This window comes from Vicia villosa, linkage group LG5, assembly GCF_029867415.1.
Source record: "Vicia villosa cultivar HV-30 ecotype Madison, WI linkage group LG5, Vvil1.0, whole genome shotgun sequence".
Taxonomy (NCBI): Eukaryota; Viridiplantae; Streptophyta; class Magnoliopsida; order Fabales; family Fabaceae; genus Vicia; species Vicia villosa.
In genome coordinates this window covers 139,943,360-140,015,448 of record NC_081184.1, presented here as the reverse complement: position 1 = coordinate 140,015,448, position 72,089 = coordinate 139,943,360, and the positions used below count along the sequence as shown (strand labels likewise).

General features: G+C 34.3%; 1 protein-coding gene, 1 long non-coding RNA gene and 2 pseudogenes across 10 annotated transcripts; 1 reads left to right on the top strand and 3 right to left on the bottom strand.

Moving 5' to 3' along the window:
- Positions 1-20,638: 20,638 nt before the first annotated feature.
- Positions 20,639-48,195, bottom strand: LOC131605595 ((3S,6E)-nerolidol synthase 1-like; annotated as a pseudogene).
- Positions 29,991-33,207, top strand: LOC131602768 (1-aminocyclopropane-1-carboxylate synthase 7-like; annotated as a pseudogene).
- On the bottom strand, positions 33,702-36,905 carry LOC131602769 (putative cyclin-A3-1). Of its 6 annotated transcripts, XR_009284129.1 has the most exons (9): positions 36,384-36,905; positions 36,134-36,300; positions 35,852-36,045; positions 35,664-35,774; positions 35,343-35,413; positions 35,144-35,211; positions 34,736-34,887; positions 34,278-34,631; positions 33,702-34,116 (listed from the first exon to the last, which is right to left on the bottom strand). XR_009284129.1 is itself a non-coding variant. In XM_058874955.1 (2 exons), exons 1-2 carry the CDS (start codon positions 36,624-36,626, stop codon positions 36,139-36,141), a joined length of 405 nt encoding a protein of 134 aa, XP_058730938.1. In that variant the 5' UTR covers positions 36,627-36,899; the 3' UTR covers positions 36,061-36,138. The 6 variants fall into 6 exon arrangements, 1 of the variants encoding a protein (XP_058730938.1); XR_009284131.1 differs by having other exon boundaries at positions 33,702-34,631; positions 36,212-36,300; XR_009284128.1 differs by having other exon boundaries at positions 33,703-34,631; positions 36,384-36,904.
- Positions 43,505-46,633, bottom strand: LOC131602771 (uncharacterized). Of its 4 annotated transcripts, none has more exons than XR_009284134.1 (6): positions 46,304-46,633; positions 46,041-46,236; positions 45,635-45,706; positions 44,900-45,550; positions 44,045-44,284; positions 43,514-43,753 (listed from the first exon to the last, which is right to left on the bottom strand). It is a non-coding gene; the product is annotated as an uncharacterized LOC131602771 (long non-coding RNA). The 4 variants fall into 4 exon arrangements; XR_009284135.1 differs by lacking the exon at positions 43,514-43,753 and having other exon boundaries at positions 43,858-44,284; positions 44,900-45,054; positions 45,473-45,550; XR_009284136.1 differs by lacking the exon at positions 44,045-44,284 and having other exon boundaries at positions 43,505-43,753.
- Positions 48,196-72,089: the final 23,894 nt, after the last annotated feature.

Genomic DNA, 72,089 nt, shown 5'->3' with positions numbered 1-72,089 from the left:
ATCATCCGCAAATTGAAGAATATCGACAACACACCTCCCGTTAACGGGGAAACGACAATATTCATCAATGTCAATATAATTTCTTACCAACCTTTTTAAACCCTCTGCAACTAAGACAAAAAGGAAAAGAGAAAGCGGGTCGCCTTGTCTCAATCCTTTCTCCACCATAAACTCACTTGTAGGAGTACCATTAACCAACACTGACATTTTACTTTAGAAAATCAAATTTTCCATCCACCTTCTCCACACCAAACCAAATACCATTCTCTCTAACATGAATCTTAGAAGTTTCCGATTTACTTTATCATAGGCCTTTTCAAAATCCACTTTAAAAAGAAGACAATTACTTCCACTTTGTTTTGAAAAATCAACCACCTCGTTAACCACCAAAACTCCATCTTAAAGTTGTCTCCCTGATACAAAAGCACTTTGACAAGAAGAAACTATGGAATGCAAGACTTTTTTCAATCTCCCCGTCAAAAGCTTAGCAATTGCTTTATTCATACAATCCACTAAACAAATGGGTCTATAATTATCCAACGATATCAGATTCTGAGCTTTAGGAACCAAAGCCAAAAAGGAGGAAGTAACCACCTTTGACAAAACCTCTCCGGAATGAACGGAATTGAAGAGACGAATAAAATCTCCTTTGAGGAAAAACCACCACTTTTTGATAAACATAGTGTACATATCCAGACCCAGACTCTTAGAATTTCCGCAATCCCTTATAGCCTCTTTAATCTCCTCCTCTTGAAAGGAGTTTCAAGAGTCAAACTCTCCTCCGTGCTAATTTGATCTACTTGCAGTCTGAATAATAAAGAAGAATATGCTAACTTATACTTCAGCAACAGAGTAATCTATACTTCAACTTAGTGGTGGCAAAATAGGCGGTGGTCCGCCAAGCCGGGCCACGCACCCGCAAAAAATGGCGGGTTGGATTAGAACTTTGGGCCCGCCACCCGCCAAAGTCCGCCGCCCGCCTAAGCTCGCCCCGCCAAAGCCCGCCGCCCGCTAAAGCTCGCCTCACCTATTTGTTAAGCCCGTCTGGCCTTAAGTCCGCCATTTTTTAGTTAATTTTAGTAATTCAAACTCTTGATGGTTTTATTTTATACATTTATTTGTAAATATATGCAATATTTTTTTAGGTAAAGTTTATTTAAAAGATGCTTTATAAAAAAGTATTCTAAAAAATAAGTGAAAAATTTAATTGAAAGGTAAAAAAAGACTATTAATCTATTAAAAATGAGAAAAAAAATAAAAAATAGGCGGGCAAGCCTGCTGCCCGCCACCTTGGCAGGGCGGACATGATTTTCATACCCATCGTACTAAGCGGGTTTGCCCGTCCTGCTCGCTTTTTGACGGGCATTAGGAAGGACGGAACGGACGGTCCGTTTTGCCACCCCTACTTCAAGTGATTTCCATTGCCATGTTGAGATAATGGCTTCTACTTAATTTTAAAATTTGATTTATAATTGAATACAATAATATAAAAGTGATTGATATTATTTTTTTTGAAAGATGTTAGTATTATTAATTAATATTATTTTTGATAATTTTATTAAAATTGATTTTAAATGTATAGTTATCAAAATAAATATAAATTCTAGTACAAATAAAAATAAATGATAGAAATTAAAGAGATAAGGAGGGTAAATTAAAATAGTTATAATAAATAAAATATAATAAATGTAGAATTGATTCTACTAAATTTAAAAGTTAAGAATTTTAGCTTTTAGAATAATTGTTTTTGAGAAGGAGAATTAATTTTGAAAAAAATATCCAAATAAAAAATTTAATTTTCAAAATGAAGTATATTAAAAATACTTATGGAGTTTGTAAAAGTCAATATAAATATGCATTGGTCCTTCAGTGCTGTCTAGGATAAGAGTAAGACCTTAATAGATCTCTCATCGTAAGTGAGCAAAAATTGAGGGTTTTTTTATAGTTACGATCATTTAGAGAGGTTTAAAACCCCAGTTCACCATTATCATTGTTTTTAAAAACTCCTGCTTTTTTATTATTATTTTAATGTTACTGTTTATATAAAAAATTGAAATAGCGGAGGTTTTTCCCGCATCATTTTTAAGTACTCCCGCTATTTTATTATAATTATAATATTGTTGTTCTTTACATGTTTGAAACAGCGGGGAGTACTTAAAAATGAAAAGTGAAAAGAAGTTGGAAGTTTGCTATGTGTTGGGAGGAAATCACAAACGTAATGAAATACACATTAACAAAGAGAGACAAGACAACCCAAAAACACTAAAAAATTCTAACCTTTAATATTTACTCGACAGAAAGACTTACAAAGCTCATAATTCAATCTCCACCGTTCAGAATTTGCTCTTATTAGTCATGAACATTGTACCAAAATTTCAGGATGATATGACCATTGGATTTTGCTCTAGCTTCAATTTTTTGGAGCAGATTTTTGTAGAAAATGGGCTACGAAAATAGTGTTTTTTCTCTATCTTTTCTTGTTTCTCTCACAATAAATGAATGACATAATTCTCTTTGTTGGGTAACAACAAAGGCTTACATACACATGAGTCACTAACCCACATCATTTGGGTCACTCCAAATAGGAAGGAAAGCCCAATACTATGCTCATGGTAGGCGACCTATTAGCCTAGCACACCGTAGACAGATAGCCTGATCTTCCTCTATGTTATTCCTTTACTGGCTTCAAAATTAAAATATAGTGATGGACGATGCTATCAAGACACCTATAATTACAATGATTTTTCTAAAAAAATTAATAAATAATATTGAATTTGGATTAAATGTCATGAAATCGAATACCAGGGGAAAGGATTCCTTCCGGTGTGAATATGACTGGAGGGAGAGCAATGTCCATTCACACCCTTGAGACTACATACTTTTATATTGTGCATTTTTTTACTTTTAATCATGTGGTTGAGATTTCACTGCACTCATATTTAATTGCTAAGGTGGCGGGTTTGTCCGCCTATTTTTTTTATTTATTTCATATAATTATTTTATTAAATTAATAGTGTTATTTTTATATTTCAATTAGAGTTTTCATTTGTTTTTTAGAATAAATTTGTATAGTTCCACAATTGTTTCCTTAATAACTCATATAGTAAAGACCGATAAAAATTGTTGTATGTTGTCAATATTCTTGTAAACCATGCTTCCAACTTCTAATGTTTAAGACATCATATATATTCGTAATATTCACTCTCAAGTAATTCAAATCATATGATTAATGATCGGATAACACTTAGATATGCAAATTTAAGTATTTTGCTAAATTTGATTTATAGAATTTTAAATTTAATTATGGTTTTGTTTCAATCGAACAGTATGTCAACTCAGTGGGTTCCTTGACTGTGATAAATTTGGTTCCTTGATAGAGAGAAGCAGCTATTTACTCTACTTCACATGATAATAGTGCCACTACTGGTTCTTTTCTCTAACTCCAAACAACTGGTGCACCACTTAGCATAATTTCGACCAGTTGAATTGTTGTAGCCTTCTCTAGCTTTGTTTCCATTTCAACTTCCTTTTCCTTTATTTTCTTTTGTTGACTCACCCTGCAAAGCCACAACTCTCTTGACTTGCCTGAAGCTCTTCCTTTTTCAATGTTGACAAATATTTTGACTCTTCTATGGCTACCACCACGTGGTCAAACTTTAGAGCTAATGATTTCAAGATCTTTGCCACAATTGATCTTGATGTCAACACTTCTCCACATACCATGATATGATTCACTAGTTTCCTAACCCTCGTGAAGAAATTAGCTATGCTTTCACTTTCTTCCATCTGAAGTAATTCATATGTTCTTTTGTGAGTTTGTAACCTCACCTCTTTCAACTTTTTTCTGCGCCTCCAAAAGACTTTTTCAAAATTTTCCAGGCTTCTTTCGCTGACTCAACATCACTCAGCTTCTCAAAATTATCTGGATCAATACATTGATGATATATAAAAAGTGCTTTATGATCGGGACTTTATAGGTCTATCAGAATAATGACTGCAAGTGCACAGTCTAGTCGTTAAGTTTTAAAAGATATCGAGCCCACAGAGACTGTGAATACTAACGTGCGATCTATGTTACTAATTCAGCTAAAGCTACCGAGTTGTTGATTTTTGGGAAACGGAGTAAATAAAGATAGAATTTAAGTAAATAGATATTGAGATGACAATATGCAAATGTCGGACTTTGGGAGTTCAATAAATCATTCAGCTTAGTTTAGTAATTTGTGAAAATATTTTTCAGTAGTAACTATTCATTTAAAATCCATTAACTAGCATTTTCATGTCCATAGAAAAGGTTATATTACTAGACCTAGTGGATGCACTTTAAATCCAATAATACATTTTAAAAACCAACAGAAACTAATGTCCGATTTACTACTATCTGGATCGATCCCCACGCTTTCGTGTTCCGGTTCTAGCCTTAATTAATTTTCCACTCTCTTGGAAAAATCATGTTAAATATCCTCACTCTCGTGACAAGGGTAGTTAAATTTAGAATAGAAATCTAAAACCGGAAAGTATTTTTTTTAAAAGATTAAACCGAACTATTACCGAATTCCCTCGGTACTATGACTTACATACCTGTACAAATTAATTTAGCCAGACATGTTATATATTTCAGTCATACAAAATAAATATAACGGAGATGATAGTAATAACATGGCAATCAAATTATAATATGAATTAAGCATATAAATGAGAACCTGTAAAATTAGATTAAATCAAATATACTTCGAATGCCAAATTGCTCCAACAGTAGATTATTCTTCAACGCAGAATTTGAAATTGCAGAAAGTATAAACTAATCCTAAGGTACAATAATCCCTCAATACAAAAGATTATTGTTTGGAGCGGTGAAATAAAAGGCTTTTAATGAAAGGGTTGCAAAATAGGAAATTACTGTAAAAGCTAAACTTGCAGAAAACTAAAATCTGGAAAACTGGAAAATTGAAGCAGGAGCGGGGGGAAGTCTCAATTGGTAACTGACAAGTATATATAGATGTTCCAATAGCATGACCTAAGTCTCCACTAATTTAGGGAGCACTCACGTCAGTTTCCTTTGAATGATTCTTCAGTCTTCGGTGAAAATAGGAGAAGCGGGCTACTGATACGTGCTTCTATTGTGGGCTTTGCAATTCAGTAGAAAATACTTTGTGCCGTTCTTAACAATAGTTGTTCCGAGGGGTACAACTTAAACACCGTCCTGGTCGTGACATATCTGTTACGGTCGTAACAGGTTTTTTTTAATAAGCAGTTGATTGAAGAAATTGCACTAGGGGTGCAACCCTTACAACAAAGGAACTACAAGGATTTAAAGCAAGATAAAGGAACTTTGTACCAATTGTTAAAACAAGGGCGGGACGATTGATTTCTACACGCTAACCATCTCCACGAGAAGAACATAACATTAGTACACACCACCTCAAAACTATATGAGGCATTCTCTAAAATGATTGCGTTCCTCATTAACCATAAACTCCATAACAGGTTGAAAGTTCTGATTCTAGTCGGACACTTCTGCTAAATAGCAGAAGTGTGTGTTTTTGTCTGTTTCTTTCACATTTCTTCACATAACTTCAAATATCTTCATATAAGCTCGGATGATAAATAAATACTTGAAATCATAGAGAAATACCAACGTGAAGCAAGATAATCGGTAAAAATGGATAAATAGTTCACGTAAATTAAGTGCAAAATGCGATACGTTTTCACGTTATCGCTTTATAATTCTTCTTCTTCTTCTTCTTCTTCAATTCTTTGTGTTCAGCCTTTTCTTCATCTGTTGCGTATTCTGCAAGCGGTGTTACTCTTTCTTTCACAAGACCCCAAAGATTTTGTTAATAGAAAACCACCTTCATTTGCTTGCACTAATTCTCATAATTTTACTTGATAGTATTATTTTTTAGAATGCTCCATATCATATTAGACATCTGGTTGAGGCGAATGCGAGAGCATCGCTCTCGCCCTTAACTAGTTTCATTGTACTTGTTTTTTCTTCTGTGCTTTTGCCCTCTTTCTTATTTAAAAACTAAAACTCTATAATAAAAAATAAATAAAATGCAAGTTATGCACGAGAGCAAAATATGTGCAATAACTGTTAAACAACAAATTAAAAAAAAAAAAAACACTCAAATAGTATTAGTGTATCATAGAAAAACTATATTCTTAATTGATTAACTTTCATATATTAAAAAAATATATAAATAAAAATAAAGAAAATAATATTTTTACTAAAGTAATTTTAGCTTATCTTAAATATCTTAAAGTATTCACCTTTATAATAAATATTATAAAAATATATATATATATATTAAAAATAATGCACAGTACATTGAAAGCAGTTTTTTAATAATATATGAGTTATTGTTTTTTATTTCTGGTCTATAATATACTCCAGTTATCAACTATATCAACTATATAAATATTAATATAGCATGCTACTAAACTACTACAAATGTCCTTTACTTTCAAATTAATTGCAATACAAAATGTATATTAGTATTTACATACAGATTAATATAATTACATTTTTTATTTAATAAACTATTAATATAACATGCTAACAAATTACCATAAATTTTCTTTAATTTCAAATTAATTGCACTACAAAAAAAGATACATTTGTATTTACATATATAAAGATCAATATAATCACATTCTTTATTCAATAAAATGTTGAAATTTGACTTTCTCATTTCAAATTATATTTCCCTTTCTTTTACAAATTAAACTATTTTTATTTTTCACTCTCTATTAAACAACCCACGCGCTTCACAATTTTTAAATTATATTCACTCACCATCTCATTCTTCTTTTAAATTAAATTCATTTTTCTTTTATATATATTTTTCTTTTTATTTCATCATTTTATCTTTTCTACCTAATTATTTTATTTTATCCTAATTATTTTTAATATATTAAAATATATAATTATAGTATATGATTATCATATTAACTATTTCTTGGTGTATAAATGTATACAATGTTGACATTTAGTAAATAGCAATACACAACTAACTTTTTAACTCATGGATCAATATCAGAAAAATATATTTTATTTTTATTATTTGAGATATAAAATTCTTATTTCAAATGTCAACTATAGTAAAATACCTATTTTATTTTAATTAAAAAATACTTTTATTTGAGACACAAAAATCTTACTTTCAAATTTCAATAGGGCACTATCAACAAAATACCTATTTTATTTTAATTAATAGTTGTCTTTATTCGAGACACAAAATTCTCATTTTCAAATATCAATTTTTTTCTTTTCTCCATTTTAAATTTGTTTTTCTTTTTCTTTTATAGTTATTCTTAATATAATTAAATTTATATTATCATTATTCATTTTATAATTAAATAACTAATTTTAAATTTACATATATATATTTAAATAAATTTATATTATATTAAATAAATTTATCTATACAAACGCACATGTATTTTACTAGTTTGGTTAAAGAAATGATCGATAAATAAATTTCCTATTAAAAAGATAACGTTCAATTCTCTTGGGTTGCTTTAATTTGCCAAATATTTATCTGAAAACAATAGTGATAGAAAACGTATGGTCATAAACTCATTAATTCGGCAAACTACATATTGTCGTATTGGGGAGGATAGCAACTTATGTCTTACTATGTCTTATGCTTATACAGTATACTCCATGCATTTGTTCCACTTTAATTAAATTCGTTACCCATTTTATTCTACACCATACAAAAATAAGTTTGGATTTAAACCAAACATATAGTGCCACAATTGAAAAGCATGAGTTATATTTTAATAGATCACATAGTGGCGGATGTACATACAAAATTATGGGGCTGATGCCCCCACCAATTTTGGTTTTTTCTTCACCCACCTCCCAACCTTCTTGGCCACCTCCGGTGAATTTACCACAATACCCCTTGTTTCGGAAGTTCATTTCCGAAACTGTACTCTTTTTCTTGAAAAAGGTGTTTTCGGAAATGAACTTCCGAAAACGTGTTTTTTTTAATATAAAATATTGATTTCGGAGATGCATCTCCGAAATAAAGTCACTTTTCAGAAAATGTGGTGTTTCGGAAGTTCATCTCCGAGCGCACCCCCCTTGGAGGAATTTGGAAATGCACTTCCGAAAATAGGTCTGGACAGAAGAAAATGAACAATTCGCTTTATTTAATCGGGTGAAAATTACAACGATAATATTACATAAAATTAAAGTTACATATTGTTAAACACGGGTAGGTGGGGATGAGAGAGTGGTGGGGAGAAAAAAAGGCTTCCAAATTTCAAAAGGTTTATTTATTATTTTAATAAAAATACGTACAACTGAAAGTAACAAATGACGGAGGAGGTGTAACCGGAGCCGAAACATATGACGGAGGAGGTGGATGTCCGGAGGAAGAAGACCCGGAGGTACGTCCACCGCGAGACAAAGGAGCCAATCAATGTAAGCTATAATTTATCATTATCATCAGGGGACGTCATTACAAAAAATTGGAAAAAAAATCTTATTATTTTTAATCTTGATTTTTTAGAAATGACCTCCCCAGATGATAATCATAAACTATAGCTTACATTGATTGGCTACTTTGTCTCGTGGTGGACGTATCTCCAATTCTACTTCCTCCAGACATCCACCTCATCCGTCATATGTTCCGACCCCGGTTACCACTTCCAAAAACTAACATGATAAATCCAATACAAATACACTGTGCCATACAATCCGAAATCAGAACAAAACAAAACAAAAACATGTTATTCTGCCCGACGAGCGTTACAAAATACACATCAAACAAAAAAAAACACGTTATTCTTCCCGACGAGCGAACTCCTCCGAATGAAGATAATTATACCAATCCTCATCCCACTCAGTCTCAGAACCATCAGCGTTGATCACGACTCTCACGCCTGAAGACTGAGCTTGAGCATCCGGGCCCCGGGCCCCCTGGGAACGAGAAGTAGAGCCGGTCGAAACCTTCTTCTTCTCCTTCACCTCCTTCACCTCCTTCACCTCTTTCACCTCTTTCTTTGAAGAATCCTTTCTTCCCTTAGCGCCCTCTCTAGAAGACATGTTCCTGTAAACAATTGAAATCGATTAATATGCGAGACAAAATAAAAAACAAAAAAATTTGAACTTCTGATATATTTCGGAAGTTCATTTCCGAAAACTGGGAGGGAGGTGTTTTCGGAAATGAACTTCCGAAACACCCTTGCGATGCAATTTCCTACAACTTCCATGGCAGACCCCTAAATCAACCTTCAAACCAAATCAAAATGCTTCTAAACAACCTAAATACTACTAACAACCTAGCCATATATCATTTATGCAATTAAAACCCTAAATAACATGCATTTGAATAATAGATCTAAAAATTTCAAAACTTACAAAGTGTTAGGATTGAGGGCTTTTGAATGTTGTTTAGCAGTGTGATTGGAGCCTTGATGCAGCTTTGGAATTCTGTTTGCACAAATTTTCGCCTCTGCCACTTTTTGTTTTGATTTAGGGTAAATGATTGGGGGAGGGGGAGTGTTTTGATAAATCTGCAGAAATCGCAGTATTTCGGAAGTTCACTTCCGAAATAATTGTTTCGGAAATGAACTTCCGAAGTAAGTCAATTTTTTAAAAAAAACACGCTTTCGGAAATGAACTTCCGAAGCAGGGGTAGTTTTGGTTTTTCGCAGGAGGTGACCACCCATAGGGAGGTGGGTAAAGAAATTTTCCCAATTTTTTCTTGCCACTAAACATTACCTATAGTATTTCTCTCATTATATAAAAATTGAAATTTCTTGCCCTCATACAATTTCTACGTTTTGTCTAATCTCTCGTTATATCTCCTATTTAATTTAGTTTTAATAAACAACTTAATAATTATCTAAATTTTATTTTATCAAATAATATTTTTAAGTAACATTTTTTATTATCAATTACCAAATAAAGATTTAGTTATTTTCTTCTAAGTTCTTATTATCATTTTGATCAAATAATTTGTATGTTAAGTTTTAGTCCCTTTATATAGTCTAATATAAATTTATTCACATACATTTAAAGATTTTTATGATATTCTTAATAATACAATTTAAAATAGATGAAGTATATTTGAAAATTCTGAAATTTTGTAAATACTTTGAAAATATCCAAAAATATTTTCTCTTTTATTAACTAGCTGTATATTATTGTCATTTAAGAAATGTTTTGTGTGGATTGTTAGTTTCTTTTAGTTTTTTTTATTTCTCAAAGTAACATTTTAGTATAAATTAATTTGAACCAATGTATTTAAAACCAGACTAAACCGGACGGTTCAACCGATAACCGAACTCCAAACCGATTAATTTCGGATAGAAAACCGGTCTGCTTTTAAACCTGGAACTGGAAAATTACCAGGAAACCGAATAAAACCGGAAAATCAGTCATATATATCAGCAATTCACCAAATTCTCCAAATTGGAGGAGTTCCAGCATTTTGACACCCCACTGGGAATTCACGTGGGAGAGAGCTTGCAAAGGCTATAGGCTGTTTTGCTATGCATGTTTACTTGAGTTTCCGACGTGGGACATATGACCAAGCAAAAAGCCTAAAAAAAATGACAAAAACATTGGAAATTTCTTTGGCCACCTCCCAACCTTCTAGTTCACCTCTGGTGAAAAACCCAAACTACCCCTGACTTCGGAAATGCATTTCCGAAATGTAAGAAAAAGGTGTTTTCGGAGATGCATCTCCGAAAGCGCCTTTTTTTTTGAAAAAATTGTCTTATTTCGGAAGTTCATTTCCGAAAACAGCATTTCGGAAGTTCATTTCCGAAATACTACGCGTTTTGCAGATTTAGCAAAACACTCCCCCTCCCCCATTCATTTACCCTAATTCAACATCAAACACAACCAAAGGAGAAATTTTGTGCAAACACTTCCAAGGCTACATCAAAGGCTCCAATAAGCTTCCTATACTACATTAAAAAGCACTCCAATCTCTTCAATCGGTAAGCATTTTGAGTTTTAGATCTATGATTAAAATTCATATTAGGGTGTTTACAAATAGCAAAAAATGTATTAGGTTAGGTTGGTACTGATATTTAGGATGTTTAGAATGTGTAGACATAGGTTTGAAGTTTGATTTTGGGGTCTGCCATTGGAGGTTGTAGAGAAGTTCTGCGCAGGGGTGTTTCGGAAGTTCATTTCCGAAAACACCTCCATCCCAGTTTCGGAAATGAACTTCCGAATTGTATCAGAAGTGCAATTTTTTTAGTTTTTTCTTTTGTCTCGCATATTAATCGATTTCAATTGTTTACAGGAACATGTCAGGCAACCAACCAGCACGCATCAAACAGGGTAGAGAGACCCAGACTGCGTCGGCTAGACGCGAGCAGGCGGCGGCGCAGCTGGCGTCGACACAGGGACGGGGGCAAGGCCGGGGACGACGTGTGCGAGTTCCCGTGGACGTGGGAGAGGGTACCTCTTCATCTGGATCTAGGAGTCGGCTGGCTCGGGTATCTTCTTCCCGCCAGCGAGAGGAGGAGGAGGAGGAGCAGGAGGAGGAGGTGGCAGTGCCATACCACGAGCCGGAGGTGGTACCGGATGTTGACCCTCCACCCGGGGAGGAGGATGAGCAGGAGGACAGCTACCCGGGAGGGCCCATTGACACTTCCGTGCTGATTAACCACCGCGATCACGTCGCTCGGCGTATCTGGGAGGGAGAGGTATTTTTTTAATTTAACCGTTTATAATTTAGACTTTTATTCGATATTTTCTTAACGGTCTATTTAACATATGCTTTATTTGTTTTTTTTGTAACAGTAGAGAGATCCTTTGAAAATGGTGAACCACGCCCGAAAGATTTTCAGTCTGTTTAAACCAGCAGCTGAGTGGTTTAACGACGCGGTGCGAGGTTCAGGGCTTAGCGGGCTCTGCATGACGGGGTACACCACCATCAGCCACGACATGCAGGGGGCATTTGTGGAGCGCTGGCACAAGGAGACGTCTTCTTTCCACTTGCCGGTTAGGGAGATGACGATCACCTTGCATGATGTGCAGTGTCTTCTCCACCTGCCCATAAGCATATTTTTTATTGTTACTGTTGAACATTTTATGAAAATACTTAATTCAATTTTATTTTATATAAAATATTTTATTTTATACAAAATACATTACAGTTTTTACTTTTTTTTTTTTTTTTACTATTATTACTTATCAAACTTTGATTTTTATAAGGGAAAGTCTACCTCAATCTTTTTTAATATTTTTGTGTTTATTATTTTAATTAATTTATAAAACATCTCTACAAATATATATATATATATATATATATATATATATATATATATATATATATATATATATATATATATATATATATATATATATATATATATATATATATATATATATATATATATATATATATATATATATATATATATATATATATATATATATTGGTATTCTATAGAATTAATTTCTAACTTTTAATTGTGTGAAACTATGAATAATACTATATTATATATTTATTATATTAAAATATATATGTTTTATTATTATTATTGGTTGAACCTCAGACCCCGATTTTAATTACTTTGGCTAGAAGACAGGCTAGCTGCGACCATAAACAAAAGTTTCAATCCATAATAACAAGGTCACCCTTGTGTATGGGCAATCAAATTAGTTAATTAACCAGATGATTGCTTTTCTATTGTGAAATTATAAAGTTTAATCATATTAAAAAATTTGATATGCGGAAAAAAACAATGAAAATAAATGTGCTTTGATAAAAAAAACTTATGTACAATTAGAAAATAAATTAACTTAGCTTAAGAAGATAAAAAGACAAACAATATAACTTGTTTTATTTCATTTCGATTAAACAATTAACTATAATGGAGAGAGCAACTCTTAGATTTACTATTCTTCTAAGAGTGGTATAAAAAATTACAAATGAGTTACGAAAAAATTAATAAACCAAATATTTCAAGAATAAACCTATGGTATTTGGATCGAACTCTAGTCTCAATAAGGGTGGCTTCATGCACTATCAAAAAGCGCGTAAATTATGGCGGTTTGAATGATAATAATCATCAAATACAACATTTTTAAAAACACATTAAATTTGACTATTGCTAGGAAAATAATTGCGGTTTAAAGTTAAACGCCATGCAAACCGTCGTTTTATACACAGTTTAAAGTGACAGTTTTTAAATGAAAATAATGGCGGTTTGAAAGGCCACATATTTCTCATAATAAACAAATATCTTCAAATTATGTCGGCTAAAATCGTCGTAATATACATAAAATTATGCCATTTTAAACCTTAATTTACTTATGATATTAGCCAATACCACCACAATTTTCAAATTAATTTCAAAACGAAATGTTTTTTGTCACAATTTAATACCAACACTAAAAGTAATTTAAAATATGTATAATAAATTTATATTTATGCATTCTTTTAAAAAAAATTAAAGAACATATATTAAAAGGCCCAAAAATTTATATTTATGCATTCTTTGTCAAAGTCACACAGTAACTTTAAATATTCGAGTGTTTGTAATTCTCTCACATTTAAGTTGTATTATGTTCGCTTCGACTATTTAACAGTGTATCAATAAAATCCCTCATTATTCAATAATTAGAATGACCGAGAGGTTGAAGTCTGTATCGAACCAAATGCCCTTCATGAATATTGCTTCTTCTTCTCCATTGATATGTAGTTTTAAGGTTGATTGATGGCTGAAGTAATATGCAAGGATTCTGTCTTTTTCAGTACTTCAATGCCATGGATGGGTTCTTCAGTCTCTTGCTTCTTCCATATGTAAATGATTGGATGGTGTAGCACAGTGTCTGAAGTCTCACATGTGTTTTGCTTTCTCAATGGTAATGATTTCAAAGTGACTTTACATATCTCAATATGACTTTTCTTTTTCTTTTTTTGACGGGGTTTCTCACTTTTTTTTTTAATAAGCATGGAATTATAGGGAGCAAAAGGGTTTCTCACTTTTGAATTGCTTTGAAAGTGTATTTGGTCCGAATTTGAAAATTGAGGAGACATGCAATTTTAACACATAAAAGAACGTGTATTGCAATAATGAAAAAGTTTTAAAAAATAGTTAAATTAGGTTAAAAAGTAGTAAATGGTATGCATTAAATAAGCTTTTAGTACTTTGTCAGAATTAACCTTAATTTTTTCTCAATTTAACCTAAGTTTAAAAATGTTGTTTAAATATATTTGGTAGCTAGTAAGTTGTTTTTATAGATAGATATTAGATTTTAAATCCACTACAAATTATTTGAAAATACTCAATTAGATTCATCCACATAGTAAAACAAATTCAACTTATTCATTATCTTATTTGGATTGTTCCTCTCTTTGTAAGACCTTTTTCAACATATTTTTAGGTCATAATATATCATCTTATAAGACTTTTTTTTTCATAAGCAACTCTTGTATTATGATTAGGAGTACTAGGGGTACACCAACCCGAATACAAGAAAAGAAGAGTGACTAAACAACAAAGGAACTAACAATGTGTACAAAGAAGAGGGTTTTTATACCACTCATAGAAATTACACTTAAGCTTTGAAGTTGATGATAACCACCACCAGGAATACCAAACAATATTGTAGTATAGTTCATCTATATCCAACTTTGCATTGGTGAATATAATCTCATTTCTTACCTTCCAAATACACCAACAGAATGTTAACCAAATGGCAGCAGCAATGTTGTTCTTCATGGAACCCTGCAGTTGTTCAGTCCAAACCAACAAAAATTCACAACAATCTTCTACTGTAGGCAATTGAATTTCCAGCCACGAAAAGACTCTCCACTTCAAAGATACTAACATAGGGCACTGCAGAAAAATATGCCCTGAGTCTTCAATCTGACCTTCACAAAAGACGCACCACACTTCCTGCTGAAGAGATATAATATTCCTATTAAGAAGTTGTCGCCTAGTTGGGATCCTGTCTCTTAGCAGTCTCCATCCAAAGATCTGCACCTTTGAAGGCAATGCCGCTTTCCAATTACATCTAAGGCTCTCCATTAGACCAACCGAAGGCACCACAACAGAATTTTGATTGAACAAAATATAGCATGATTTCACACTGAAGCAATTGGATCTCTCATAAGGCCATACGTGACGGTCCTTAATACCTGCCTTAGGGAAAATACCGCCCAAATAGTGAAGCAGTTCCCTGATCTCCAGCGATGCCTCAACACCTCTTCTCCTTTTATAAGCTTCCATTCCCACGTTGCATCCTTCCAAAAGCCAGCCTCAAGAACAGAGATATGTTTGAAAGAAATCTCATTGAATAGAGCTGGAAACTGAAGATACAAAGCCTCTGCCCCTAACCATTTACTTTTCCAAAACAGAATGGAGTGTCCATCGCCTAATCTGGAATTGATTTTCTTCATTGCACCTCCCTCCTCCCCACACATCTCCATAAGGTCTCTCCACCATAGAGATTCCATTGATATTGAAATAGGCTCTTAACATCCCCATATTCTATTTCTCACACTTCCATACCTTCCTTCCAACACACCACTCCATATGGACTTTTCTTCACTTAAAAATCTCCAAATCCATTTTGACATTAAAGCCTTGTTGAACTTTACTATATGTTTAATGCCCAAGCCGCCTTCTTCCTTTGGTTTACACACCTCTTGCCAAGCTATCCACGCAATCGATTTATTTTCCCCCACTCCACTCCACAGGAAATTTCTTTGTATAGCTATTATTTCTTTTGCCACCTTCTTTGGTATTTTAAAGAATGAAAAATGGTAACTCGGCAAAGTCGAGATAATGCTATTAATCATAGTTACTCTGCCACCAATTGATACTAGTTTGCCCTTCCATGAAGATAGTTTCTGTCTCATTGAATTTACAACCGGTTTCCAAAAGTCTAACCGTCTATGGTTCCCTCCAACAGTAAGTCCCAAAAATTTAAAAGGAATTCTCTCAATTTTGCATCCCAGGAAAGATGCAGCAGCCCCCAATCTATAGTCATCAATTCCTACACCATATAACTTGCTTTTTTTCAGATTTAGTGACAGCCCGGATACCATTTCAAACCCTCTTAGCATGGCTTTAAGGGTCCACAGATTCTGCCATGAGCCGTCGCCAAATAATATCGTATCGTCAGCAAATTGTAGTAGACTATACTCTACAGCTTCCTTAATCTTAAACCCCTTGTACAATCCTCTTTGAATTGCTTGTCTCATCAAACATGCCAATCCTTCTGCCACAATTGTAAACAAGAACGGTGATAATGGATCACCCTGGCGCAAACCTTTCGATACTAGAAAGTCCGCCGTTGGACTCCCATTAACTACAACAGACATCGAGCTTGAGAATACGACAGCTTCCATCCAGCACATCCATCTCACACCAAACCCCATGCCTCTTAGCATACTCCTCAAATAATTCCAATCTACGCAATCGTACGCTTGAGCAAAGTCAGCTTTAAAAACTAGACACTCTTGCTTATTTCTTTTTGCATAATCCAGAATTTCATTTGTAACCAAAACGCCGTCCAGAATCTGTCTACCCGGCACGAATGCCGTTTGATTGGGTGAAATTAATTTGTCTATAACCTTTCTCAATCTTGCTGCCAGTAATCGAGAGAGAAGTTTATGCAGGCTAGTAATCAGACAAATTGGGCGGTATTCTTCTAAGTTCATGGGATTTTCACATTTCGGGACCAAAGCTAAAAAAGATGCTGTGATAGCTTTTGGGAGCTTACCACCTTTGTGAAATTCCTGAATGAATGCCACAATCTCCTCTCCCACGATATCCCAACAATTCCTCATGAAATCCAGATTAAACCCATCTGGCCCTGGGCATTTGTCACCGTTGCCTTCAAATACTGCTAGTTGAATTTCCTCCTTAGTGAAAGGCTCTTCCAAACTCTTACTTTCCTGGACAGAGAGTTTATGATTTAAAGGAGATCGAAAACAGGGCCTTGGACTGTTTGTCATGCTAAATTTCTCTTTAAAGAATTCTTTGACAATTTCTTTCACTTCTTTCACCGATTCCACAATCGATCCAGCAGTATTCTTTACTGAGCCGATGTAATTGCTTCTATACCTAGCCTTTAATGTTGCATGGAAAAACCTAGTATTTTTGTCCCCTTCTTTTGCCCAATTATGACTTGCTTTCTGTTGTATGATACTCTCTTTGATATGAAGCTTCTGCCAAAAATTCTCCTGGTACATCCTTCTATTTGCAAAGTCAGATTCTTCAAGCCTAGCATTAGGAGTTAGCAGCTTTTCTTCCAACATATTCAGTTCTTCCACAATCTCATCTATCTTCAGATCCACCTTACCAAATACGTTACGGTTCCAATTTCTAATTCCTCCACGCAAGAGTCTGAATTTCTCTTTGATAATGAAAGCAGGACTGCCTTTTATTACCTTCGAACTCCACTCCTTCTGAATAAAACTATGGAATTCCTCATGCTCATACCAACACCTTAGCACTTTAAAGGTTTTCGGCCCCCAATCTTGAGTGTTTGATTTCGTCCATATTGGTTTATGATCTGAGACATCTCTTTGCCCAACCTGCTGAGCCACTATATCCCATTTTGAAATCAATCCTTCTGTTAACATTATGCGATCAAGTCTGCTAGCTGCCTTTCCGTTTGGTTTTATCCAGCTGAATAAACTCCCCGAAACTTGCAGATCTACCAAATCCATGTTATCAATGAAACAGTTAAAATCTTCCATCTCAACGCCCCTGCTGTGATTCGCTATTCCCCTCCTTTCCTCCCTATTTTTGACAGAATTGAAATCTCCCCCGACCACCCATTCACCATTCTCTAATTTATTCCTCCAGCGCATAATTTCCATCCACGTTTCCCTTTTATCAGATAAGTTGCAAGCTGAATAAACATTGATGAAATAAAGAACCTGACAGTTGAAGGTCGCCTTTATCCCCAAAAAGCCCTTTCCAGCAAAAGTGAATTCTGGGCAGATTGTACCTTTCCTCCACATTGTCAAGATCCCACCTGATCTTCCTTCTGCTTCTTTCGCCGACCACTCACAGTCTTTCGAGCCCCACAACCTCCATACCACTTGTTCCGACATCTTCACTACCTTGGTTTCTTGTATGAACATGACTTGTGGATTAATTCTCCTAATTGTCTGAGAAATACGTTTTTGTTTCATCGTATTTCCACTCCCCCTTATGTTGTATGTTGCGATAATCATTGGGACACATCTGCTTTCTCCTTCTCACCTACTGCACAACGTCTACTACTTTCCTCCATCTTTCGGATAACTGCTTCAAAGACCTCGTCGTCCTCGTCACCATCAATCCCCAATTCCTTGATTGTGTTCCACACCTTCTTTGGGACACTTTCGATTGATTTCCATATTCTCCTATTACCACTTCTAATCCCCGAGTCTGCTATCGATTCCCCAGAATTGCACGAAGTTGCTTGTATACATGCAGCACCTAACATTTGTGGTTGGGGAGATGATGGTTGTGGTTTCAGAATAGGGCTAATTTGAGATTGGAGAAGAGTGGTGAAATACGATGGGGCATACGGAATTTTTAGATTTTCGTATATGTCCACCAAAGCCTTTTTTCTGTTGGGTTTTGAAATATGAGATGGGCCATGGAGGCCCACTTGTGAACAAGAAATTGTGTCTGATTTGTCTTGGACCACAATAACCTTGTTTTGCAAACCGACACACTTAAGCCCCACTTCAAAAGACCTAACCTCCTTATTTGCAACAGCCGTTGACTCAATCTCCGTTTCAATGGCCTTACCAGTCCTATCAGCATTAATTCTTTGCTTGTCTTTTGGTTTACTTTTTACTTTCTCTGACACCACTTTCTGGGAACTCCCAAATATTACCTTTCCATCCAAACTGTCTGCAACCAGACTTACATCCGCCGATCCTACCCTACCTATTACCTTATTACTGCTTTTTGATTTAGAAAGTACTGGGATCGCAACTTCCTTTCCCCCATGAGTTTCTCCTTCTCCTTCACCTTCCCCTTCCCCACACTCGCCCTGCTCATCTTTGCTCCACGCGCTTTCCACTCCATCATCTTCAGATTCCCTTTCTGAACTTGAATCTCCAGAAAGATTTTCATTGTTATTACCTTCAGGGATGATTATACGTTTAGGACCGTGCATATCCTCCACCAGCTTTATGCGAAATATATGATCATTAATCTCCACGTTAATGGTTTCATTTAACACGAGGGAATATTTGGTCCTCACCAAGAATCTTGCAACATCCATTCTTCTATGCTCCCTTGTTTCTTCATCTGCACAAACATACACCCCTACCGTGCTGGATATGAATTCGTAGACTTTCGGGTTCCATGCATGGCAAGGCAGCCCATAACATCTCATCCACGTTACTCTTTCATTGTCAACATCCTTTGAGGACCAAGGATGGATTTCAGAGAACCATTGTTCTACCCATTCCTTGTCTTCCTCAACTAATGCCTTGATTTCACCCTCCTCCTGTTCCTCTAACAAGCACAGGTTAGCCCCCAAAGGAGTGGCTTTGATCTTAAAATGCCCTTCAGAATGTAATGCATTTTGAATATTGTAAGTCATTCCTGGCTTTTCCACCACTCCAACAAACGCCTTTTCAAATCTTTTAAGATCCTCTTCTTCCACATTAATTTGTAGATGTGCAAATCTCGGCAGCTTTACTGTATCACACCATCCTATGTTGTTTTTTTCCTTAACCTTCTCTCGAGAGATAAGGCTCTTCCCTTGCCCTTCCATAACTCTTCCTTTTACCACATTTGCATACGAGTTCTCTACTATTCTTAGGTTATTTACGTGCAAGTTGGTTCGACCACCTCTATCTGTGAAAAATCCATCTCCAGGTCTCTTGTTATCCGACCCAATCTTGGGTTTTTTTACAGCTCCAACTTCCCTATTTTCTCTATTGAACCTAGGAATGTTTGCATACAGTTTCCTACCTCGGATAAAGATATTATCCAACTTGACTGCTAAATCTCTTGCATTGTCTACCTTTCTAAATCTTACAAAACCGTATCTCTTACCTTGCTTATCTCTTTTTGGTGGTATTGCCACTTCCATGACCAGACCATATCCTTTGAATATCTCAAAGAGGTCCTTCGCGCTTAAGTCTTCATGGAAGTTAGTAATGAATATGTTCGAAACTTCTTCAGTACTTAGAGCTTCCTTACCCCTCCCAGCATTCCAATAAGAGCCCCTAGCGATAGTTCTCCTTAGGTTACTCTTACGAACAACAGTCCACCCTCCATTGTTCATCGCCATGTTAAAGGACAGGTAAACTTACAAGATCAACACAGAAGAACTAGAAAACCACACCAAAACCAAGGCCCCTAGCCCTAAGACTAGGAATTTAAGCCGAAAATCTTAATGCGATAATGCTAATTCAACCTGTGAATCAAAACTAGTGAAGAAAAATAACTGTGACTGAAAGATATTTCATGAATTTGGTTAAAGATTTACTCCACGTTGGGTTTGACTGCAAGCCGACATTTAGAAAATGTTGAAGTAATCAATAAAAAAGTTGTTGTTGTAATGCAAATTGGAATGAACAAGGAATGAGCCTTTTCCATGCATTACATTCTTGAACAAGGAATGAGCCTTTTCCATGCAAATTGGTTAAAGTTGTTGTTGTACTGGGATCGTAATTGGATATCAAATACATTCTTTGTTGAGGCTTTTCCATGCATTACATATTTTATGCATAACTTCGTCTCTTGCTTTTCTCCTACAATAGTACTTTGGTTGGTCCATCATTAAATAACTCACATATGATCCATCATTGCCTTGTTGATTCTCGTCCTTTAAATATTTTGTCGTAATACAATTTATAAATTTTAATTAGTACTCAATATGTACAATAAATAATATATATGTTTTTATTTATTTAATATATTTTTAAAAAATAACATCATAAAATATGTTTACCTTTAATTTGCATTTTCCAAGTCATCCCAAAGACGAAGAATCGTAGCAGGAGAAGAAATAATGGGTGGGAATTTGTCTAATTTATCAATATTTTGTTTGGTTAATCCTTTACCTAACAGAAAGAAAAGGTGAACCAACACTACATGCACTCCACAACTTACTATCCCATTCGTTAAGTATTCTTCACCACTTAGCAATTTCTTTGAAGCAAACCACTTTGCTTCAACTAGGAAGGCTTTGCACAAACTCTCCCACTGCAAAAATAATGTTAACAATTTTGTACAATAGTTAAAAAATGTTATATAAACTACTAATATATGTACATAAATATATTTTTAGTTACTGCATTTCGAAGCGAATCTTTGGGATCCCACGCATGCTTTTGATAGATGTTGAAGCTTATTTCATTTGTTTGATAGTAAAGAACCCTGAGACATGTTTTCAAATGATTTGCAGATTTGGTAGTTTTTCGGATAAAGTGATTGAAATATAACAAGTGATTGACATGCAATTTACCTAGCTAGAAACAGCATCCGTGAAAAGAGTTAAATCATCGAGTGTACCATAAATATCGAAAATGTCATCAATTATATATATTAAAGTTATTGATTTTGTGAGTTCAATTCTTTCCTCGGATAAAGTAGTACCTGTGAGGCATGTAAATGAGCATGGTGTACCATTTAAGAGGTTGATTTCTAGCAAATGGTAAATCATTAGCTAAACCAAGTTCTTTCCACCATCTGTTCATATATAATAATGAAAAATACAGAACTGTGTGAGAACTGATTTTTTTTTATTATGAGAAAATAAAATATTTGATAAAATTAATTAGCATGCATACTTGGAAATTTGAACAATCTCTTGATGGTATAATTGTTGCCGCAAAGTGAAATCTAGTTTTGCCAATTCTTGCAAAGAACAAAACCATATGCATTTGTGCCATATAAATAACCATGGAAATTTCTAGCATTGAAGAAAGGCATGCTTTTGTGAAAAGGATATTCTAATGTGGGAGATTCTACGGTGCATTCGCCCATTTGACTTCAGTGGTTAAGTCACTGCAATTGACCAATAGAATTAAAGCCCTAATCAACCCTAATTAATTCTAAGTTAATTTAAGCCACATCAGCTCTATGGTAAAAATAACTTTACTGTGGGACCCATTTTTAAAAAAAACTTTTGATTATTACATATAAGTCCCCATTCATTTAATAATATCTTACAAATTAAAATTAACTTTTATTAGATTACAAATTTTTTTTAACTCATATTATACTCTTCGTTGTTCTTTTCTTTCTCCCAACTTCCCTCCTCTTCTTTCTCCCAACTTCCTAATTGAATTATATTCTTGGTTGTTCTTCTTCTTCCTTCCAACTTCCCTCTTTTTCTTTCTCTCAACTTCCCAATTGATGAATTCGAAATTGCAATTCAAAACCCTAAATTTCTAAATCCCTTACAACGAGGAAACTGTTGGTAGAATATTGTGGTGTACTTTTCGTTTATATCGTATCCACAGGGATTATTGCGATATCACCGCCGTTCTATATCCTATTTTGTCTTGAGTTAATGTTACTTTAGTTTTAGGTTTGCAAAAGATCATTCAATTCTTTTAGTAGCAAAGAGTAAATTAATGAAAGTTCTAAGTTAAAGAAAATGTATCAAGATTCGATTTCATCGACCTAAATTTGTATGTTTCCTTATAAATAGATGCTTATGAACTTGCTAACGATCAATATAATTACGTATCGACACCTATATCGTCCGTGTCCGCAACGATATAGTTAGATTTACCGTATTGTTTAACCGACGATTTCTCCACCGTTTAAACAATACAAATAACGTTTTAAGAACCGATACTTAGTAAACATCAAACTCTAAATCCATGTCTGCAACTTATAGTTTGAAAGATGATTAGTTAGGTCTAGATACAAACATTGATGTCTCAAACATTTATACCAAAGGAAAAGCTTTAATAAACAAACTAAACCATCTATATTGATCATCACTTGTTCATACACATATATTCACAAGAAAAACATACAAAAGGCTAGGAAGATTACATCTTATCTTGATACAAAAGGGATTTAGCTATCCATGAGAATGGTAGCTTGCACAAGAAGGTAAGGATGAAGATCAACAAGCATCAAAGGCGATTAATCGACGATCAAGGCTTCCAATCTTCAACTCTATATTTGCTACAGTGTATATTGCTCTTGTTTCTCTCTAAAAATATCTCCAACTCCTCTCAAAAGTGATCTGGCCCATAAACAAATAAACAAAGTTTCGCAGACCGCGCTTAGCGCGGTGCAGCCCGCTAAGCGCGCTATCAATAATTGCTTAAACCGCCCAACCGCGCTAAGCGGGCTCCAGACCTCGCTTAGCGCGGAACTCTCTGCCAGAACTTCTTTCTTTTCTTCAAAAGCGCGCTTAGCGGGCTCAACCCCGCTTAGCGCGCTACCTCTTTTCAGCAATCCTTGGCTTTGGTCTTGGAACATCATCAAAGTGCTTTTTCCATGGTCCAAGCTTCCAATTATCTATAAAAACTACAAAATCCAACATAGATTGCAAAGATAAGAACTATTCAACAATAATATAAATATAAGAATAAATATATACCAAATGACAATAAAATACTACTATTAACCACAAAAAGACTTGAGAGTTACCAAAAATTACCTAAGATATTTACACAAATTGGTAACTAACAACTCTCCCCAACTAAACCTTTGTTTGTCCTCAAACGAAAACAAACACAAAAACAATCAACAAGCAAAACCAAGAGAGCACAAGCTAAGACAAGAACAAATAGGTGGTTCAAATTCCGTAAGCACACAAGCAACATCTCACCCTTGCTCAAATAATACCATGCTTGAGATACTAATACTAAATACACAATTGATGTAAACAGCTCCTAAAACAAAATAAGTTCAAAATTTTATTCTCCCCAACTTGAATATTACCACCACATAATCACGAATGCTCCCTATTCTAAGGCGAAAAGGAATCAATCCTAACCACATTTCATGGTACTTTTCAAGGTTCAAAGAAAGTCATCAAGATTCAAATCAAAAATCGGCAATTATAAGGCATGACATGATACCGATTGAATCTTGGCAAAATGGCTCAAAGTGGTTAGCAAATACTCACACACTCACCGGGTAGGTTATATTTGGAAGAGAAGTTATACTCGTAATGCGAAACAAAATGCTTTGATCACTTTCATGCTTTACACAATTAAAATAAAAAACGCAAGATTAAACATAATAAACACGAGTTAAACGCACGTTGTTGGTAACCACAAAATAATATATATATGTACAATGGAAAGGCTCCTCACACTAGTTTTAGAACTAAAATGATTCATTATTGAACTATATTTGTTAAAGAAAATATGACATCTCATTTGTACAATTACAAGCATCGTTTAAAAACTTTTTTCTTTGATTCCAAGTTAGATCCTCCGGTATCCAGCCAGATGCTTTGTGATTAGCCATATCTGCGAACCAGGGTCTAACTTCTTGTACCATGTACAGTTTTTCATCGGGGAATTCTTCCCTCACCTCTTTTTCATTGTTTGTCACCTCGGTATTCACTAACCGAGACAAATGATCCGCAATCAAATTTTCTGTACCTTTCTTATCTTTCACTTCAAGATCAAATTCTTGAAGCAAAAGAATCCACCGAATAAGCCTCTGTTTTGAATCAGGCTTGGTGAGAAGATATTTGATTGCGGCATGATCAGTATAACACACAACTTTAGAACCAATGAGGTAAGGACGAAACTTTTCCAATGCAAATACAATTGCGAGCAATTCTTTTTCTGTGGTGGCATAGTTAACCTGTGCCTCATTTAAAACTTTGCTCGCATAATGTATAGCATGAAATTGTTTGTTCTTCCTTTGGCCTAAGACCGCACCAACCGCATAGTCACTAGCATCGCACATGAGTTCAAACTCAAGCGACCAATTAGGAGCGACAATTATGGGTGTGGTGGTCAAATTTTCTTTAAGTTCTAGGAAAGCTTTTAGACATGAGTCATCAAAATTAAATTCCATACCTTTGTTGAGCAAATTACTCAAAGGCTTTGCAACCTTGGAGAAATCCTTGATGAATCTTCTATAGAACCCAGCATGTCCCAAAAAGCTCCTTATGCCTTTAACATTCACCGGAGGGGGAAGCTTTTCAATAACCTCGATTTTTGCCGGATCAACCTCAAGCCCCTTTGAAGAAACCTTGTGGCCAAGAACAATCCCATCCGTCACCATGAAAGTGCATTTCTCCCAGTTGAGAACCAAATTTGTTTCAATGCATCTCTCCATCACCACATCAAGGTTCTTCAAGCACAAGTCAAATGATGACCCGTACACAGAAAAATCATCCATGAACACCTCAATGCTTTTTTCGATCAAATCTGAGAAGATAGCTTGCATGCACCTTTGAAATGTTGCAGGAGCATTACATAGTCCAAATGGCATTCTTCGGTATGCAAAAACGCCAAAAGGACATGTAAAAGCAGTTTTCTCGTGGTCCGCCGGATTCACTGATATTTGATTGTATCCCGAATAACCATCCAAGAAACAATAGAAATTTCTTCCGGCTAACCTCTCTAACATTTGATCCATAAAAGGTAATGGAAAGTGATCTTTTCTTGTTGCTTGGTTCAACCTCCTATAATCAATACACATACGCCACCCGGTCACCGCTCTCGAAGGAATCAACTCGTTCTTCTCATTTCTCACAACTGTCAATCCACCCTTCTTAGGAACCACATGCACCGGGCTCACCCATTCGCTATCGGAGATGGGATAAATCATACCCGCCTCTAATAACTTCACAACCTCTTTTCTAACAACTTCTTTCATGGTTGGATTCAATCGCCTTTGAGGTTGTGCCACGGGCCGAAAATCATCTTCTAACATAATCTTATGCATACAATAGGCCGGACTAATACCCTTCAAGTCGGATAAAACCCATCCTATTGCTTCTTGATTCTTTATCAATACTTCCTTCAATCGATGCTCTTCCTTTCTAGACAAACCATTATTAATGATAACCGGCTTAGTAGAATTGTCACCGAGAAACACGTATTTCAAGTGAGATGGTAACACATTCAACTCCACCTTTTGCTCTTCAACTTTAGGTTCATCCTTTAACTCTTCAATTTGAGTCTCAAATGGATTCATCTCATCACAAGCCTCTAAATTTCTCAAGCAATCTTCAATTTCTTTCTCTTGATCTTTGGTGAGAACTTCAAGAGCTTCCATTAAAGTCTTCTCAAGAGGATTCGACAAGTGCATTTGATTCTCCACTTTCATAATAGCCCTTTCGGTAGCATCGATTCTAAAACAATCATCATCATCACTCGGATGCTTGATGGCTTCAAAGAGATCAAGACATAATTCTTCATCTTGGTACCTTAATTTCATTAAGCCATCATCAATATCTATCATCATTCGGGCCGTCTTCATAAAAGGCCTTCCTAAGATCAATGGAATCTCAGGATCTTCTTCCATGTCTATGACGATAAAATCAACAGGATACCAAAATTTGTCAACCTTGACAAGCAAGTCTTCCGCAACTCCATGAGGATGAGCTGTGGATTTATCTGCTAATGATAACGTCATTCTTGTCGGTTTAAAATCATTGATTCCTAATCTTCTCACCATTGACAAAGGGATCAAATTAATGCTAGAACCGGTATCTACCAAACCTTTGCCTATGTGGACATTTCCAATAGACACCGGTAAGGTTACCCGCCCAGGATCATTTGATTTTATCGGAGTAGTGCATTGAATTAACGCATTACAACAAGAGCTCACCGTTACTACCTCCGGATCCAAGAATCTTCTCTTCTTAGTGATGATGTCTTTGATGAATTTTGCATACATCGGCATTTGCTCTAATGCTTCGGAAAAAGGAACATTGATTTGCAACTTGCTAAAAATGTCCAAGAACCGAGCATAGTGCTTTGCATCTTCTTTCTTTGACGGACCGGGAGGGTAAGGTAATTTCTTCACTTGTATAGAATCATCCACCTTCTTCTTTCCCTTTTCACTCACACTCAATTTTTTTCTCTCTTTTTCTACAACTTTCTCAATAGTTTCTTTTTCCACTAATTCTTTCTCTTTCTCATTTTCAACTAAATCACCCTCAACATTTTTTTCTACTTCAATCACCCTATCTTTTTCACTCTCAACAATTTCCTCCTCAACTATTTCTCCTACACCCATATCAATATTTCTACCGCTACGAGTTAGAATTGACTTACAATGCTCACGAGGATTTTCTTGTGTAGTAGCCGGAAAAGGACCTTTGTTTTGATCGGCAAGTTGCTTTGACAATTGCCCGACTTGAGTTTCAAGGTTCTTTATTGCGGCATCCGTACTCTTTTGGCTTGCAATTTGCAATTGCATGAATTGGCTAAGAGTGTCCTCGATAGAAAGCTTTGTTTGTTGAGGTTGTTGATTGTAACCGCCTTGATAAGGATTTTGACGATTCGATGGGCCCGCTTCCGGCCTCCATCCTTGTTGATAACCTTGATTACCTCTTTGTTGGTAACCTTGGTTATTGTTGTAAGGTTGTTGTTGTGGTCTCCCACCATATCCTTGATTAGGATTAGACACATAATTCACCTCTTCATCCGGTGGAGGACAAAAACCAGTTTGATGGTCACCCCTACACAATTCACAACACATCACATGTTGATTTTTAGAAGGGCTCCCATTTATCTCTTTGATTTGTTGAGGGAGTTTTGACATTTGTTGAGTGAGCAATTCTACTTGTTGTGTCAATAACTTGTTTTGAGCAAGTATTGCATCACTAGTATTCAATTCAAGAACTCCCGGTTTTCTTTGCAATGCACTACGGTTGTGTTGCCCTTGATGATCGTTCAAAGCCATTCTATCAATGATAGCAATCGCTTCTGCAGCAGTTTTTGACATCAACGAACCACCCGCGGTAGCATCTAAAAGAGTTTTTGGTTGAGGTTGGAGTCCATTTCTAAAGATATGGATTTGAGACAATTCATCAAACCCATGACCTTTGCACTTTCTAACCATGGACTTGAACCTCTCCCATGCTTCATTGAGAGATTCATTCGAACCTTGAGAGAACACCGCAATAGAAGTTTTCGCTTCCATGAACCTATTGTGAGGAAAGAACCGATCCAAGAACTTCTCTTCTAACTCGTTCCAATTTGTCATGACATTATTAGGTTGATCAAGGTACCATTCCTTAGCTTTTCCAATTAAGGAATAAGGAAAAAGTCTCCTGAACACCTGCTCTTCTTGGTCTTCCGGAGCACCAATTGTTCCGGCGATCTCGTAGAACTTTGTTAGATGCGTAAATGGATCCTCGTGATCTGCCCCTGTGAACGGATTTTGGTATAATAATTGAAGTAACCCCGTCTTCATCTCGGAGTTTCTTCCATTGGCCTGATCACGAGCAAATTGTGCATTGAGACGAGGGCTGTTAACACATGGCCCTCGAGGTGGTGGATCCGCAGCCATTTCTTCCTCAACCAAGTTTTCAACAGGAGTTGAAGAAGAAGATGCCTCTTGTTGTTGTCTTCTTTCCCTAGCTAGTTGTCTCCTCCTACGAGTTTTGCTATTCTCTCTACGAGCAGTCCTCTCAATCTCAGGATCAAAAAGGAGTTGATCTGCAGGTACACGTCCTCGCATAAACTGTAATCTGAAAAACTAACCAAGCAAATTAACAAACACAAGGAAAATAAATTTAGAAACAAGATATTAATTATAAGACTCAATACAAAACAAACTATTGCAATGCTTGCAATATCTAAACAACAATCCCCGGCAACGGCGCCATTTTGTTGGTAGAATATTGTGGTGTACTTTTCGTTTATATCGTATCCACAGGGATTATTGCGATATCACCGCCGTTCTATAGCCTATTTTGTCTTGAGTTAATGTTACTTTAGTTTTAGGTTTGCAAAAGATCATTCAATTCTTTTAGTAGCAAAGAGTAAATTAATGAAAGTTCTAAGTTAAAGAAAATGTATCAAGATTCGATTTCATCGACCTAAATTTGTATGTTTCCTTATAAATAGATGCTTATGAACTTGCTAACGATCAATATAATTACGTATCGACACCTATATCGTCCGTGTCCGCAACGATATAGTTATATTTACCGTATTGTTTAACCGACGATTTCTCCACCGTTTAAACAATACAAATAACGTTTTAAGAACCGATACTTAGTAAACATCAAACTCTAAATCCATGTCTGCAACTTATAGTTTGAAAGATGATTAGTTAGGTCTAGATACAAACATTGATGTCTCAAACATTTATACCAAAGGAAAAGCTTTAATAAACAAACTAAACCATCTATATTGATCATCACTTGTTCATACACATATATTCACAAGAAAAACATACAAAAGGCTAGGAAGATTACATCTTATCTTGATACAAAAGGGATTTAGCTATCCATGAGAATGGTAGCTTGCACAAGAAGGTAAGGATGAAGATCAACAAGCATCAAAGGCGATTAATCGACGATCAAGGCTTCCAATCTTCAACTCTATATTTGCTACAGTGTATATTGCTCTTGTTTCTCTCTAAAAATATCTCCAACTCCTCTCAAAAGTGATCTGGCCCATAAACAAATAAACAAAGTTTCGCAGACCGCGCTTAGCGTGGTGCAGCCCGCTAAGCGCGCTATCAATAATTGCTTAAACCACCCAACCGCGCTAAGCGGGCTCCAGACCTCGCTTAGCGCGGAACTCTCTGCCAGAACTTCTTTCTTTTCTTCAAAAGCGCGCTTAGCGGGCTCAACCCCGCTTAGCGCGCTACCTCTTTTCAGCAATCCTTGGCTTTGGTCTTGGAACATCATCAAAGTGCTTTTTCCATGGTCCAAGCTTCCAATTATCTATAAAAACTACAAAATCCAACATAGATTGCAAAGATAAGAACTATTCAACAATAATATAAATATAAGAATAAATATATACCAAATGACAATAAAATACTACTATTAACCACAAAAAGACTTGAGAGTTACCAAAAATTACCTAAGATATTTACACAAATTGGTAACTAACAGAAACCTCCAGCGTCTTCCTCGATGACGACCCGTAGGGTTTCTTTCTATCATGTTCTGATAATTTTTGTGGATAAAACAGCATGCATCTGGAAAGAAATTTCAGGAGATCCTTGAAGAATCAGTAGTGCGTCCTCTCCAGATTGAAGGAGAACTATATATAGGAATTCCCCATGCATGTTTTGTCCTATTTTGAAGACTGAGATCTCTGATTGTTCAAATCATTGTAAGTTTGGAATAGAAATATATGAATATGATTTTTTTTCAGCTATGATGTATAGATATATGCTACTCGAACTGCTACATCTCCGAAAGTCACGTCCAAGGCTGCGTCAAACGAAGATGTTGTTAGTGATGTGCTTACTCTACTGCTCTCTTAGATAATAGCTCCAAAGAAGATTTGATAAAGCAACATGCCAAAGTTGCTGCAGAAGCTGTCTCAGGTATATGTTTTTTTGCCCGTATTGAATTTCTCCTTGGCATGGTAGACGTGTTTATCCAGCGCAAAAGCTGTTGAGGCATTGCAATCGACTTTGTTGTTTTTTGGTCTGATTGTTGTATTTGGTTATATTTAGGCTGGGAGAAGGCTGAAAATGAAGTATCGAGTTTAAAACAAGGACTTGACGCTGCAAAACAAAAGAATTGATTGTGTATGTAGAATTAATTCTACTAGGAGTTAGGATTTGTAGCTTTTGAGTCTAAATGTGATGTTTACATTGAAATTTATTATTCGACTCACTTTTGCAATAATGTATGCAAACATAAACTACTTTAGATTCGACTCACTTTTAGGTAACATCAATTCGACTGAATTAGTTTATTCAAAATTAGTTCTTGTCACCGCAGATGTCATTAAATAAATTCAAGTGAATCAATTCAAACAGGGCTTGGAATATAGTAATTGATTTTGGATTGCAATTGCTTTATAGAGATTAGAAGTATTTAAGTTTTTCTAATTCATAAGCTTTGAAATTTGTTTTATCTTCTTCATTATGGGCTCCTTGAGCAGACACACTTTTTTGAATGACACGTTTTTTCATTCTTTTGTTGCACAGGACAAGCAAATTTGTTGAAGTCGTCAATTTTAGTTGTGGGAGCTGGAGGGCTTGGTGCTTCTGCATTGTTATATTTTGCAGCTTCTGGCGTTGGTAAAATATGACACTTTTTCTAATGATTTTTACCTTATTTTATAATCTATAAGCTTGTTAAAAGCTTACATTTTGAAAATTTTACTCAGGTAAACTGGGTGTTCTTGATCATGACAAGGTTGAGTTGAATAATATGCATAGACAGGTACTCTATATATACAACTCTGTTTTCTTTCACATTCTCAATTCAATTCAATCAATTAACTTTCTCTCTATCTATATATATATATATATATCTACTTTGTCTCTTCCATAATAAGACTAATATTCTTTCTTTCTTTCCCTTGCTATAACTGAATTCAATTTATAACTAATATGGGTCTTGAGATAGAACAACCATGTGTTCAGCTTTCAAACATTGCACTTTCAGATACTCATGGTGAAAACTCTCCTTACTTTGCTGGATGGAAAGCCTATGATGAAAACCCTTATCATGAGTTTACCAACTCTTCTGGAGTTATACAAATGGGATTAGCAGAGAATCAAGTAAGTTTTATATTAATATATCATTCATTTCAAGTTAATATAGTTCTACCTTCTGATTAATTAATAATCTAATTAATGTACTATATATGTTCAGGTTTCATTTGATTTGGTAGAAAAGTACTTGGAAGAGCACCCGAGGATTATAATGGTTTTAGAGAGAATGCATTATTTCAAGACTATCATGGTCTTATATCATTCAGAACTGCAATGGCAACCTTCATGGAACAAATAAGAGGTGGTAGGACCAAATTTGATCCTCAAAGAATTGTCATTACTGCTGGTGCAACTGCTGCCAATGAGCTCTTAACCTTCATTCTTGCTAATCCTGGAGATGCTTTGCTTGTTCCAACTCCTTACTATCCAGGGTAAGAATCAATACCATGTATGCAATTGGTTTCACTATAGTATATATGATGAATAATTTGTATACTTATCTTTTTCTTGTACTTTTATAGGTTTGATAGAGATTTAAAGTGGAGAACTGGTGTAAACATAGTGCCAATTCACTGCAACAACTCTAACAATTTCCAAATTACACCAAAAGCTTTAGAAGCTGCTTACAAAGAAGCTGAATCAATGAACATAAAAGTGAGTGGAGTACTCATAAAAAACCCTTCAAACCCTTTAGGTGTAACCATTCAACGTTCAGTTCTAGAAGAGATTCTTGACTTTGTGACAAAAAAGAATATCCACCTCATCTCAGACGAAATCTACTCAGGCTCAGTCTTTTCTTCCCATGAGTTCGTAAATGTAGCTGAAATTCTCGAAGCTCGTAATTACAAAGATGCTTATAGAGTTCACATTGTTTACAGTCTTTCTAAAGACCTCGGTCTACTTGGTTTTAGAGTTGGGACAGTTTATTCATACAATGATAAGGTTGTGACAACAGCAAGAAGAATGTCAAGTTTTACTTTAATATCCTCACAAACACAACAGTTTTTGGCTAATATGCTATCAGACAAGGAATTTACGGAAAAGTACATTAGGATTAATAGGGAAAGATTGAAAAAGAGATATGATATGATAGTTGAAGGTTTGAAAAGTGTTGGAATAGAATGTTTGAGAGGAAATGCAGGATTGTTCTGTTGGATGAATATGAGTCCACTTTTGAAGGAACCAAGTAAGGAAGGTGAATTAGAGCTATGGAATGTGATATTGAAAGAAGTGAAGTTGAATATATCTCCAGGGTGTTCATGTCATTGTTCAGAAGCAGGTTGGTTTAGAGTGTGTTTTGCAAATATGAGTGAAGAAACTCTGGAAATTGCATTGGAAAGAATTCGTAAATTCATGGCTAAAAGAATAAGGACAAAGAAAGAATAATGGCATTAGCATGCTAAATTTGACAAATAATATTTCATTACTATTGATATCTTATTTATTTATTTATTTTTGAAAATAGTTCATTGAAGGCCATTTAGACAAATTCTTTGTCGGTGATATGAGGAGTATAGTGTAAAATACAGATTCACAGCTGAAGTGTATTTTTATGTTTTAGTTGTTGTTTGCTTGCTGTAATATTAAGCAAGTTCCTTCCTTGGAAACTCATTTTGTATAATTGTTAATGAAAGTGAACTTTAAGTTGCTTATTGTCATCTCTATTTTTATTGCCAACAATGCCTCAAAATGAATCTTATAAGTATTATCATTAGAATAAATTATAGAGGAAGAGGCAAAGGTAAGTGCACACGTGTGTAAGATGTTCACGCGCAATAGCTAATATTAAAATTCAAACTCATATGGCTTTTAGCTTCATATTTAGGTTGGAATCAATTTTTTAAAATAAGAAGCTTTTCTAATTCAACTTTGATTTCATAGTAGAAGTGTCACTCTTTAGACTGATTGTATAAGGATAAATTGGTTAAGAATAATTGATTTCATAATACTTTGGTTTGTTAATTAATATCGAGTGTGTTGAAATAAAAACAAATGAAAAAGTGGTCCCCTGCTTTTGACTTATAAAGATTCATCATTATATACTTCATTAATTATTTCACCACCAAACTTTAACCTAATGTTGAATAGTTTTATAGTATAATATATGATATTACATGCAGTGCTGCCGTCTTACTTTTTCTTTCTTTTTCATAAGTACTAATATATGTATTGCATGTACCTTTTAAATAAACTATGTATTGCATTTGCTGTCACATTTAATATGGAAAAAGTAATAACAGAGAAAACCTACAAGAGTATAATCTTAACTAAAACTAGTCTTATTTATTTATGATCTTTGGATTACCATTCAATCTAATGAAACCGGGACTGCTTTGTCCCGTTTAGCAATGTCTGAAATGTATAGCATGTTGCAAAGCAGTTATAAATTCATGAGTTGCAGCTTGGTTCAAATATAATCCAAGGAAAGGAGTATGTGTGATCATTTTGATTGGCTCCCATTAGCACATCCACATGCTTCTATATAGCATCCAAGTTTCTTTCTTTTTCAGTTGTCACTACTGTGTTATTCATCTCTCCCTTCTCCTTTTTCTTTTCGTTCTGGACTCTTACCTACAAAAAAATTGAGAAACCCACTGAATCAAGCTACTGTTCCTAAGTATGGTAGTGGAAACAAGAGAATATATTGTGCATGTGATACAAAAAAGAATGGTAGAGCATCATGGGAGACTACGAGGTGTCCAGCGACTGCAACGATGTTGTAAATCTACTACCTGCAACAGCTTCTTATCAGCCTCACATTCTAAGTCACATGATTCCTCAATCTTACTTTGGAAAGCTCTTCCACAGCCAGAGTTTGAGTAGCAGAGAATAAGCCAGTCCTTCAAAGCTTAGGTAACTGAGTTATGATAACAATCTGGTAATGTTTGAGATTGGAAGAAGAGCGACGAAGAATCTCAACAAGCGGAATGACGAAAGCTAGAACAAATCCCTCAACATTAACACCATTCTCTTTGGTCCTTTAATCGAAAGAATCCCTCAATCTCAACCTCCACGGCTCAAAATCCATTTTACAAATTCACCTTGTATCCACAATGGCCATGGAGCAAAGCTCACAATTGGCAAAGCTGCAAAGGTATGTTAAATAAGTCAATCATTTGCTTCAATCTATAAACTGACAAAAAGATGTTAGATTTATGACTAAGCTAAATCCCATTATAAAGCATCATACTTAGGAAAATATTGATCAACTCAATTTTTGAGCTTCAGTTTAATGTCTAACAGCAACACCCATTTTGCATTCCAGCATACCAGAGGTCAGCTAATTTTTTAGCTTCAGTTTAATGTCTAACAGCAACACGTGAAGTTTATTTCAATTGCATCCTAAAAGAATATCAGAGGTCAGCTATCAGTTTTTTTCAAGATTAAAAAAAACTAGTAATTTAAAAAACCAAACAAGACATTCAACCAATTGAACTTTGAACCAGCCTTTACTATAAACTCTAGCCATTAACTGCCAACTCAGTGTGACTGAGGCATAGCCAACATTTCATTTAACAACCATCGTAGAAAGAACAACATCAGATTTCAAATAAACATTCCAAAGTTATAGGCTTTCATTTAACAATATGTAATTTACCTGGAAGCGCTTGTCACGACCTTGCTTAGCACTTCCCCCAGCTGAATCACCTTCAACTATAAAACTTTCTGCAACATGGGGATAAAAAACACGGAATTATAGCAATCCTTTGATCATAAAAACTACTCGTAATTATAGAAAGGAGTGAGGGTTCTAGTGCCAATAGACAACAAAATCCGAGCATGGATGAAGGACTTACCATTGCAAAGCTACATCAACTGCGATTCCATTTATTTCTTTTCTGAAACTCAGAACATCATGAACAGCTTTCTGCAACAGATCATCAGTGTTAGTCAAAATAGACAGTTGTTTAGTTAAAATTATATGCAGTCTGATGGATATTTAAAGAATACATATATGCATCATAACACTCGAGTTATATAGAAATTTACATTTTAATTGAAGAAGTAAAAGTAAAACGAGAAGAATATGATATTCTCTCTCGGCAAACCAACAACAGGAAGAAAGAAAAAAAGACATTTTCATGCACTACGAGCGTATAGGTAAGAGAGTAGAAAACCTTATCCGTGTTAAGCCATTTCACATATTCACCCAATCCCCCGGCATAGAAATACTCATTATATTGGACCTTCTCTAGATCATTGTCTTCTTTCCGAAACACAATTTTAGGCTACAAAGGTCAAGAAAAATCTGTGTTAGATGCAAAGTAAGCGGAAAAATTACTCTCCTACAAATCGACTACTTCACCTTTGGGTTAAGGAAAGCCAACTCCCTAATGTGTCCAGCTATTGTGTTGTATTCAATAGTAGGAGTTAGAGATGCATGGTTTTTTGGTGAAATTAGAAAGACAAGTATTTTAATTTGTGTTTGAATATGTATCGATGCATGGTTTGTATTTCAAAGTTTAGTGACTAGAGTATTTCAGCTTCCATCTTAATATCCTACATCAACAGTAATTAACATTATAAACAAAGAGACAAGTAATAAAATGAAATTAACAAACACCGAAGGTATGAATAGGGTATTCACCTCTTTCAACTCATAGGTGTTATCAGTAATGTGGCAGAAACACCATAAGTAACATTAATAAACAAAACTTTGACTAACCAATCCACCAATATTCCACTCGTGTTTGTTGTAATGAATCTCTGACCATTCTCAATGTATCCAACCATAAGTCTTAGCTTTTTCTCCATCTAAGAAACAAACAAAAAAAAATCAAAACTTTAATAACCTATAAACTACAGATGATAAATAACCGTGAAAAAATATGAATTACCTCCATACGGTTCAATAATCTGTTGGATTTCATGTTTTGCGTTGTACTTTCTCTGAACCGGTTTATCCAAATCAAAATTATCAAACGAGTAAACATATGTTGCTGCAGATTTCCACTGGATTGAGTTTCAGAAATAGATGCATTCTGTAGATTGGGAAGATCCCCCAGCACAACTCTATGCTTTTTAGGGTTGAGAACAATTGGTTCAGCGATAGCACTCTTTCTTGAACTGCGAGTCGGCATCTTCGATAGAATGGAAAAGTGGAAACGAAGATGGAAACGAAGATGGAAACGAAGATGAAGAAAGAGGAGCAAGATTAGGGTTTGTGAAATGGGGATGAAGAAACGGGAAAAGGGAGATTGTGTCGATATAGGAAAGAGGGGTTTTGAAAATGTTTTCGCCAAAATGAAAACCCATGGCGCTATTTGGTGATTTTCGAAAATTTGAGTGTTTGAGTGTTTAATTTTGGTTTGAAATTGGGAGGTTTGTGGTGGGTTTTTTTCAATGAAATTTTAGTTTTTCATGTTGCCGCCATTTTGTACCGCTCTGCTGTCAATAAAAATAAAAAATTATTAATAAAAATAAAAGGATTTATTTCAATTAGTTCACAACATAACTTTTTTTTTTATGAATGTATCAAATTAAATTATGAGATAATAGGATATCAATTTACTATATAAATTAATATATTTTACACTATATTATCATATATTCTGTTGAACTATATTCAAAATTTTAAATTATTTTTATGATATGACAAAATAGTGTATTTTTAATTAATATATCATTGCAAAACTATTTTAATCTACATATACGTCATCTTGATTAAACTCTTAAATCATATTAAAATGATTTAAAACATATCAAAAAATTGAATTGAGGAAGGTTTTTAAACATCCGTGCAAAATTAAAATTTGAGAGTTAGTATTAGATCTATTAAATACAGTTGACCATCATATATCCATTAGTAACAAGGTTCACACATAGTCGGCGATCATCTATCCACCTGTAACGTGGTTCACACATAGTCGACCATCATTTATCCACCTGTGACACGGTTCACACATGAATGAGCACCACACTTATCCCAAGGAGTTAAAATTTCCAATCATGATTGGGGATGCTTTTAAGAAAGCCAATGGGTCCTTGTATTAAGCCGAAGTAACATGGTTCACACACAGTTGACCATCATTTATGCATCTTTAACATAGTTCGCGCATAGTTGATCATCATTTATGCATCTCTAACATAGTTCACGTATAGTTGATCTGCGTCTATGCATCTATGACATAGTTCAGACATAGTTGATTAGCATCTACGAATCTTTGACACATTTTACACATAGTTGACCATCTTCTATTGACTATCTAACATGGTACACAAATAGTTGATCAACATCTATGCATCTCTGACATAATTCACACATGATTGACCAACATCTTTGCATCTCTATCATAGTTCACACATAGTTTACCATCTTCTATTAAATATCCTCCATGGTTCACACATAGTTGACCATTATCTATGCATCACTGACATAATTCACACATAGTTGACCATCATCTATTGACTATCTTCCATGGTTCACACATATTTAACCATCATCTAAGCATCTCTTACATAGTTGACCAACATCTGATGACTATTTTCCATGGTTCGCTCATAGTTGACAATCATAGTTCACACATAGTTGACCATCTACTGACTATTTTCCATGGTTCACACATAATTGACCATCATCAATGCATTTATGACATGGTTCACACATAGTTGACCATCATCAATGCATCTCTGACATGATTTGCCATCATCTACTGACTATTTTCCATGGTTCACACATAATTGACCATCATCAATGCATTACTAACATGGTTCACACATAATTGACCATCATCGATGCATCTCTGACATGGTTCACCATCATCTACTGACTACTTTCCATGGTTCACACATAATTGACCATCATCAATGCATTTCTGACATGGTTCACACATAGTGCATCCCTGACATGGTTCACATATAGTCGACCATCATCAGTTGACTCCCTTACATGGTTCACACATAGGTGACCATCTCTTATCCATCTGTAACATGGTCGCACATAATCGACCATCTCCTATCCATCTATAACATGGTTTTCACATAGTCAGACATCATCAATTGACTCCTTGAAATGGTTCATAAATGATAGACCATCATCATTTGACTCCCTGACATGGTTCACACATAGTTGGACATCATCAATTGACTCCTTGACATGGTTCACATATAATCGACCATCATTAGTGCATCTCTGGCATAGTTCACACATAATCGACCATCATCAGTCCATCCTTGATATGGTTCACACATAGTCGGACATCATCAGTTGACTCCCTAACATTATTCACACATAGTCGAAAATCATTTGTTGACACTCTGACATGGTTCACACATGGCCGGCCATCCTCTATTGACTATATTCCATGGTTCACACATAGTTGACCATCATATATGCATCTCTGACATGGTTTACACATAGTTGACTATCATCTGTTAAATCTCTTCCATGGTCCACGCACATTTGATCTTCATCTATGCATCTCTGACATAGTTCACACATAGTTGATTGTCATCAGTTGACTACGAATGTATCAAATTAAATTATGAGATAATAGGGTATCAATTTACTATATAAATTAATTTTACACTATATTTTTATTCAATATCAGTGCAAAACTATTTTAATCTATATATACGTCATCTTGATTAAACTCTTAAATCATATTAAAATTGATTTAAAACATATCAAAAAATTGAATTGAGGAAGGTTTTTAAATATCCGTGCAAAATTAAAATTTGAGAGTTAGTATTAGATCTATTAAATATAGTTTACCATCATATATCCATTAGTAACAAGGTTCACACATAGTCGGCGATCATCTATCCACATGTAACGTGGTTCACACATAGTCGACCATCATCTATCCACCTGTAACATGGTTCACACATGAATGAACACCACACTTATCCCAAGGGTTTAAAATTTTCAATCATGATTGGGGATGCTTTTAAGAAAGCCCATGGGTCCTTGTATTAAGCTGAAGTAACATGGTTCACACATAGTTGACCATCATTTATGCATCTCTAACATAGTTCGCGCATAGTTGACCGTCATCTATGCATCTATGACAAAGCTCACACATAGTTGACCGTCATCTATTGATTATCATATATTGAGTCTCTGACATAGCTGACCATTTTCTATTGACTATCTTACATGGTGCACATATATTTGACCATCATTTATGCATCTCTAACATGGTTCACACATAGTTAACCATATTCTATTGACTATCTATAACATAGTTCACACATAGATAACCATCTTCTATTGAATATTTGGTTTGTTATCAATAACATATGCAAGATAAAGACAATTAAATTAGTTGCTCAAAAGTAAAGTGCACACAAGAATTATTGACCCAATTCGGTGAAATCACACATACTCTGGGGGCATACCAAGCCATGAATGAATCTCTTTCATGGTTCACACATAGCTGACCATCGTCTATGCATCTCTAACATAGTTCACACATAGTTGACCATCATATGTTGAATATCTTCCACGGTTCACACATAGTTAACCATAATCTATTGACTATCTTCCATGGTTCATACATAGTTGACCATCATCTATGCATCTCTGACATAATTCACACACAGTTGACCATCTTCTATAAATTATCGTTCATGGTTCACATATAGTTGACCTTCATCTATGCATTTATGACATAGTTCACACATAGTTGACCTTCATCTATGTCTCTATTACATAGTTCACACATAGTTGACAATCATCTATGCATCTATTACATGGTTCACATATAGTCGACCATCTTCCATGCGTCCCTGACATGGTTCACACATAGGTTAACCATCATCAATGCATCTCTAACATGGTTCATGCATAGTCGCATGCACACATAGTTTACCATCATCAATGCATCCTTGACATGGTTCACACATAGTCCACCATCATCAATTGATTCCCTGACATAGTTCACACATAGTTAACCATCATCAGTTGACTCCCTGACATGGTTCACACATAGTTGACCATCTCCTGTCCATTTATAACATTGTTCACACATTGTCGGATATCATAAGTTGACTCTCTGACATGGTTCACACATAGTGGAACATCATCAGTGCATCCCTGACATGGTTCACACGTAATCGAACATCATTTGTTGACTCCCTGACATGGTTCACACATAGTGGGACATCAGCAGTTGACTGTCTGACATGGTTCACACACAGTCGACCATCTTTAGTGCATCCTTGATATGGTTCACACATAGTCGGACATCATAAGTTGATTGCCTGACACGGTTCACACATAGCCGGCAATTTTTAATGCATCCCTGACATGGTTCACACATAGTTGACCATTATTAATGCATCCCTGACATGGTTCACACATAGTCGACCATTATTAATGCATCCCTGACATGGTTCACACATAGTCGAACATCATTAGTTGACTGTTTAATTTGGTTCACACATAGTTGACCATCATCAATGCATCCCTGACATGGTTCACACATAGTAGGACATCTTCAGTTGACAGTCTGACATGGTTCACACATAGTCGACCATCTTCAGTGCATCCCTGATAGACTTGACTGTCTGACATGGTTCATACATATTTGACCATAAACTTGACGAGGATATAAGTATGTTTCATATATGTTTGCATTCATTCATAATCATATGTTTGCAGGCTGAACCCGAATGAGGTGTGGATCCAGTCGGTGGGTTATTCTCATTGATGAATATTGGTACCACATGCATAATGTCAGTTCATACATATGCATGATTAGTGTGACTTGAATGATGAGTATGATTGTATGTTTGAACGATGTATTTTGTTGACGTTTGTGTAATTGATGGATGTTTCCCGATACTCTGAATATGATGAAATTGTTTATGATGCTATAATATTTGTTAATCGTGAATGAAACTCACCCTTACATGTTGTCATTTTCAGATTGAGGATAGCGACTTTTGACTTAGTGAGGATTAGCTAGTGAGTCAGTGTGTTAGTTTAGCGTTAGGTGTCATGCTCTAATACACATAGTCGATCATCATCTATGCATCTCTGACATAATTCACACATATTTCACACATCTTTCACCGTTCACACATAGTTGACCATCATTAGATTTTACAAAAAAATTGGGGTAATACGAGTAAGATTCCGTGACATGGTTCACACATAGTCGAACATCATCTATTGACTCTCTAACATGGTTTGCACATGGTCGACCATCATCAATTGACTTTCTGACATGGTTCACACATAGTTGACCATCATCGGTTGACTGCTTGACATGGTTCACCCATAGATAACCATCTTCTGTTCATATGTAACATGGTTCACACATAGTCGACATCATCGGTTGACTCCCTGGCATGGTTCGCACATAGTTTACCATGATCTATCCATCTATAACATGGTTCGCGCATAGTTGACCATAATTTGTGGGATGTCTAACATGGTTCACACATAGTTGACCATCTCATATCCACCTGTAACATGGTTCACACATATTTGACCATCATCTGTTGGATGTGTTGACATGGTTCACACACATTTGAGTATATCCTATCCATTTATAATATGTTCACACATAGTTGACCATCATCTGTTGGATGTCTAACATGGTTCACACATAGTCGGCCATCATTAGTGTACTGTGCGACATGGTTCACACTTATTTCGTCATCATCAGTGCGTCTCTGACATCATCAGTGATTGTCGTACTTTGTTCATACATAGTGGAACATCATTTTTTTGATTGTCTGACATGGTTCACATAGTCGATTGTCTTTAGTGCATCCCTGACATATATTTTTAAATTAAAAAACGTGACATTTTTAATTTAATAAATAAATGACGCAAAAAACTTAATTTATTTTTTAAATTAAAAAAAACTGCATATTTAAAAAATGTTTTTTTAAAAATAAATAATACTTACTTTAAAAATAAATAAACGTTATTTTTAAAAATTTTAAATATTTATTTTTTAAATTAAAAAGAGCGTGACATATCATTTTTAATAATTATTTTTAATGAAGATGCAATATAAACGTTATATATATTTTTGCTAAAATATCATTAACATTACCATTGTAAAGCAAATATATACTTTAATGAGCAAATATAAATGAAGTTGCCATATTACATTAAATTTAAAATGTGAACACATTAAGCTAAATATATACATATTTATAAAAAATGTATATTTTTTTTTTTTTTTAATGTAGCAAATATGATGCAACCTATATAAATGGTAATTAATTTGCAGGTAAATATTAAAGTAATATTGTTGGAATCAATATATGAATGCCCTGATGATAACTTTTGCTCTCTGAATGGTCTCAGATTTAGCCCTTCTCACATTCAATAAAACCATATCTTTTGTTTCCATTGAAATGCAATGTTAAATGACCAGAAAATAAGCCATTTCATTATACTAACCTAAGAGATAAAATCAAATGATAGTCCAATATAGCACAAATAATTATTTTTCGTCCCATAAAAAAAACTATTTTTTTCTTAATTAAAATTAATTACAATTCAACTTGCAAATAAGGGAGACTTGAATTTCTCCTAATAAATTTATAATATAAAACTAATTAAAACTACCATAAAAAAAAGTTCCATGTTAAAATAACTTTTATTCATATTATTATGCATAGTTTGAATAAGAAAATAGTAATTTAGAAAAAAATCTCAGTATAAAATACGTAATAATAACAACAATAGAAATTAATGAAATAAAATTAAAATAATATATTGCAAGTACTAACAGGTTTAGGGATTGAACACAGTACCGAAAGATCAAATAAAAGGCAAGCTTCCACTACGTCATTGTTTACTTTCTCTGATTCTGTTTTGATTTGCATTTAGTATTATTAACAGTTCATTCGTGCAAATGAAATTATGAAAGTGCAGTTTTTTTTGTCGAAATCACAGTGCTACACCGTGATTATGTCAAACTCACCCGGTATAATATTTCTATGAACTATTTCGGGAAATTTATAAAAATACATTGAAAATTGCTTATGAGCATATATTTTATTAGTCTTTCCAAACACCTTATACAAATGTTTATCTCATAAGATAAACTTAAAATAAACTCTTCTAAACAACACTTAAATGTCCATCCCTGTCTATGGCTTCCATACTCAACCTTGAATGTTTGCCCGGGCCGTTCAAACATGGCAAAATGGCATTCCACTCAATGAATACAATATAATATTATTACTAGATTTCTTTGTACAACTCTGATGAGTAACTCATGTCTGTAATTGTCAAATTCTGTTCATTGAAGCATAAAGAAAAAAATTAAACTTCTATCACAGTATATAATCATATGCATAAAACTGAATCTCCAACACTTTTAGTAACAAAATGCAAAGATAGAATTTCAATTTCTATTGTAATACTTTTATTAATGAAAAGTTAGTAAAAAACTGGTGCAACTGTTTGCATTTATAACAACAAACAGTTGACTTGCTATAGCAGGTTTTGATACACTCAAATTGGCAGGTGTAAGTGTTGAAGATAGGCACAATTCTAAAATCTAAACTAAGCTTTAACTAGCCTTACTCTAATAACCTCCTCCCTCCACACAAAATGGCGGGGAGCCAACAACCCTGAGTATGTGTCTTAGAGCAATGAATCTAATGGATGGTTGGGGCTTAGTAAGGGCATTTGCGCACTACTCAGTGTCAAATATATGGAGAACTAAAAGCTGCAGAGTTGGAAACCGGACCCTGTGGTTGTGCCTCTGTAGCTTCACGTGTTGCTTTTTCCTTTGCTTTTTTTGGCTCTATCCAACACTTCTTCCTGTATACAAATTAGTTTCAAACTAGTCAAAGATGTGCATCTAAGTCTGAAATAACCTCATCAGCGGAATGTTATTCACAGTGCAATGCATCAATTTTAAATTATGCACCAGTGCAACGTAAGATTGATGTATGAAGGCCTGACGCAGCCAAATACACATAAAATATAGATACTGACGCGGAAACACCAATAATAATTTGAGAAACACGTTATTGGATATAAAGACATGTTATTGTCGGGCTCATGTTGACACCAGACACTTCTTCAATGGGAAATATCGAATTTTCAGAGGGGAAATGGATAGCGGGACAGAAACCTCTCTGGACCAGCTAGTGTTATGCACTGCTAAGGCTCTTCCCATAGCACGTCCAGCCTCCGCTCTACTATGCCATAGCGGGATAGCGACGCTATTGACTACTATGATCCTATACCAGTTATTATTAAGATCACCTATTGAACATTAAGGTCCAACACAAGGGTTCAACTATATGCTACCAGTCAAACTATAATCTAATTCTAGCTATCAAACAATAAAAAAATCAGGGCTGTCAATCGCAGAAATAGCGGTTTCTTTAAATCCAGTAAAATACAATGGCGGTTTAAATTGTTCGTTACCTGAAATTCCTGAATTTGTTTTTGTTGTTCAGCTTGCAATCTTCCAACATTACTAAAAAACTCACCAACCATCGACTCAATTCTCTCATTCAAAGTTTCAGCCAGAGCTTTAACCAAGAAAATTGCATCCAGAACATTTTTGTTGGTGCCATCACCTGCATAAGGATGGATAAGGCTGAAAATTTTAACCAGTCTCTAACAACATTAGGGATGGGAGTCTGAATTGCCTTTTCAACAAACAACTCAGCAAAAAAATGTGCTCAACAATGCCTCAGAGTATATTACAAATATTGGTAACAATCTCTTCTATAGTTCTTAGAATAAGGATGGCATGCAGTCTACAACAGACAATGTGTGAATCTACATGAGTACACTCCAAGTAAAATTCACATCACATTGATCATGACAATAATGAAAATACATTAAACTTCAAAATCATGTCTAAAATTAAACTACATTGTCAGGTTGAAATGTAAATAATGCACACATATGTGTACACCTGCAAAAAGTTACTGGGGGTATAAACTTGCTTTATCAGTTTTCAAAAACAAATTATCAATGGAAAGCTGCAACCTCGTCACTGAAGTGTTTGAGCAGGTTCTCAATGGTCATAACGCTATGGTCTGACTTATCTCTGACTCGTACACTCACCTGGCACAATGAAAAAACTCTTAGCTTCCTATAGAGTAAAAATTGAAACCATTCTATTAATCAGATAGTGGAAATAGGAAGAACCTGTCCTGTATTCGCTTCCTCTTCCCCAACAACCAAAGTGTAGTTGTACTGTGCTAGCTGAGCTTCTCGTACCTATAGAATGACAACTAGTTAATATAGTTCTTTCTTTAAGCCTTAGAAAATAAAAGCTTACTAAAATAAAATAGAACTACTTGAATGGGGCCATTCACAAATTCAAAACAGAAAAAAGGGAATGCTGAATCGCATGAATAAGATGAATATAACACTAAATATAAGAGACAGAATACCAGTGGGGAAAAACACTACTCAGAATGAAATTCACTTAGGCAAACAGCACAGTTTCAACACTTGCAGAATACTTGAACATTAACTGACAAATTTTCCCATGAATGGATAGCATGAAGTACTAAATAAAAATTTATCGATTCTAAAGGTATGTGATTACCTTCTTATGAATCTTTCTAAGAATTCCAAGAACCAAACTACACAGTTTTACCACTGTAGAAATCAAACCGCTTGATAAGTCTTACACTCTCGCAATTTCTTTTCATGACCCAATATGACTCTTACAATATTGATGCACATCTTTAACGCATAATCCACCGAATACAACAGTCATTTCATGAGGCAAATTAGACCACCTAAAAATGAGGAATACACCACTCAGAATTATTAACAGCAAAGACAAATAGATTCAATGGAGTATACCTCATCAAAATGATTAACCTCGCGTCCAGATGCAACGTTGATGCTCAAGTAAAGAGACTTAATATCTGAGGAATGGAACAACGGAGGTCGTGGGTATGGTTCGGATAGTGTGGTGGAATGGGACGGTGGCAGTGATTCAGGAATTGATGGATTGGTGGCGGTTCGGGTTGTGATGAGGTGGTGGAATCAGAGGGTGGAGGTGGTTTGGGTTGTGAGGAATCATTGACGGTGGATGTGGAATTCGAGAATTACGCTGTGAGATGAAAGCACAAAAATGGCGATTAGGGATTAGGGTTCTTGAGGGTGGGGGATTTCTGTGTTTCAGTGAAAAGAGAGTGAATATGGTGATGTTGAAGTGAGGAAGATGTGGATATAATTTATTTTATTTTAATTGATCTTTTAATAAATATTACATTTTAAAAACAATATTAACATGTTAGGGACTAAGTTGCAATATACAAACTATAAAATTACCACAGTAAGTATCAATAAGGGTCATTTAATGCTTCAGTCCACTGTGACACTATTAGGGCTTAGGGCTTAATTCTGATTGGTCAGGCAGTGACTTCACCACTGAAGTCAAATGGGCGAATGCACCGTAGAATTTCCCTTCTAATGTTCTCCTTACAAACATAGCTTCATGATTATCAAGTTGTGCCAATTTTTCATTTAGGATCGTCCTACTAAATTCTTCAGCTTCATCAAGTATATATTCCCCTTCCATGCTTAGATGAGAGGCTTCAAACAAATCTATCATTCCTTTGCTATTTTCACCTAATTTTGCATTGAATTTTTCCTTCTTATTTTTGAACTTGTTTTTTTTTTTTTTTAAAGCAAGATAAATATATATATATATATATATATATATATATATATATATATATATAAATAAATGGAGAACCTAAGTTCTCACAACCAGAAACAACATAATCCACACAGACAGCCTAGGAAACGCACAAAACAAACTACCACTTCACGACAAATAGAAAAGTGGGTTCCTACTAAATTAGTAAAAATTGCAATTGAAAAGAAAGAGATTTCTCACAAACGCCCACCGCCAAACCAACGCTTTAATCCCCCACACTATGTCGAAAATACTCCAAGAATCTCCACGGAAAACAATACCGTTTCTAACCGTCCACAAAGCCCAAATAACCGCCAACCAAACCACATTCTCCTTACCCTTCCGGACTTTAACCTTCCTACCAAAACAAAACCAATCTAGAAAGCTTTCCTTTAAGTTCTTTTCCTTGTGATTGACAAAACCAATCCAATTCGCTATGTCTCTCCAAACTAACTTCGCTATATGACAAAGCATAAACAGATGTTCCGAAGTTTCTATCACTACGCCAAAATTAAGCTGTAGCAGCGCAGCTACTAAAGCGCTTTTAGCAAAAAGCGCTCTCGTAGGGTTCGCTAAAAACAAAATTAATAAAAAAGGGAAAATGATGAAAAAAAGCGCTCTGGTAGGGGGGGTATGAGAGCGCTTTTAAAAAGCGCTCTGGTAGGGGGGGGTGTATGAGAGCGCTTTTGAAAAGCGCTTTGGTAAGGGGGGGGGGGTATGAGAGTGCTTTTGAAAAGCGCTTTGGTAAGGGGGGGGGGGGGTATGAGAGCGCTTTTGAAAAGCACTTTGGTAAGGGGGTTATGAGAGCGCTTTTCAAAGCGCTGCTATAGGGGGGTTTAATGAGAGCGCTTTTTGCTAAAAAGCGCTGGTATAGACCAGGCTATGAGAGCGCTTTTCAGAAGCGCTTTAGTAGCCTTTATTACTAAAAATTAAAAACAAAAACACGCTTCTCACTAATTACTGTTTCTCACTTTCTCTCTTTCGTTTTCTGTTCTGCAACCGAAAAACCCTCCGTATCATCCTCCATTGCCCTTCCGTCCACCACCATCGGTGCCAGCCACCACCGTCGGCGTCCCTCCGTCAGTCGTTCTCTCCTTCGTCGGCGTCCCTCCGTCACTCGTTTTCTCCACCGCCGGTTAGTTTAGTTTAGTTTATATTTCCATTAGTTTTATAAACTGACTGTGCAAGATAAAGAAAAACAACTAAGGGTTTACATTCTCAAACATGTAATATGATTTATGGGTTTAGTTTTAAGGGTTTCAACTAAGGGTTGCACTGCAATTTGAGAATGAAGCATATTACATGTTTGATTAAATGTCTTTAGAGTGTATTGTCTTTAGAGTGTTTAATTTTCATTGAATATTTTCTTACTTTTATGATATTTTCTTACTTGAGATTGTGATTGTGTGAGAGGTGGAGCCATTTTTTGAAGGGCTAGTGTAAATATGAATGAAGAAGAAAATCAAATGATGTTTATATATATAATGCTATGTATGAATATATATAAGTTGATAATTTCTTTATTGCTTTGGGAATTTCTTGCATAAACTCAAGAGATCTATGAGATTCTTGATGCTAAGAGATTGTTCTTTACTTGAGATTCAAGTGTCAGTCACAAAAAAAATTGGTAACATACTATTGCAAGTTATATAGGTGTCGGTATAAAGTGTCAATTTTCTTTATTGAAATGGAAATTTATAATATATTTTCCTTTTTTGAGTCCTTATTATCTGTAAAGTGAGAGTATCTAATTTGGATGGGCCTTATCATCATGGATGAGAAAAGTCATGTTGTCCACAAATTTGCAAAGATGATGCTTTTCTTGCTTGTGTTATGAAGGTTGAACCCAAACTAATAAAAGTAAAAGAATGTTTCTTAATTGAAAAAAAAATAAAGAGGGTGGATTGAGAATACAATCTAACTACTTAATGTGTATAAAGTAAAGGATTAAAAATTTCATATGAAATATTTTCTCACTTTTATGATATTTGTATTTAACTGCATCGTGTGTGTGTGTTTAATTTCACAGTTACTTTGAAGTCTCTGGTTTCTACTTGTACAACGCCAATTCAAACCTACCATCTCCCACATCAAGTCTAACTCAGGTTACTATCCCTTTCTTCTTGCTTATAGTTTGTTATTTTCTGCTTATAGTTTATTGTTTATGGTTCTATTTAATATCAATTTAGTGTCTCTCAACCAATTTTTTGGTTTGTGGACTTATATTACCTTGAAATAAGGTAATGTCTTCTTTAAGAATTCGGGTATTCTGATTAGGTATTCTAACTAGGTATTCTATTATGATGATAGCTATTTATTATCTTGACAGAATTCCTTAGTACCTGATAGAGAAACCAAGAAGCATTTGTTTAGCTTAATTAAGACATGGATAAGACATGGATGAATTCAAACCGATTGTCGAAAGAGTACGAGAAAGGGGTATGGGAATTCGTTGAGTTTGCGGTTGCGCACTCCAAAGACCCGCTTCGAATGTCGTGTCCTTGCTTGGGTTGCTGTTATGGGGGTAAGTTTGACGGGAATAAGTTGGCATCCCATTTACTACGGTTTGGAATTGATAGAAGTTATACATGTTGGACAATGCATGGTGAGAAAAGTAACGGGAATGCTGAGTCGAGTTGTAATAGGAAGTATGCTTCAAACGACGATTGCACAGACACATACGATTGCGATCGAGTCGAAGAGATTGCAGAAGCGCTTGAAGAAGATCTTGCGGATTGTCCCAAAATGTTTGAGAGGTTGGTAAGCGATGCAGAGAAACCGTTGTATGATGGTTTTTCAAAATTCACAAGATTGTCTGCGGTGTTAAAGTTGTACAACTTAAAGGCGGACAATGGATGGTCGGATAAAAGTTTCATAGAGTTATTAGCCCTTATGAAAGATATGCTACCAGAGGATAATGTTCTTCCCAATCGAACGTATGAAGCCAAAAAGATTTTGTCCTCTATTGGCATGAGCTATGATAAGATACATGCATGTCCAAACGATTGCGTTTTGTTTCGAAACGAGTATGCAGCGTTGAATGAGTGTCCTAAATGTGGTGCCCCTCGATATAAGAAAAAGTTGTCTCCTGCTAAAGTTTTATGGTATTTTCCTATAATTCCGAGATTTAGACGCATGTATCGTAGTGAGACCGATTCAAGACACTTGACTTGGCATGCAGATGAAAGAATTATTGATGGAAAGTTGCGACATCCGGCAGACTCACCACAATGGAACAAAGTTGATACTGATTATCCTGAATTTGGAAAAGAAGCAAGAAACCTTCGGTTGTCATTGTCTACTGATGGAATGAACCCGCATGGTATTCAAAGTATCTCGCATAGCACATGGCCTGTGATTCTTATGATCTATAACCTACCTCCGTGGCTATGTATGAAGCGTAAGTACATGATGTTATCTATGCTAATTTCTGGGCCTAAACAACCAGGGAATGACATAGACGTATACTTGGCACCGTTAATCGAAGATTTAAAGTTTTTGTGGGACAACGGTGTGGAGGTTTACGATGGGTATAGGAAGGAAAGTTTCAACTTGAGGGCGATGTTGTTTGGAACAATTAATGATTTTCCAGCATACGGAAATCTATCCGGGTACAGCAATAAAGGTCAAAAGGCGTGTCCCGTTTGTGAAGATGAAACCGATACGACACGATTGGAGCTTTGTCAGAAGAATGTCTTTCTCGGCCATCGTAGATTCTTAAATTCTAATCATCACTACCGTGGGTGGAGAAAAGCATTCAACGGAAAGGCCGAACATGGTACAGCCCCGCCTTTTTTGTCAGGTGATCAAATTTTTGAAAAGGTGAAAGATGTGAGCACTCAGTTTGGAAAGCCTTTTGCACATTCACTTGTCAAGGGTGGGTGGAAGAAGAAGTCCATTTTTTTTGAACTTCCATATTGGAAGTCGTTGTACGTAAGACATTTCCTGGATGTTATGCATATTGAAAAAAATGTATTTGACAGCGTCATAGGTACGTTACTCAATATACAAGGAAAGTCTAAGGATGGCCTTAACATAAGGAAGGACATGGTAAACATGGGAATGAGAACTGAATTGGGACCCGTGACGAAAGGAAGACGAACATATCTGCCACCTGCTGTTTACACTCTATCTAGAAAGGAGAAGAAAACATTGTGTAAGTTCCTCAGTGAAGTTAAAGTTCCAGAAGGCTACTCTTCAGATATTAGAAGACTTGTGTCCATGAAAGACCTCAAGTTAAAGAGTTTGAAGACGCATGATTGTCATGTTATAATGGAACATTTTTTACCAATAGGTATACGTTCTATTCTGCCAGAAAAAGTAAGAAGCGCAATAACTAAGCTGTGTTTCTTCTTCAGGTCAATTTGCAGTAAGGTGGTCAATCCCGCGATCTTACCAACATTGCAAAAAGAGATAGTTGTTACTTTATGTGATCTTGAAATGTATTTTCCTCCCTCGTTTTTTGACATAATGGTTCATCTAGTCGTTCATCTTGTGAAAGAGACACAATTGTGCGGACCAGCTTATATGAGATGGATGTACCCTGCTGAACGTTATATGAAAATATTAAAAGGGTACGTGAAAAACAGAAGTCGACCGGAGGGTTGTATTGCCGAACGATACGTTGTTGAAGAAGCGGTTGAGTTTTGTACTGAATATCTGTCAAATGTTCAATCAATTGGACTCCCCAAATCTCATATTGTCGAAAAAAAGAAGGAAAAAGGTTAATTGGAAATAAAGTTGTGACAGTATCAATGGTCGAACGGGATCAAGCGCACTTGTATGTTCTGCACAATGAGATTGAGGTTGAGCCGTATGTTGAAATGCACAAGGTTGTTCTCCGAGATTTAAATCCAAATAGAAATGAGAACTGGATAGTACGAGAGCACAATCGAAGTTTCATACCGTGGTTTAGGGATCATATTTATTCAAAGTATCGTTCAGATCCTGCTTCAGTAACAGAAAGGTTGAGATGTTTAGCCTATGGTTCAACTGTAATTGTGCTTTTTTATAGCGCATACGCTATTAATGGATACACATTTTATACCAAAGAACAGGATGATAAAAGTACTATGCAAAATAGTGGTGTTACCTTGGTAGCTGAAGCAATGCACATATCAAGTGTGAATGACTTAAATCCGAAATTTGCAAATTTGTCATATTTTGGGGTTATCGAGCGCATTTTGGTGTTTGATTACGCGAAGTTTCAGATTCCTATATTTGGTTGCAAGTGGGTTGAAAATAATAGTGGCATACGAATGGATAAGTCAGGATTTTTGCAAGTGGATCTTAATAGGGTAGGGTACAAAGATGAGCCTTTCATTCTAGCCTCTCAAGCTAAACAAGTGTTCTATGTCAATGATCCGACAAGTACGAAATGGTCTATAGTGCTTTTATCTAACAAAATAGTTGATGAAAACATTGAAGATCAAGGTGATATTGGTGTTGGCATTGAATCTTGTACAAGAAACGATCAAAATGAGAATGAATCTTGTACTAGAAATGATCATAATGAGGGTATTTGGATCAATCCAGCCGTCCGCGTTGTTAAGAGACGCGTAGAACACAATCCTACCAAGAAAAGAAAGAGACGTTAGTGATAAAGGTAATAGTATACATATTCCGACTAATTTGTTTTATTCAATTTGTACTGATTGTTTTAATCAATAGTATAGTATTTATTCAATTTTGGTGCATATTCTCGTTTTGTACATAACTTTTGAACCATGTATCCGTTTGTCGACTTCTTTACATGTAACTATACTATTTTGACGATTCCGGAGCTGCTCATGCACTTATCTTTACATTTCGGGACTGTTTTTTTATCGGTTTTGCTTCTGCCCGTAATCAAAAGTCGGGCTTAGGGTCTGAATTTCGGAAAACCGACTTTATTTTTGAGTCCGTGGGGACGTTTTACCATAGCCATGTAAATTTCGTTCAATTCCGACAACTTTCTTTTTTGACGCTTATTTTGATTTGTACCGATTTCGTTTCAGATACACTTGTACATGCATGGTTTGACTTCCATTTGACTTGTATAGATTGTTAGCTTATTAATAGTGTACTAATGTGCTTTAGTTTGTTTGATACAGGTTAAATGGCTCCGGATAGAGATGCTCCACCTGAAAACTCACAAGAAAGAGATAATCAAGAAAGAGATGCTCCAGATACAAATGCTCCACCTGATACTGAAGCAAAAGAAGTTGCACGAGGCATCACCATTATGAAGGAAATCATTTGACATAGAGACCAAGGATTAGTATACCCTTTGGAATGTAATTCTGAATTACAGCCAATTGGTCCTAATTCTGCAAAGTTGACAAGCTACATTGGTACACTTGTTCGTATGCATATTCCAGTCTCCGTAGCTAAATGGAATCTAAAAAGCGAAGACTTGGATGCGAAAAAAAAAGCGATTTGGGAAGAGCTTCAGGTATATACCATATATGGTTGTTGTTATTATCTTGACGATAAATTGTTTACATTACTTATACTAACACACTATGCGTATGTTTTTTTGCAGAGGACTTTTGACATACCAGATGAGCGTAGACGCTACATACTTAGTTTGGCCGGAAAAAGATATAGAGGGTGGAAAGCTTTTTTGACAAATAACTATCTTAAGGATAAAGATGGAAACTTTCTTGAAGAGGCGCCGGGACGGCCAAAAAAGTATGAGATCTTCATTGATGAAGAAGATTGGGTTAAGTTTGTAAATCAAAGAGATGAAGATTTTCGGAAAAGGAGTGTCACAAATAGCGCGAGAGCATCAAAACTCGCATATCCATACAAAAAAGGGCGTTTGGGATATGCACGCTTGGAGGATAAAATTGTAAGTAAATAGAAATGCGTTTTAATTAATTGTCTAAATGTGTTTTATTTGACGATTTTATCATTTGTGTCAATGCATAGTTAGAGGAGACTAAAAGTGAGGAAACCTCACTTCCTGTACATGTGTTGTGGAGGGAAGCTCGTGTGGGCAAGAATCAAGCTGTCGATCCCGAAGTTCAGAGAGTTTTTACTGAATGTGTAAGTATAATACTGTGTCTTTAATTAAATCAAATGTTTTTTAATATATAAATGATTTTTTAATGTAAATGAATTACAGGAGACCTTGTCGCAATCGGCATCCACCGGTGAGGGGAGCGTACTTAGTAGAGCACTAGATGCTCCTGAGTATCCCGGTCGGGTGAGGGGTAAGGGTCATGGTGTGACTCCAACCTCTTTTTACAAGAGTCCTAGGAGAAGAAATCCTACCAATGAAGAAGTGTTGCAAAAGTTGCAGGAATTGCAAGCACAAGTCTCTGAATTGCAAAGAGATAAAGAGATGTATATGAGAGAAAAGTGCAACACTTCATCGGTGAAAGAAACTAGTGATAAGGCTAGTATCAACTATCAAAGGAAAGTTCCCGAGGTAATTATAATTTTTTTCCTTTTAAATTGTTCTATTTTATTAATGATAATGACTTTATATTTACTATTGGTTTAGGGCATTTCATTTTGCCAACTATACTTATCGGAACCGAATTATCGACTAGTTGGCAAGGGAAAAGTGCACAACACTTTGGGAGATTTACTTCACCATAGACTGCTCCCGGATGGACACCTGAAAGTATCGGTGGATGTTGTAGTAGATCATGATGCGATGCTACCGGTACCTGACATGGTCTCAGAGACGACATTGCTGCGAGATGCAATAGGATCATTTGTTGCATGGCCCTCGGAGCTCATTACCATTAGTGATGAGGTATATTGAAAACGATTATGAATCATTTAGTTTTCGAATGTCAATTCTAAACCGTTTATTAATTATTTTTTACATTTTAATTTTAGACTGCTCCTATAAAACCTGCAATTAAGGGTAAAGGGATTTTACAGGAGGAGGAGTCTGTTGCATCACTAAAAGAGGTACATTTAAAGTGTTAATAATTAATCTGAATCTAAATCTGCATGATTTTATATTTTACCTAACTTATATGATTTTTAGGCATCCGCTCGGGAGTCACAACAAGTGACGCAGCAAGTTCGTACCGTACCACCCACTGGTCCTTCGAAGCAAGCGGCAAAAAAAGGCGGTGCTTTTGTGCCTCGATACTGGTCGACGCTCGCAATAATGGTTGATATGTACGATTTGAAAGATGGTGCTTTACGTGAAATCGATATGGATGAAAGTGTCTTCGGTATTGAATTCAAGTCACTTATTACAATTGATGACTTGGAGGAGATTTTTAGGCATGATCAACTAGGCGTCAGTAACATGCACTCATACATCCGGTAATATTCACTCATCCGATATATTATTTAATTAGTCCCACAATATAATTTATTTACACATTTCAATGAAAATAATCTAATGTTTATTATGTTTTTATTTAAGGTTGTTGTATGACAGAGTGTTGCGCGGGAATCTATTGTCTAACAGATTCCGTTTCGTGTCTTCCGCCCATTGCAGCGGAATGGCAATTGCTTCGGAACCGGAATCAGTTAGACAACGCTTAGTCGATAGATTCATGTCCACCGGCAATACAGAAAGTCTGCATCTTTGGGCGTATAATACCCGACCAGTAGGGTTAGTTTCTCATTCTTTGTTCATCTAATCTCTGTTTCTTTTGTGTATAGCAAAATTTTCATATAACCTATTGTTTTAATTTATAGAGCACACTGGTTGCTGCTTGCTATCAACCCTATAAGGGAAATCGTGTATTATCTGAATTCGATAAATGGTGAATGGACCAATTATCCGGCTATGAAGGACATCGTTGATTTGTAAGTGGGATCGTTCTAAATATATATCCGTGTATATTTATATATTTACTTATTTGTGGGATTGATCTAAACATATGCTTTTATATATTTGTTAATTAGATCAATACAAGTGTTCTGAAGTCAACGGGACGCACAGGTATCCCGAACTAAATCTAACAACATTACTTGGATCCAAGTGCAGGTACGTTATTTTTCACAATTTTGCTTATAATATATTTATGCTACTTGATAAAACAAGACAACTATAGAATCTTATTTGTTTTTCTATGTAGTGTCCGCAACAGCGAAACAGTTACGATTGCGGATACTTTGTATTGAGGTTTATGAAAGAAATCCTTCAGGCAAATCAATTAGAGATTCCGCTCACGGTATGAATTTATAACTTAAGATAATTTCATATAATTTATTACATTTAACTAAATATATCATTCATATTATGTTTTTGTTTTGTAGTACCTTGACGAATTCCGTGCTACTGGGTACCCGAGACTTAAGTTGGAAGAAATAAAAGAGGATTTGTGTCAATTTTATATTAAGCAATTTTTCATGTAGGATTTGTGTCGATTTGAACTATAATATTATCGATGTAATGATGTATATATATAATTTTGGATATTATAATGGTATTATATTAGTATATATATTGTCTTACTGATGGCTGAAATAATATCGTCGAAAATAAATTACAGGTCGAAAATATTACAGGTTGAAAACATATTACAGGTCGAAAATATTATAGGTCGACTGGGAGGATTAAATTACAGGCTGCACATTAAAATACCTCATTTAGCAACGACAGCGCTTTTAAAAAGCGCTCTTAAAGGTCCCCCTACTAAAGCGCTTCTTAGTAAAAGCACTGCCAAAGATTAATAAAAAAGCATAAAAAAAAAAAAAAAAAAAAACGCAACATACGAAAGCGCTTTTGGAAAAGCGCTCTTATAGGGGGGGCTATCAGAGCGTTTTTTCCAGAAAAAACGCTCTCATAGGGGGGCTATCAGAGCGCTTTGCTGGAAAAAGCGCTCTTAAAGGGGGGTCTACAAGAGCGCTTTTTCCAGGAAAGCGCTCTTATAGGGGGCCTACCAGAGCGCTTTTTCCAGAAAAGCGCTCTTATAGGGGGGCCTACCAGAGCGCTTTCTGAAGCGCTTTTGTTACCTACGCCAGCGCTGTCTTTCACAGCGCTTTTAAAGCCCATAAAAAGCGCTTTTAAAGCCCTTCCGTGTTGTAGTGTATACTGTTATTACAGAAAACACAAGAAGGAGCAGAACCGTCCCTAGAAATAATACCTCTTTTAACAAGAGCCCCTTTAGTCGGAAGTCTATCCAAAAAAATCCTCCAACCAAAAGCCCGAATCTTCATTGGCACGTCCACCTTCCAAACTAAACCAAACACCTTATCAAATTCTCCTTCCGGGCCATACGATAAATTCCTAGCGTTAATAACGTTGTAACAACTTTTAACAGAGAAGAAACCATCCGAGTCCGCTTGCCAACTGTATCTATCCTTCATAATATCATTGCAGGAAAACTCAGAAACAATAGCATACATTTTCCTCCCCAATTCCTGCACCTCACGAGCATTAGACGAATACTGAACCGCGTCGCTTCGATCATAAATGTTGAATCTGTCAGCCTCAGGTCCGATCCTCTGTGTAAAAACAGCCTCACCATTATGCACAGATCTGCTGGCAGTCCCAGAATGCCGCACCAAAGGATTCTGCCCAACCAACACTGCTGGCTGATGACGCAAAGTCCCTGCCACCACTGCCATAGCATGCTGTTGCAGCAATTGAATCCCAAAGTCCCCCCACTCCCATGCTCCATTATTATAACCGCCCATGAGAGCAACAGTAACCACCTGGAAAAGAGATTCAGAAAACAGAAGCGGAAAAAGCTCCTTAAGCGCTCCCCGACCCGTCCAATTTGAAAGCCAAAAGGAAGATCCCAATCCATTTCCCACCTCACAAATGCAGTTTCCATTGAAGAAGCCTAACGGAGAGATTAAATCCAAAGACAACAAATCCCCCCACCAAGCCGAACCATGACTATTACCCTTGATATTTTCTCCGCCATGTAGCACACTAAGGCAAACGTCTCCATATCTCGCTTTCAACACCCCGTACCATAGAGTATCTGGCCGATTGATAATCCTCCACTTCCATTTGCAAAGAAGAGCCAAATTAAACTCCTCGATATTTTTTACTCCCAACCCTCCCTTCTCCATCGGAAGGCAAACCACATCCCAACTCGTCCAATGAACACACCTCTTACCTTCCGATCCTCCCCAAAGGAAATTGCTTTGAATTTTGCAAATATCTTTAACAACTTTCTTAGGTGCCTTATAGAAGGACAACATGAAAATTGCAAGACTGCTAAGGACCGACTTGACAAGCGTGCGTCTTCCCCCGAAACTAAGAAGTTTCCCTTTCCAAGTAGCCAATCTCTTTCTAATTTTGTTCAATAAAAGGTTCCAAGTGGATTGTCTTCTAGGATTGCAACCGATAGGCAAGCCTAAGAAAATGAATTCCTTATCTTCCCTCCTACACCCAAGAAAATTAGTCGCCACATCCAAGAAATTAGAAGATATGTTAATGCCGATTAATTTGCTTTTATGGAAGTTAATACCCAAACCCGACACCATCTCAATTTGCTTTTGTTAACCACCTCTATTATAATCAAAGTGACAAATATATTATTTTCCGTATGTTTATTTTTGAATATTTTAATATATAATTATATTAACTACTTATGGATTAATAATTTTAATCGAATGACGACAAAATTAAATAATATAATTAATTAATTTTAATTAGTTACGTTATGAGTGCTACCTGATGCAGTTCAATCCGTTAGAATAATATTTTTTTGTTATTTGTTTATAATGTTATTTTAAAGAATTTGTTAATATTTATAAATTAATAAATTAAAAAAATTAATTAATTGAATGAATTTATAAAAAAAAGAAGAGTAAAATGAGTATTAGAAATAAATAAAACATCATCAAGTATCCCGGTAAAATTACTCTTAGAAGTAGGGTTGGAAATGAGTCGAGTCAAGTCGAACTCGCCTCACCTCAGTTCGATTCGTTAAGAATTGACCAAGTTTGAGTTCAAGACGAACTTTTTTTCAGCTCAAACTCGATTCGTTAAGAATTGGCCGAGTTCAAGTACATCACGAACTTGTTTTACAGCTCAAACCCAACTTGTTAGAAGTTCACGAACATCTCAGTTCAACTTGTTAGATTTATCTTGTTAGGTTCAAATTGGTTATTTCATGGACTTAAAGTAATTTTTTAAAGTCTATTTTTTTAATATATATTTGACATTTTAAATTACTATTTTTTATATAAAATATATAGAAATAAAATAAAAACTATAAGATTAGAATTTATACGATGTTAATTTTATTTGTATAATTATTTGTAGAAATATTTTGCTCACTTGAGAACATAAATTATCAATTAAAATCGTTAGATTAAAAGAAAATATGATATTAAGATTTAGAGCAAATCTTTAAATCTATTCTTAAAGATAATATAATCTATCTCATATATAATCGAATTGACTCATGAACCAAATGACTCGAACTATGTATAATTTAAGTTTATCTCATTTAGTTAACGAACTTAGTTTTTAATTCATATCCAGCTCATTTAGTTCATAAACCTATTCAACAATTTAATTTTCGAATCCAATTACAAACTATTTTAAAGTTAACTTGGTTCATTGACAACCCTACTAAGAACTATACACATACAAGAGAAAAAGAGAAAACAAAAATTATGTGTATAACACTTCACATTAAATTATAATTGTTATAGCATACATTACTGATAATCAATGATGTGTATAACACTTCACAATTAATTATAATTGTCACAGTATACAAATTTTTTAACATATATAACTAACTCACAGCATAAAATATTTGCAATATCATTTTTTGTTTTTGGATGCCCCTCGCCGAAATCTAGAGATTCACGGTGGAGGGGGTGGCTAGACAACAAGCAGAGAGAGATGGATGGGAATAGGGTTTGGGGCGGTGCAAGCATCTCATTCTAGGGTTTTTACTTCAGGTAAGGGTTTGGACCTATAGGGCCTAACCTGGTGTCTAACCACATCACTCACCTTTCAGCATTAATTCCTCTGGGCTTTGTTTCGAGAAATTTACATGCCACCTCCTAATTAGACTTGACATCCCTTAAAGGTATGAAATTTCTACATTTTAGCAAATCTACGTGAGACACAGGATTTTTAAATCTTTGAGCGATACCAGAAATTTGACAAAAACAAGTAAGTTTCTGGTAGATTTTGTGAAATTTCAGGTATTTTCTATTGGAAATTTTAAAATATCCGGTATTTGTATCGGAAATTTCACAATTTCCAGTATTCTTATAAAGTTATAAAAATATCGGAAATTTTGAAATTTCCGATACAAATTTCCATATCGAAAATTTTGAAATTTCTAGTATTTCTATTTTTTTTAAAATGCTATTTTTCTTATATTTTTAATTTTTCAGTGCGGACTAGAGGCAGAGATGGTATTGTTGCGGGTCGGACCATTGATAGAGCTGAAGCTCGTGCTCGGGCGGCTGCTGATGAGGCTGGTACCTCAGTGTTACGTGCTGGACGCGTTCTAAATGGAAACGCGCACCTCGCCGTCGGGGTGGTAGAGCATCCATTGTTGTGGACGAGCAGGTGGTTCAGGATGAGGTTGATGAGCTTGAGGCGATGGCTGTTGTTCGGGATCCGGTGGCTGTTGCTAAGGAGCCGATGGCTGTTGCTGAGGAGCGGGTGCCTGTTGCAAAGGAGGAACTTGTTGTTGCTGAGTAGCAGGTTCCTAGAGTTGAGGAGCCGGTGGCTGTGGTTGAGGAGTGGGTGGTGCATGATACGGAGGCTGGATGCTCTGACGCTGGATGATGTCATCTGGACTCCATATACAGGTCACCGCACTCATCTTCCTTTTGATGTATCTTCTTTATATTCAGGGTATATCAGATGGGAGAGCCATGTGGCTAGACACTTGCCTGAGAGGTGTCTACGCCAATATGGTTATATACAAGGCATCCCACGGCCGGTCCCAGAGGCTCCAGCTGATGGCATTGATAGTTGATTTCAGAGTCACATCCTCAGCTTTCCCGTGAGATCCTTGATACAATCGTTGCGGTTCAGCAGCCTGGGCAGTGTCATGATGGATACCTGGTGTAGTTCCTCAGTGTGTCACACCCTAGGGTCATACCATCTGCCGCAGCATCTGATGTTCCAGGGTCTTCAGGTACTAGGGCTTCTTCCGATCCACCACCACTACCTCCTCATCTCGCAGGTGACCAGGACAACCGCCTGCAGTACATCGCCGTTCACTTGGATAGCCTCATGGATTTGGTGAACCCTGATGGTGAGGTTCACAGTATTTTAGCTAGGTTGGCAGATGTTGCTCGTGGAGGACCTATGTAGATTTATTTTGTTATGATTGTATCATTTGTATCATTTGTATTATTTGTATATTTGTATATTTTGTACGAACATCTTTTGTATGAACATCTTTTTTATTGCATAATCTTTTTGACTAGTACATGTTTTGAATAGATAAAGAAAATAACATCAATAATAAACAAACATAGTTAACAAACATTAGATAACAAACAACAAGCATAACTGTACTCCGAAACATGAAAACTTAGGCACTAACGGAAGACTCTAGACGAATCATACACTTCAATATGTCGTCCACAGATCTTTGGATCTTTGCATCGAATTCGATCGGACCTTTAGTTATCCTACGGCGAAATGATTTCCACATAACCTTCACATCTTCATCATTCTTCAACTCGATTAAGTTGTATTTCACCCTTCCATTTGTATCAATCCAGTCCTCTCGAAACTCGATCTTTGTCACCCTTATGTTATCGGAATCAGGCAGCAAATTATTCAACGTTTCTTTCAAGGTGGCAAATGATTCAAGCCCATTTGGAATCTTAGGTTGAACAGCAGGGTTGCGGCTATTGAAATACACTTCTACATTAATCAAATACTGAGGAAGAGGCATTTTGTTGAAATGATGTGTTATCCAATAACCCTAACACCCCTATTTATACAAATGGTGGTGCATTCTAGACCATAAAAATGTATCGGTGCAATCAGGACCCTTCAAAAGTGTCGGAAAAATCTCAACCTTTTAAAAAACCAAAAATTGAAACATACCGGAAATTTTAATTATAATGAAATTTCCGGTACTTTTTGGAAATTTGAAAATTCCGGTATACCAGAATTTTTAAAATAACTACAATTTCGGGTATGATGTGCCGAAGATTTACTTATAACAGAAATTTCCAGTATGTTGTACCAGGAATTTGTTTCGGAAATTCTTTGTATTTCAACTTTTTTTAACAAGGGTAAAATTGGGTTAAAAAACATGAGGGTGCCAAGTATAAAAAAAGGGGTGGCATGTAGATTTCTCCTTTGTTTCTAGTTGGGTCATCTTTTATGTTTTGGGCTTTTCTTTTTTCTATTTGCAATATCCAATTTTAGTCCAACACCCCTTCTATTTCTATTATTTCTTTCTATTTCAATAATTTTTTTTCATTTAAAATCAATACAAATCATATTTTAGTAAAAAATTAATTGATTAAATTTGTTTAATTAATTAATTTTGTTAATTAAATTTAGTTAATTTAATTAATCAATTAAATTTATTTTAATAGATTATTTTTTATAATTAATTCTAATTAGCCTAATTAATTAATTTAATCAATTTTAATCATCTCGTTTTGCTAAATAAATATCATTCCTCTTGATTAATTCAATTGTTTTAGTTAAGTAACTTGACTTCCTAAATCAACATATTTCAAAATGAAAACGCTTGATCCAACGTCAAGCTTTTTACCGAATCAAATTCAATCGAACGCAACACAAACACTTGATCCAACGTCAAGTTTGTTTTACGCAAAAATCTTTTTCATAATAGCATTGGATTAAAAAGGAAGAGATGGATGTATGTTTTTCATCTTCCTCGAGTATTTGATTACAACTTGTATAGCTTCACCACTTGAATACTTGTTTACCATTCAAAATACGTTAAATAAGTAAGTTTAGTTCAATTCCATAAACGGTAAATGAGCGAGTTGGACGTACGTCACACCTTTCTCCCAAGTAATTGAATACAATTTGCATTGCTTGACCATTCACTATTCACCTTTTGTTAAGGATCAGTTACGACTAAATCCATCTCACTCCTTTTCAATAAACTAATTAAACGGACGAGCTTGACGTATGTCCTACCTTTTCTCAAGTGTTTGAATACAAGTTGTATAACTTTTTCATTTGACGCTTATATCCTTAAAATTAATTCAAAACATTCAAACCTTTTGCCCTTTGGCTTTTCAATTCAAAACTTTTTCATAATACGAAAGACGCAATAATAAAAAACCAAAAAAAAAATTTCTTTCTTTCTGCATAATAAATATAAGATCACAAATAAATATTATGCTAACACATATTCGCAAAGCTGACTAAATGGGTCATGTTGACTACAGTGGATGTGAGGGGTGCTAATACATTCCCCATGCATAATAAATTCTCGAACCCTAATTTCGTTGCGACGACCATTTTCTTTTCTTTCGTGGGTTTTGCCGATATTTTCCCTTTCCTTTTGGAATAAATAAAGTTTGATGGCGACTCTGTTTTATTTTGAGTGTGCGATACACTCTAGTATTTTTCGCGCCGCGACACCTTATAGGGTGAAGTAGTCACCACTTTTGTCTATATATTTGAACAAGTGTCCTATAAAGAAACTGAAGAACAAGGTTTCTGAATGTGTTTAGTTCTATTTGTTACAGGCATAATCCTAATGCGAGAAGAATGAAGCTTGATGACAAGAGTGAACCTATGATTCTGGTAGGATATCACAAAATGGGAGCATACAAGTTGTTCAATCCAATTAATGAGAAGATCGTGATGAGTCGAGATATTGTGACTTAAGAGAATTCTGCCTGAGATTGGAATTTTGGTATTGCAATTAACAAGCCTTTGGTGAGTTATGGCGTCGAGAAAGAAATTTCAGTCGATGAAACTCCTGTCAAAGTGGAAGTCGAAGCAATTGCTGACATTCCCAACACAGTCAAAGTCGAAGAGAAAGCAGTTGAAATCAAAGAAGGCGTGACTAGCACAAGCCAAGGACCTAAAAGATCTAGATTTCGTCCAGCAAGGCTTATGAAGTGACTAGTGATGACGAAGTTACACCAGATGAAAAATTAATTCATTTTGTTTTAATTGCAGGTACTGAAATAGAACCGGGCGGTTCGATTTTGTTTGCAGTTTATATTTTGCTAACCGAAAACCAAACCCTTTTATGTAAAAAAATCTTACATACCATTATAAATATTTTTTAATTCTTTAAAGAAATTAACAAATATTATGTGTATATGTTATTATATTATTTGTGTGTTATTTATTTTATATTAAACAAAAAAACAAAATATTATTTATTTATAAATACTATTATTTTTATTTGAAAAAAAAAATTTATATACTTATTTTTTTGTTTTCATTTTTTATTTGTTAACGTTGATAAAGATGAGAATATAAGACAAAATTTAATTTACGGATTTTTTTATTCTTTTATATATAAAATATTGATAATAAAATAAATTATAGTGTCAAATGCATTTGTTTATACATACACAAAATAGAATTTTAAATTTATTTAAAAATGAAATTGTATGCATGTATATTGTCATTTTTGACAACTATAAATTTATTTCATAATAATGTATGGTTGACTATACAAAAATTATATTGTCGTTTATATTTGTATGTATAGTTCAGTAAAATTTTTGTAAAAAATCGAATTAATCGAACCAATCTAAATTGCATTGAGTTGGTTTGTTTTGATTTGATTCGATTCAATTTTACTTTTAAAAGTCAATCAAACCAAACAGAATTACATGATTTTTTGTCTCGCAGTTTCGATATCTTTTAGTGTCCAAAATCGTCCAAACCGCACCGCAAGCACCTCTACTATTCACAAGAATCATATTCAAACAAATAGAACTAAAACGTTACATATTTATAGAAATTAAATATAATTTTTTTTTCAAATTATATAAAAAAAATTGGTTCTCTTGGACCCTCAATCATTTTAATTGGCCAAAAATCTGTCTGGAAACAGTAGTCAATAAACTAATGGTCATAATTTATCGAAAAAAGAAAAAAAATAAAACCACAGTTTTGTTTTATATAGGAGGATAGCAACTTATGCCTATACTCGGGATGTGATGATGTGCATAAGGTATATCCTTATGCACGATGCATAAATACTTAAATATTGTTTATATTACTCAAAGTATCATATTTATTACTCAAAATAATATACAGATTACTCAAAATAGTATAAGTATTACTCAGAACAATGAATATATTATTCAAAATAGTTAAAATTCGATATTACTCGGAATGGTGTAAATATTACCCAGAACAGTGTACTCATTACTCACAATTAATAATTACTCATAATTAATAGATGTGTACAAATAATGCATATATTATTCATGGATTATGATATTATTACTCGTTTCTAACTAAAATGTTATTCGGAACAATTTAAATATTACTCATACGAGACTTATGCACCGTGCATAAGGTATATCCTTATGCACATCAACCTAACCCCTATACTCCATATTCTTGGACTTGAGCCACACGTATGGGTGGCGCCACAGTTGAAAAGCTAATAAGTATTTAAAGGAATTTAAAATATGTGTATAATTAGGAATTTTAAAAAAATAAATAAAAAAACTTATATATTTTAAATGAATATAATTCTTTTTTATATATTTAAAGATTTTAAAAACTATTAAGATTTTTAATTTAAATTTAAAAAAAATTATAATTTATGAAATTCAAAATAGTTTTTTGGATTATAAATTTCAAAAGAATTAAAATTTAAGCAAATACTAAAAACAACTTTTTTTTAATTACACCACAGCCTCTAACATACTCATCTCAATACACATTCTTTTTATTTATTAAATTTTAAATTATTTTCATAAATTCAATTCCACATATTTAAAATGGTGACAATGTTAGTTATCCTATCAATTTTTATTTCAAAGATATTTAAATAGTTTATCAACTCAATTGATCATGACATATATATATATATATATATATATATATATATATATATATATATATATATATATATATATATATATATATATATATATATATATATATATATATATATATATATATATATCATGGAAAACAAACAATCTTCATATTATATAATAAATTCTGGGCACTTTTCACAGCGGTTATATATTGTAACCGTGATCAAAGGTCATTTATGATTTATATAATTTGTGCTGATGCGTGTTTCGAACCCAATACCTACGTGTACGGTTTATAAATATAACCGTTGTGATAAGTGGCGCACGTCCCGCCTTTCAATAACGGTTTTTAGACCGTGATAGAAACATTGAACTTACATCCACACTCTACTTATCAACGGTATGACCCGCGTGATGGTACCCTTTTTCTAACCGTTGTGAAAGAGATTTTCGGTAGTAGTGTGGATTTAGTGTGTCTACCTATGTACCAAATCGAAGTCATTCTTAAAATAAATTGGTTGGAGTTCAACTATATTCATATCAACAGATCAACTTACTCCAATATTAAGTTTTTTTTAACTTATTTCAAATCATAACTGTTAAATTAGATCTAATCAAATTATTAACATTTTGTAATTAGTAGTTTTACTTAGTTAACCATTTAATTAAATCTAATTTAAGAGTTATGATTTGTAGTAACTTAAAAAATTTACTATTGAGTTAAATTGACACGCACAAAGTCTCTCTATTTGTGTGTGAGTGTCTCTCTGTGTGTGAGAGAATATAAAATTTTAGAATTTGGGTTGAAGAAAATTTGCCATGTGATCAGGCCCAAATAATATATGGTTAAAAGCCCAATTAATGATAAATTTGTTGTTTAAAAAAAATAATAAGCTACCTTAAATTTCTTTAATCATATATCATTGTCTTGAACATTATTTCTAATTGTCGTGTTTATTTTCATTTTGTAAAAAGGATTCATACATTTCCATTCCATTATCACGGTTGCAAATTACTCTCTCCTAAATCAAATGAATTATTTAAAAAGTTGATCTAATCTTAATTTTTAATTAGATATATTAATTTTTCACCTATCGTTTAACTTATATTTCATTCTAGAAGAATTACGTAATTGGTTTGTCAAACGTTTTTTTAATACTTGCTCTTTACAACAAACGTTTTTTTTAATAAAAGTATTAGTCAAACCATTCATGATATTCAATGGAACTGACGTGAAAAAAAAAATCTTGTGAAAAATAATGGGAATGCAGTTAATGTTCTTGTGCTATATATGTCCTTTCTCTTGGGCCACTTGATAGTTTTTTTGTTTTTGTTACTAAAAATCGATTTTTTTGGAAATGATCATAATTCATAAATAAATAAATAAGAAAAAAAGATCTCTCAAAAACAAAAACAATAAACAGAGTCGTTCTAAATTTTAAAATGCAACATGTTCTTTCATTTGTAGTATATAGATTAAAATAGATATATTTCACCTCATTTTTATTATTTTCATTATCGGATTATAAATGCAAAGATGCATAACATGAATCACTTTGAGTATTATTTTTTATAATCTTTTGGTTTTCTAGTTCAACAATGTTTATAAGCTCAAGAAAGAAAAAAACTTCAATAACCAAATTTAATATAATAGAGTATCATCTACGAAAACAAACACATACTACCCTCTTTTACAGACAAGGGGATTAGAGTTTCAATACGCAAAATTACACACAACCGAGATTTTACTATAAGCGATCATTCCTAAGCAACCACATACTCCAAACAGTTGCTAACTAAATCACCGCCACGGTAGTTCTATGTATCTTAATTTCTACTTTGCTAAAAAATTTCTTGCAGGTTAGGGTTTCCCCCATTCGAGGTTGTTCTAATTTCTTTGTATTTGACTCATCTTAAATTACTAATATTTTGTGACGCCCGACTAAATCACTTTTTGCAAATACTGTAAATTTTTTTTTACGGGGTACAGTAATTTTAATTTATAATTAAACAACAAATATTTTTGCAGTGCATATTATTGGTTCACCACTAAAAACTCAATCAATAATAAATGACTTGATAATAAAAGTGTAACATATAAGATTAAATATGAAGTGTCTATTTTAATATATAAACAAATATATAATATTTATAAGGAAATTTCAATGGTTGTCGGTTAAAAGATAGAAGTTAAAGATACTGCATTGACAGTGTAAAATAATTTTACACTGTCATTCAATTGAGATTCATCAATCAGTCATGTCATATAACTTTTTTAAAAATAACAGTATGACTTGATACTTAACATGGTCGTGATTGGTTGACAGTGTAAAATTGTTTTACGCTGTCAGTGTATATCCTTTTTTCTCTAAAGAGATTGAATGATTCAATTTTTTTTAAAAAAAAACTAGTGAAATTAATTTTTTTTTTTAATTTTTGTAAGGATAAGAAAGTAAATAATTCTTAGCTTTCATTTTTGAAATAATCCTTTTTTTAATTTTTTATAAAAAAAAAAATTTGTTTAGGACCGGGTAGTCCGAAATCCATTTAGGATCGGACTCGGATAGCAATTTTTGAGCTCATATTATAATAGAGCTTTTTTGACACAACCCTAAAAAGCCCAGGCCTGCCAGGGTCAGGTAACCCATTTTGATAGCTCTAGAACTATTGGATCACTAGTCAAATCGAATGATTCTTTCTCTAAAAAAATATCATGACACCTACAAAATTTCAAAATATCATAATATTACACGTTCATTCTCTAAATTCAAATTATAAATATAATCATCACACAATAAAATAATACAAAATACAAATATAAATAAATTTTGAATCGAGTCTAATTGCAAACAAACGAAAGTTGTTCTAAATAAGTTTTGAATAAAGTTTAATTATATTTTATTTTTAAAAAAGAAATCATCAAAACGACATCGTTTTGTCCGAAAAAAATATATTTAAATTCATCAGTTTTTATCAATTTTGGCCGATTTTCAATGGTTCAATAGCTTATTCGATCTAGCAATCAGACCAAACTAGCTAGTGACCCTTTCTATTCCTAGTTCGACCGACTGACTCGGTTCGATTTTTTAAAACACTATCTTTACTTTAGATAATATTAATTGTCATAAATACATAGTATAATATAAACAATATTAATTAATTTTTTTTTTTGAAATATTGCATTTAAAATGTAAACAATACGTATTTTATAACACATTCTTTTTGCTACAAAGACAACTCTTTTAGGGCAGGGGGACTATTACTTACTAGCCTACAAGATGGTAGCTAGGTACTGGCAGGGACGGGTCTAGGGAGGGGCATCAAGGGGCTTGAGCTTTCCTTCTTCATCCTATTAATTTTTTTTAATTATTTAACTAAATTTTAAAAGAAAAGTATTTTGATTGTTTTTTTTATAAATTATAGATATGCAAAATTATCTACAATATAAGAAAGTTTAATAGTCTGGAAAATACAATTATGTCCTTTTACTTCCTAGATGAGTCACGTGGATACCTTCTTTGATTTTCTTTTCTACTTCCTATTCCTATGCTACGTCTGAGAACACAAATATTTGTTTTCCCCTACTACTACTCAAAAGTCTTTTCTATGCATTTACTCTTTCTTTCTCCATAAACTTTTCTGGTTTATTCTCTCTCTTTTTCACTGTTGTTTCTTAGATCTTACCTCCTCCTTCTTCTTCTTTTCTTCTAACAATGTTTCTTTTAACACAAATGCAAACATGGTTCTCCTTTCTTCTGATTTTTATAAAAAGAAACCATTTTTCTTCTTTTTCTCTATGTAAACCATCCCTCTTACAAACAAAAATCACAAAAATGGAGAAAAGGGTACCAATCGAAAAAAGCTACTTCGATCTACCATTGTTCTTCTACTTTCGTTTGCAAGAGTTTAAGGTTTGTGGTTAATGCAAGGACAAACAATGGAGAAGATGAATAACTTTTTTGGGATTCATTACAACCTTCTTGACCTTTTAATGGAGGTAATACTTTTTCCAGATCTGTTTTTACTCACAACATTACTGATTTCACTCATTCATCTTCATCAACATTTTATTTTTCTTTCTCATCGTTAATATGTGATGCTCCTGAGTTTTATGTTATGGTTTGATGAGGTTAACAAAAAAAGTTATCATTTTTATGGTTATTATTTTGAAAAAAGTTATCATTTTTATGGTTATTGTTTCATAAAAGTTATCATTTTTATGGTTATTATTTTTAAAAAAGTTATCATTTTTTTTATAATCATTAGTCTTTGTGTTGATATTTACAGTGGTGTACAGTTTTGCAGCATGAATCTGTGGTGGTGGCAAAATGTTTCCGACGGCGAGTGTGGTTATGGTCGGATTTGAAATGGTTATGTTTTATTGACTAAAATGTGTATCATCTACACTTTTGTAATTTCTTTTTCATTTTTTTCAGCCTGCAGATCTACTAACTTCTTCAAAAGATTTCATTTTTTTATTGTTCATCCACCGAAAAATTTGCTTCTGAATCTTGTATAAAAGTTTGAAGAATAAAATATTAATAACAAAGAGAAGAGAAATGGAGTAAAACATGAATATCATATGCTAAGATAAGTCAAATATTTTTTAAATCTATTATTATGATTAACCATTTTTAAATCCACTCATTATCTATAATATAAGCAAATTACTTTTTTTAAGTATTTACTGAAAGCAAAAAAAGAAACATAATGAAAAAAGTAAACTATTAATCTAAAAAAAAAAAAAATTATCATTTATTAATATAAAAATATTTTTTTTATAAGATATTATATATAACGAATTAAAAGATAAAGATAGAAGTTTAGGTATATATAATTTGGTTATTTATTTGCTTTATTTTAATTTTTTTACTATCTTTTTCCTTTGTAATGTCAAATGTATTGCATATTTGCCTACAAAATTCATTAAATTTTTCCATCTAATATTACTATTAACAGGTTGCATACAAAAACAACTTTTGTATCTAACCACTATCTTTGAAAATAAATTGTCCTGCAAGTGGATATACTATATTTTAATTAATTTTTTTCATAATGGATAACATGAGACATTGGACAATGCAAATATTTTTCGGGAAACACAATACAGTCTATTTTATTATTTCTGACCCAACTCAATAACATCTCCACAATTAATGGATTCTGACCTTGCACAGTAAAATGATTTTTCTTCTTCCATTGTTTGCTAAATATCATGTTCATATAGCATTATGAAAAAAAATATATGTTTAATGAGTTTATAAATTTTTTAATAACTCTTATATGCTTAAAATTTAAAAGATTTGTTTTAATATTAAATTATATAAATATAATACTTACACGAAAACGTTATGCTTTTATACGAATAGAAATTATGATATTTTGTATTAATTTATGGTAGCTAATAAATTTCAATTAATTTGATTAATTTAATTACCATCTAGTTTCTTATTATTCACTATCATTCATTATCATAATAGTCATTTTAATGATTTTTGTAGTAAACAATTTTAATGGTAAAGTTTTTTTTTTGTGATAACATAGACTTAGTCAACAAAAGTAAATGATTTTATTTTAAGGTTCAAAACACATTCCAATGCAAGAAAATGTAATAATTTTGAAAATAAAGATTGAAAATATATTACTTTATTACTACACCAATAAACATAAATAATTGATGTTAAGTTTTTAACAAATATTAAAAGTGATATCCTATTGCATACAAATTGTTGTAATTGTTTTTGTTTATTGTCTATAGGGGTTTGGGAACATTAGTCTCACCATTGTGAGTCAAAATAGAGAATTAATTATAGTTGTTGTTTATAGAGATTATAAATATTTATGTAAATATATTTTTCACATTAATATGAAAATTTCACCATAATCCCTTCTTTTCATTACTAAATTGAGTTTATATTTTTTATAGTTTGACATTTATTTTTATTATTAAATTGTTTTATGTTTATTATTTTTTTTGTAGTAGTTTTATGTTTATTATTATTATTAATACTGGGATTTTTTATGGTATTTATCAAGTAAATGTGGAGTCAATGTTATAATATTTGTAATAAT

What these genes read in the sequence shown, in the direction of transcription:
- LOC131602769 (XM_058874955.1), bottom strand. Translation starts at nt 36,626, where the DNA reads ATGCCGACTCGCAGTTCAAGAAAGAGTGCTATCGCTGAACCAATTGTT. An exon ending in GATTATTGAACCGTATGGAG is followed by an intron (nt 36,301 to 36,383) that starts GTAATTCATATT and finishes TTTGTTTCTTAG; the next exon opens with ATGGAGAAAAAGCTAAGACT.